Genomic DNA, 60,948 nt, shown 5'->3' with positions numbered 1-60,948 from the left:
ACTTTAACAAATATAAAAGAATAATATCCTGAATCTTATCAGATCATAATAGAATAAAACTAGAAAGCAATAACAAGAGAAATGATAATACCATAAGAACACATAGAGATTGAACATCACACTTTTGAGTGGACTGTGCAATCATTGAAGAAAATCATGGAGAAAAGTTAAGAAGTACTGTAATCAAATGTGTTGTGGAATATTATTTTAAGATACATTACACTTGCTTATGCTGTGGAACATTTGCTTTAATGATGCAAATATGTATTGCATTCTTTTATGTTACATTTGTTTAACTCTATAAAGCTGTGTTACTTTGCCTGTCTAAAACTCCTGATTGATCTAATAAAGAGCTGAATGGCCAACCGTGAGGAGGGAGAAAGGATAGATGGGACTGGCAGCAAGTAAAGAGAATAAATGGAAGGAGATATCTTGGAAAAGGATCTAGGAGCAAAAGAATGAGGAGGATTCCATGGGACAGCCATCCAGCTATACAGCAAGTATTGGAGTAAGAAGTAAAGAAAGGTATATAGGATAAAGATAAAAGCCCAGAGGCAAAAGATAGATGGAATAATTTAAGAAAAGATGGCTGGAAACAAGCTAAGCTAAGGCTGGGCAATCATAAGTAAGAATAAACCTCCATGTACTTATTTGGGAGCTGGGTGTTGGGCACCCAAAAGAGCAAAAAGCAACCAAGTACACAAATGAAAATGAAAACAATTGCTAGAACATTTGGTATGCAACAAAGGCGGTTCAAAGAGGAAAGTTTATAACTATGAGTGCCCATATCAAAAAGGCAGAGAAATCTCCAATCAGAGACCTGAAGATGTACCTCGAGGTCCTACAAACAGTTAAAAATATTAATACATGGCAATAAACTGTATGGGGAGTCTCTGTGACCACCATGGCTAGAAAAATAGTGATCCTTGGGAGGCAGGAAGGCAGTTCAGTTCAACAGGACTAAATAGTCAGTGTTGGCTCACACTTTTGGAGTCTGAGCTTGGGAAATTTGTTTTAGACATATTTAAGCATGGGACAATTTGGTGAAAATCTTCCTGGTGATAGTTAACTCAATTCTGTGTGCACAGTAAAGCACACACAAATCTCCTGGAGGAACAAAGTAAGTTTTAAGATCAGATGTGACTACCTTGAAACTCTGTAAGGTACATGTGACACCTTCCATTGAGACAGGCTCTATAGATTGACTACATGTGACACCTTTCATAAAGATAGGCTCTATAGACTGACTGAGAAAAACAAGCTCATGATAAGGGTATCCAGAGGAGGACCTGGTGTGGTCTTAGTCACACAGACAGCACTGAGGTCACCAGGCTATTAACCATGTCTGGTCCCAGCCTTCTAAGGTAATAACAGATTGTACATCCCTCCCCTTGAAGGAACATACAAATCCCTGTGTGTTTAACATTCTTGGTTCTTCCAGCACTTAATTGTGAACATTAAGTTCCCCTACAATAAATAATCAAGAGATTAGTTCATGAAATACAGACTAAAAGGGCTATACAAAAAGAAGGTAGTTTTTTGAAAGACTGACAAATCCATAGCCTAATTAAGCAGTGAGAAAAGACTCAGATATTTACTAACAATTTTTATAATTTATTTATTTTATCTTATGTATATTGACTTTTTCTGCCTGCATGTACATATTGTACTATGTGCGTGCCTAGTAACCAGGGGGGTCAAAAGAGGGTGTTGGATACCCTGAAACTGGAGTTACAGAGAGTTGTAAGTCATCATATGGCTACTGGGTTAAATCTGGATCCTCTACAAGACAACAGGAGTTCTTAACTACTGAGCCAACTCTTCAGCCCCTACAATTTTTTAGCTAGAGGGACAGAGTAACTGTCTGAAAGCATGCTATTCACCATGGTTCCCCAACTGGCTTCTGTGTACATGACTTGCTGCCCATGACTAAGAATTTGCCTTTCAAACTTGGCTTCTGTCCAGAGTTTTCATCCCTTCCATGCAACAAATGGAACAGGCAGCTCAGACTTTAGCAATTAGGAACAAATCTGAAGTTGGGGTCCTCTGTGCTAGTCATTGCTCTAAGTACTTTACAAACCAACTCATTTCTCCCTTGTAATAGGCTTTTGGAGGGTAATATTGGTGTTTCTTTCGCTTTGCAAACAAAAATGGAACACAGGGAAGCTAGGTGACCTGCCTAGAAACTCTAGATTGGTTTTGGTGCTAAAGACAGTTCAGATTGTTCTCTCCCTAAATCACAGGTCACACAAGACAGTGACTTCCTCCCCAACATTAAAGAACTGGAGGAAGAGGAACCTTCAATGCACCATGACTGCTCCATTTCCTCTGGTCTTCTAGGATCTATCATTAATTGCAAACATTATAGCTCACTCTACATCAATGATTACTTAGTCCCTTAGACACTAATTAAATAAAACATCAGGGGTAACTTCCTAGCCAGAGGAAGTCTGTATCTGGGGAGAAAGAGCAGAGCCCTCCTGGAAAAGAGTGCAGAGAATGAGGTCAAGTTTAACCTGGGGAATAGTTGTGAAATCACAGGGAAATGTTGTGACATGATCTACTTAATAGTGATAATTGCTGCCCAAACACCCTGGTTTCAGCAATAAGGTGTGCTGTCTATATTAGTGCAGAAAAGGTTCCACCATATCCAAGTGACCACAGCAGAAGGCTGTTGTAATTCTGTACCCTTCCTGTAGTCAGAGGAAAGCACAGATGGCCCTGAGTCTTCCCAGCAAACAGGCAGCAAGGAAAAGTCCTTCCCATCTCCAGGCCAAGAATGAGCTCTCTCCACCTGCTGAGGGCAATGTTCAGGTAGGCATGAGGTCTCCGTGGGTTCATCAGAACAAGCAGCAAGCAAACTCCTAGCACGCCTTCTGCATCTTCAGTGACCGCCTCCCTAAGTGTTGAAGACCAGCACAGGCTGCAAAGAATCTTCCCTCCCTAATCCAGGTCCTCTGGAGATGCTAGAGAACCATGGAAGGTGAGGGTCAGTTCTGGGCACTGGACAAGTTAGACTCTGCATCACAGAGAGGTTTTGTGATGTCTACTTTGGGATAAAGTTACAGGTGGGGACTAACTTGCAGAATGAAGCTTTTGCTTCACTTAGAATGATGCTGGCTGAAAACTGTAATGGTGAAAGTGTAACATTTACTTCCTCACCATGCTGGGATTGCCTTTATTTTACTCTGATCAGAACTCTAAGGGGAAGACTACCACTGAGCCAAGACACACCCTGCATATGCTCCCTTGTCTTAAAAGAGCACCCACTAACATCAACTAAGGAGAATGATGCCATCCAGATCCTTAGCACCAAGACTCTCTCCCAGAGAGTCTCACCAGGGCAAGAACTGGGGCCTTGACTGCCCAGATTGAGGACATTTTAAACTGAATCTTTCAGATTGAAAAAAAAAAGCTAATAAGAAATAAAATCTCAGGGTTGAGTCTGTTTGCCCGTTTCAGGGACTGTTTTCTGGAAACTTTACTTACTGCTCTGAGTTTGCTTTTTCTGTCTTGAATGGTGGATTGTCACAATTCTATCATGGATGGATGGATGGATGGATGGATGGATGGATGGATGGATGGACATATGGATAGATAAAAGTCAAGATCAATCAGAGGGCTGTATATCATGGAAGGATAACACATGCCATAAGGGTTAGGGTTAGGGTTAGGGTTAGGTAGGGGAGTAGAGACTGCCTGCAGAGCTCGACAGGCATTGCTACCCAGGACAGAAAGGAATATCAGACAGTGCACACCAGCTTTGTGCAGACAGAACCAATAACATGAGATCATGGTTGGAGGCAAAAATGAGTAGAACCTCATTAGAAGTGAATTAGATGCTTTGAGTCATGGTGACCAGGGAGAAATCAGCTGTGGGTTAAGAGCAAAAGGCTGGATTGGAGTTGGAAGCACATTTGATAGGTTTTGCAATGTCAGACAAGGGGGAAGACACTGCCAAAATCACAACTGGAGACATGGGTCTAGAAGAACTCTACTCTAGTGTGACTAAGCCAGATACCCTGGGGTAGGGGGACTTGGACATCAGAGAACACTTGAGACCAAGTGGCATGTGTTGGTGGAATAGTGTCTGGATAGCTGTGTTCCAGGAGATCCAGGAGATGCAGAAGCCTAAATAGGTAAAGAATAGAGTGAAAGAAAGACCTTGATAGCAGAGTTAGTGGTAGCCTGGAATTCATCTGGTTTGCCCCCAAAGAGGCTGCCAAGGACACCATAGGGCTATGAGCCCACCACTACCACCATGAATGCAGAAGAATCTAGCCTCAGTCTCCAGTGTGAGCCTTAAAACATGGGGTTTTTAATGTGCTGTACCCTTTCATAGCTCACTGTGTTAAAATAGAATTCCAGGGCTCATTAGAGATAAATCCTGCTCTTTGAAGTTGATTCTTTTAAGGATTTTTGATAGAACCGTGCAATAATTGAATGTTTCACAAGTCTACTGAGAACATCTGGCAAAGAATATTAGTTTTGAAACTACATACAGAGTAGAAGAATTTGGTACTCATCTATCTGAACTTTAAGGTTTGGGTTGTTTTCAAATAACAGCAGAGTTCTTTGGTATGTCAACTGGAAGAGGTGTGCTTGCTGCAACATCTAACTTGAAGAGACCTCCATTAATTTTTGAGTGTGTGCACAGAACACTGAATCAAGAATTAAGATGACTACTCTGTAAATCACCTACACGTGAGGTTGAATTTTAGTCTTATCCTGAAGCATTGCATCCCCGTCGGGAACTCAAAGGCATTATAGAACTTGGGGAAGCTGGAACTCTAGAATGACCTGCTTGCAGTAGGTCAGGCAGCAAGCTGCCGTGGCTGCAGCTGCAAACTGCCATGACCCTGAGATCATGTCTTGCAGACAACAAGGAATGAAGACCATGGATTCGAGAGTTGAGCACTTCAACCAACATTATTCAAGAAAATAATAGGAAACCTTGAAGAATAGGGATTTTTAAGAGAGGATGAAGTTTAAGTGTTAGGAAATATGTGTTTTAAATAGTCACAGACAGGCAAACAGAAATGGGTAGGAAGTTAAAAGGTGGCTTTTCTTCTGGTGCATAGATGACAAATTTCTTCCCAGCGCCAAAGCTATCGCAGTTCTCAGAGGTCATCAGGCAGAGAGCCTTGGCCCATGCAGCGCCTGCACACAGACAGGCTTTGATCCATGGAGCATCTTTAACTGTCATCAGAGTTTTTCCAGATGGCTGGGGTCCCCAGACAGTCGGAGGCTTACTGGAACCAATCCCTAACTGCCAAATTTCACGGTCTCCTGCCTCAATCCCATGAATCAGTGATGGCAGCTCATGTGTTCTCTGCTAGTGGTGGTACCCAGAAATCAATCAAACTGGCTGTTCTCTCTCTCTCTCTCTCTCTCTCTCTCTCTCTCTCTCTCTCTCTCTCTCTCTCTCTCCCTCCCTCTCTCTCTCTCTCCCTCTCTCTCTCTCTCTCTCTCTCTCTCTCTCTCCCTCTCTCTCTCTCTCTCTCTCCTCTCTCTCCCTCCCTCCCTCCCTCTCTCTCTCTCTCTCTCTCTCTCTCTCTCTCTCTCTCTCTCTCTCTCTCTCTCTCTCTCTCTCTCTCTCTCTCTCCCTCCCTCTCTCTCTCCTGATCTTTTGTCAAACAATTCTAAGGGCTTTCTTCCATGCTCATGGCAGCCTAGCTGTGTGCTCTTGGGTCTCATTAGAGATCAGAAACAAATCAGGAGCTAAAGTATCATATCTCTTGGCCACTCCAGGTATTCAGAGTGTCTGGAACCCTGCTATTTTTACTGCCTATGTGAGTGATAGAGCTGCCATTGCGAGCAGTCACAGGGTAAGGGCTTCCATAGTCCTGAGAGCCAGAGCATATCCTCACAGAGACAGGGCCAGGTGTCAGCCACCAGAGGTGAGAAGGCTGTGATCCTATTGAGAGTCCCTCCCTGCTTACAAAACCCGTCTTCCTGCTCTGTGTCACCTCTCTCTTCTACCCTACCACTATCCCCAGCAGACAAAATGAGAAAGCCTCAGAAAGTGAACACTTGCCCGTCAGCGTGTTTGTAGAGAGGTCAAGCTTTGCAGTGACAGTAGGAGTTGTGGTAGTCATGACCAAATTCGAATGAAAACTACATTTGTGTGGGACTTTGGCACGTAAGCCTCTCTGTCTTCTCCAATATCTGCAGCTGAGGCAAATCTCATTCCACACTCCCATTATAACAGATGCAGGAGTTAACATGGAGAAAGACTGGCTGGCTTGGTGGCAGTCAGAGCAGGAGGGGTGGGCGATGTGCATGCCACTGCTCTGACTCCCTGTCCAGGGGTCTCTGCAGAGTAAGGGGGGCCAGACAGGATTCGGCCTGAGAAAGAGCAGACATGTAATGAGGAAATGATTCATTCTCTCTGTTGACAGTTACTCATTTAAACTCTCTTGACTCATCACAGCTGCCAGAGGATGCCTCAGTATGACAAGTGACAACCAGAGCTGCTTCTGGGACCCCCCAAAGGACTTCATCCTCCTGGGCATTTCTGACAGGCCATGGCTGGAGCTCCCACTCTTTGTAGTCCTCCTGGTGTCTTACGTTCTGGCTATGCTGGGAAACATCTCCATCATCCTGGTATCCCAGCTGGATCCCCAGCTTCACAGCCCTATGTACATTTTCCTTAGCCACCTGTCCTTCCTGGACCTCTGCTACACCACAACCACCGTCCCTCAGATGCTGGTCAACATGGGCAGTTCCCGGAAGACCATCAGTTACGGTGGCTGTACCGTGCAATACGCCATTTTCCACTGGCTGGGCTGCACTGAGTGCATTGTCTTGGCCGCCATGGCTCTGGACCGCTACGTGGCCATCTGTGAGCCACTCCGGTATGCCATTATCATGCACCGCCCACTCTGCCAGCGGCTGGTGGGTGTGGCCTGGCTCAGCGGTTTTGGCAACTCCTTCGTTCAGGTCATCCTGACAGTGAAGTTGCCTTTCTGTGGGCAGCAGGTGCTGAACAACTTCTTCTGTGAGGTGCCAGCCATGATCAAGCTGTCCTGTGCTGATACTACAGTGAATGACGCCACGCTGGCCGTGCTGGTAGCCTTCTTTGTGCTGGTCCCTCTGGCCCTCATCCTCCTCTCCTATGGCTTCATTGCTCGTGCAGTGCTGAAGATTCAGTCCTCCAGGGGACGGCACAAGGCCTTTGGGACTTGTTCTTCCCATTTGTTGGTGGTTTCCCTTTTCTACCTACCTGCCATCTATATGTACCTGCAGCCCCCATCCAGTTACTCTCAGGAGCAAGGCAAGTTTATCTCCCTCTTCTATTCTATAATCACCCCCACCCTCAACCCTTTCATCTATACCTTGAGGAATAAGGATGTAAAGGGGGCTTTCAGAAGACTCCTGGCAAGAACTGGGAGACTATGTGGAAGGTGAAGGTCTAACCTGGGAAAAGCTACATCAGTTGCAGAACCCTGAGCAGAAACTCTGGGGCTGGGGTGTGTAACAGTGGTAGAGTCCTTGGTTGGCATGTGTGAGGTCCTGAGTTCAACTCTTAGGACTGTGGAAAATGTTTGGAACTGTAGGTTCTTAGAGGAATTTGAAAGCTTAAAAAATAAAACAACTCCACCCCAAAATATTTCACCTTCCATGTGGTGATAATGCTTGAACATCTAAGAGGAAGGTTGGCTTTCAAACACAATCTTAAGAAGCCATATAAAGTCAAAAATCATGTGAATGACTTGGTGTTCACCAGTACTTGTTAGACTGCTGAGTTCCTAATTTCCTAGTTATTTCCTTTTTTCTTCCTTTATTTCCTCCAGCATTTCCAGTTTATCTCTTTTTAAGCCTCTTTCTTCCTGTACAGTCACTCCAGATGTCACAATATGAACCTGACACACAGTCTTACCTATAAAAATCATCTGTTCTTCATAGACTGAAATCTTGATAAACACTGTATTCCCCTCCCCAAAATGTCACAAGAATGGCATTACTACATTCTTCTTTTGTAACCACAGATGATTTTCTTCTTCCTGGGTTCAAACTGCCTTTAAAGAAAGTTTCTCACCACCGAGAACTACTGTAAGTCTGCTGTGGGGCATCTTAGGATGCATGGGTGGAAACAGATACATCTAACCTTTCACTTACCAATGGGCTTATTCCCTGAAGAATATGGCAACAAATGTGATCAATGTTAAAAACAATAAAGCATCCCATAAAAATCTGGGAGCTTAGCTTGGAGATGCTTACCTCAACAACAGAGCTGGAGCCTAGCCTGGTCCTGGCTTTGGTCCCCAGAACCACACAGAGGAAATGTTGACGGTGGTTATTATAACTAACATTTATAGAAAGCCTCTGTGATGTTGGTATATAAGTTCCAATCTGTATGATACTGATTCTCATGATATGACCACTTTTGCAATTCCCCTTTTCATATAAGAATCAATTATTAAAGGTTGTAGTCATCACTCTAGTTATTATAGAGTTCTGGTAGCCAAGGAAACTGAGATTCTCCCAAACATCCTACGGTTACCTCCTTCTATGAAATGGAGCTATTGTTAGTACCTTACATTTATTTGCATTTGGTTTTCTTTCTTTTTTATTAAACGGTTCTTGAAGATTGTATTTGATTTTAAATTACGTGTGTATATGGGGAGTGGGGTATGTGTGTGTGAGTGCAGTTGTGGACAGAGGCCAGAAGAGGGCATTAGATTCATTAGAGCTGGAATTGAACTCAAGTCCTCTGCAAGAGCCTCAGTCACTCTCAGCCACAAAGCCATCCCTTCAGCGCCTTGAATATGTTTTTCACATTGAAGATCCTTTTTATACTTATCTCTTTGTTTCTACCCTGCTGCCTTGAAGAGATGCTATTAATGTAAACAAGCCTAGTAAATTAACAATAAAATTAGGAAAAAAAGAAAATCATCTAATAGTAAAGGCACAGCTTAAATGCACGTCACAGAGCTGAAACAAAAATTGATTTAATAAATGTGAAACAAGCTCATTATAGGGGAAGGGCATTTAAGGTAGCCTGTCCACTATTGTTGAGATTCTTAGTTGAGGTCATCCTTGTAGATTCCTGGGAATTTCCCTAGTGCCAGGTTTCTCATTAAGCTCATAACCTGCATAAGACTGCACTAGGTCCCCTGAATATGACTACCAGTTGGGGACCTTGGGCAATTTATGGGGCTGCTGGCAGTGGAACCAATATTTATCCCTAGTGCATGAAGTGGCTTTTTGGAGCCCATTCCCTATGGAGGGATACTTTCTCAGCCTAGATACAAGGGGAGTGTGGTGAAATCTTGCTTGTACAAATAAAGCCTGTCTGAGGCTCAGAGAATGGAGCTTGCCACTAGCTAACCATAGAGGTTTAGAGGTCTGTACAGACAGACAGGAAGTGAGGTAGATGGGTGGAAACAGGATATAAGCAGGGAAAACCAGGAAATCGCTTTTTGTCAGCGTTTCCCTCTATATCTAACTCTGACTTTTTATTATCTAGACCAGTTAAGACTCCATTTACAGAGGAGGGCCTCAGTCCTGCCCCACATGTGACATGATGATCCCCCCATGGGGAGCCTCACCCTCTCTGAGGAGTGGATAGGGGTAGGATGGGGAGATGGTGGGGGGAGTGGAAGGACAGAGGGGAGAGGGAACTGGGATTGGCATGTAAAATAAGATTGTTTTTAACTTAAATTTAAAATTAATAAAAAAGAAAAGAAAAAAATGTTCTATCAAACAAACAAACAAAAAGGAATGTGAAACATAATGACTGTCTCTAATCCAGGACCACTGTGTTTTTCCCAGTGGGTTTCCATAGAGCTATTGTTGCATAGCAGCTCAGAGCCCTTTATATCCTAGAGTAACATAGAAGAGCCATAAGCAGTGACCCAAATTCAAGCCAAAGGTCAATAAATCAACATGGTAAGAATCACCCAAAAAGGCAGTCAGTGCATGTGTCAATATAGTAATTTGATCTAATTCTGACACTTTTGAGTGTTGAGAATTATAATTCCAAAATAGATGTGCTGACAATCTCAAATTCTCTTTTCTTTACGAAGACTGGGCTTAGTGGTTTGCTTGGCCACTAGAACTTAGTGAGAGATTCTTTAGATCTTCCTGGACAAAGATGCCTGGCAAGTTTTAGTGATGGTCTCAAGTACCCAGAGTCATCAATAAGTCTATTATCTCTAAGACTGACCATGCTGAGAGATGGCAAACAAAGCACCATGTGAGCCAATGCAGTCAACTCCTCACCTCTTGAATGGAACTGGATCCTCCAACCAGATAACCCCCAGCACTGGACAGAAGTACCACCCAGCAGAGCTCTGAGCAAATTCATGGGTCCTCATTATTATCAAGTTCTAGGTGTTGGCATGGGCTGTCAAGCAGCAAAGGTACTTGGAGCAATAGGGATCCCGTAGAATACCTATTTTCATAGACATAGAATGCCACAGGATAAGTATAGCAGACTTCTATTTTTTTAAACATTTACGTTTAATTTATTTTATGGGTGTTTGCCTATTGAGGTCAAAGAGGGTTTGGGTTCTCTAAAACTGTAGTTACAGGTAGTTGTAAGCCAGCACCTGGGTGCTGGGAATCAAACCCAGGTCTTCTGGAAGAGCAGCCAGTGCTCTTAACCACTGAGTACCCCTCTCAAGTCCTGAGAACTTCTTGTACTTAGAGTTATAAAGTATTTAAGTGATTCAACTCACAAGTAAATTAAAGTGTGTTTACATAACAAACTGATGTGGGATAGGAATAAAAACGGATTTTTATAGTGCAGGTCAAATTTTGACAACAGGGAGATAACGTGTCACAATTCCGGTTACTATGATACAGAAAGCAAGCATGTAGATAAATGTTCAAAGTTCTAGATTGAGGCTTGGGGTACAGCTCAGTACTAGCATTCAATCACCATCATTATTGCTGCTGTTACTATACTTTATGTGTGCATGCGTGTGTGAGTGTGTGAGTGTACGTGTGAGTGCCTCCTAAGCAGGCAAAGAGTTTGCACTGAATTGTGTACCACATAGTTTCCTTTATTAAATTAGTCTTTCTAGGAAGCTATAACTCAGTTGGTGGATGCTTGGCAAGCATCTACAAAGCCCTGGGTTTGAGCTCTTGCATCACATAAACTGCATGGTGGCACACGCTTGCAGTACCAGCACTGGAGAGAGAGAGTGAGGAGGATCAGGAGTTCAAGGGGAAAAATAGACTATTTTTAAAGCCAGTTTATCTAAAGGGAGTGTTTAATGGCATGGTTGCTTTGCTCTTGCAGATCCTCCTGTGTTAACAGTTCACCAACCACATTCCCATGGCAAAGGTCCGGAGGGTCCACTAGACAATATGAAACAATATTTCCACTCTGAACAGTGCTGCATGGCTTAAAAGTTGTTTCTGGCCAGGCGGTGGTGGCACACGCCTTTAATCCCAGCACTCGGGAGGCAGAGGCAGGCGGATCTCTGTGAGTTCAAGGCCAGGCTGGACTGATAAAAGTTGTCTCTGTGTTCAGTATGTGTTCATGATTTAGTGCTATGTGCTGCTTAGAGAGGAACTGTTCTTCGAGTGGATAAACCTAGGGTGAGCTGCTGTCAACCATAGGCGAGATGCATTTTCTGTGTTCTATTTGAGTGTGTCCTAGGCGTCAACTCACCACGTGATCCAACCTTCCCCTATGTGAGGCTAACCTCTGCTAGTAGAGCTAAAATCCTTCCTCCAAAATCTGAGTAATGGGATTTTTTTCTCATTAGTCAAAATTGAATCATTTTGAAAAAACAAAAAGGTATTTTAAATGTGTAAAGCATTTATTTTTAGTAGTTTATTAAGTTATAAATTAACTTAAAAATTCTAGATACATTTTAAATTAAGAAAGCAGTACATAATACAATAAATACAAAAATGGGTTTTATAAATCTCTGAGTTTTCAGGTAGTTAAACAGAAAGCATAACTATAAAAATGAAAACAAGTGGCCACCACAGACATGACACCTAGCACACAGCCAGCTACTTACACGGTGCTTTCAGTTAACAGAAAGACGAAAACAATGAGCAAATGTAAAAGAAACGAGGAGAGAGAGGGGGGAGATTAAAAAACAGCATAGGAGAAGGAAAGGACAGAAAACTTTCTGTATGTTGGTTCCATGAGGTCACCAAGAGGGAACACCTGGCCAGCTGAGGACGTGGTAGGCACCGCATCCTCTGGCCTCTCCATGTTGTCACTGTCTTGGCTCCCCACATGATCCTTTGCTTCAGCCCCTAAATGAGAAGAGTCTTGCTGTGGTCCTGATGGTGGAGGAGGGTTTGATAACCATGAAGAATGATATGCACTAGGGCACAGAGCAGGACTGTGGCACCTGGCAGTCCTGTTTCCATGCCTACCAAGAAGGCTCAAAGACAACAGTCAGCTCAGGCTTTTCTTCCTGAAGCACTTCTAAGGCATGTTTTGCTTCATAATTAAAATACATTTCACCCAACCTGTAAAACAGAAAGAAAGCTTTGGGTTAGACTCTTCAGAAAACTGGGAATTAATTAGGCCTTTAAAATGTCAGCTCAGGCCTGGTGGTGGTAGCGCACACCTTTAATCCTAGCACTTGGGAGGCAGAGGCAGGCGGATCTCTGTGAGTTTGAGACCAATCCTGGTCTACCGAGTAAGTTCCAGGACAGGCTCCAAAACAATACAGAGAAACCCTGTCTCGAAAAACCAAAAAAAAAAAAAAAAAAAAAAAAGTCGGGTGGCACGCGGCAGCAAGATGGCGGTGCAGATTTCCAAGAAGAGGAAGTTTGTGGCTGATGGCATCTTCAAAGCTGAACTGAATGAGTTTCTCACTCGGGAACTGGCTGAAGACGGCTACTCTGGAGTTGAAGTCCGAGTTACACCAACCAGAACAGAAATCATTATTTTAGCCACCAGAACACGGAATGTTCTTGGTGAGAAGGGTCGTCGGATCAGAGAGTTGACTGCTGTAGTTCAGAAGAGGTTCAGCTTCCCTGAGGGCAGTGTAGAGCTTTATGCAGAAAAGGTGGCCACAAGAGGTCTGTGTGCCATCGCTCAGGCAGAGTCTCTGCGTTACAAACTCCTAGGAGGACTTGCTGTGCGAAGGGCCTGCTACGGTGTGCTTTGGTTTATTATGGAGAGTGGGGCCATGAGGTTGTGGTGTCCGGGAAGCTCCGAGGACAGAGAGCCAAGTCCATGAAGTTTGTGGATGGGGTGATGATCCACAGTGGAGACCCTGTTAACTACTATGTTGATACTGCCGTGTGTCACATACTCCTCAGACAGGGTGTGCTGGGCATCAAAGTGAAAATCATGCTGCCCTGGGACCCAAGAGGTAAGATCGGACCCAAGAAGCCTCTGCCTGATCATGTGAGCATTGTGGAACCTAAAGATGAAATCTTGCCCACCACCCCCATCTCAGAGCAAAAGGGTGGGAATCCAGAACCACCTGCCATGCCCCAGCCAGTGCCTACAGCATAACAGGATCGTGGCAGCTACATCTGGAGGCTGGATGTTGTCCTGTACAGACACTTAATAAAATCTTGCACAAAGACATAGGGCCTGCCTGGATCCTGACTGTGTTATGCTTATCCTGTTGGTTTAAGCTGGAGGGCTTGAGCAGAGCTAACACAGTTCAAGGTTAGAACGGTTTGGTTTTGCTGTTCTTGATGAGACCCAGGTCCTTGCACATAAGTGAAATAATGTCCCCAGCCTGGAGGGCTATGTGTGATAATTTCCCCCCTGGCATGTAAGAAGTCCTTGGTGGACCAGCAAGATGCTTTCTATGACTCTGACACTGCGTGTAGATGCCATTGAACCTAAAGCTCAGAAATTTGAAATGTAAGGCTGTCATTACAGCCCACATTTCTTAGTCTTATACTTTACCCATGTTTTGGAAAATACAGTAAATTCGGAAATTACTGATAACTTAATTGCTATAATTAATGTCTTTTTAAAGCATTTGCTATTTATGTATGTTTTGAAAGAATTAAAGTTAGCTTGGAAACTTAAAAAAAAAAACAAAAAAATGTCAGCTCATCTGGTGTGGTGGTGTAGACCTATAATGTGAGTCCTTGGGAAGCTAAAGTAGGAGTACCACACTTCAAGGTTAGCCTGGGGTACTTAGTGAATTGTGTGTGTGTGTGTGTGTGTGTATGTGTGTATGTGTGTGTGTCACACCACATTGTCAAAGCTGACCTCAAATTTCTAGACTCAAGCCGTCCTCTTTCTTAGCCCCTGACAAATTGGAGATACAGAGTTTTGTACAGAGCCTGGTATATTTTGATCTCCATTTAAAAAATATTTTATTTATTTATTTTTACTTTATGTGCACATTTGTCTGTGTAAGTGTGTCGGATCCCCTGGAACTGGAGTTACAGACAGTTGTGAGCTGCCATATGGGTGCTGGGAATTGAACCTGGATCTTCTGGAAGAGCAGCTGGTGCTCTTAACTGCTGAGTCATCTCTCCAGCCCTTGATTGTCGTTTTTAAGTAGACAGGATGGTGCATAAATCCCAGGTACAGTGAATCCCCATATGTCCTCTCCCAGGTTCAACTGTTAAAGCAGCTCATGGCCAACCACGCTTCATCTGTTGACCTCCCACACCTACTTGAATGGATGCCTTGACTCCATAGTTATAGTTATTTCACTGTGTAATATCTAACGACCAATACCTTTTACAAGATAACTGCAATGACCTCTCACGCCTTACTATCAGTGCCCAGTGTATTTTTAAATTTCCTCAATTATCTTGGGTGTATTTTAGGTATGTTTATTTAATCGAGATCTACAAATCTACACATTGCAATTTCTTAGTATGCCTCTCAAACAGTCTGCACATTTTTAGTCAGCATTTCTAATTTCTCAAATTAGAAATCCTCCTACCCCCACTTCCTGAGTGCTAGGATTATTGCTGTGAACCACCACAGCCAACTCAAGCACCAAATTCACCCTCTGAATTAAAGTTTCCTTGAAAGTTAACTAAGGAAATGAACCACTGGTCCTCCATCTTTTCCAGCAATGTCTGGTTGAGCTGTGCACTGTGTGTTTGTATCTTCAAAATGTGTTGTAGTCCTATCCTGACTTGTGCTACGGTCTTCAGGTGGTGACTGGAGGTGAGTGAAAGTCTAAGAGTAGAGTCCTGTGAAGGGAATAGAACCCTCATACCATGGAGCATGCTTTCTCCCTATCTCATCTTGGGTGTGAGCATACGGTGAAACAGCTGTCTGCAGGTGAAAAGGCCCCTTTTCCAGCAAGTAAATAAGCTAATTCCATTGTAGACATTCTGGCTTCTAGAGCTGTGATTAAATAACTCCTGTTGTTTATGTCACCTAATCGATGGTGTTTTGTTTAAGTTAACTAATATAAGCTGGCTACAGCCAAGAATTTCCTAGGCTATTTTGAACCTGAGCCCCCAGCTCAGTCATAACAATCCCTCTGGACTGACTCAGTTCCCCCAGTTTTGTTCTTCCCAGTGGCTTCTGGTCCCATTCAGACTGAGTTACAAATTCATGGAGGTAGCTAGGTCCCCTTGTCATATAGCGTGGCTATCTATGAATACATCTTTCCTTGGTTCTTGTTCATTCTGCCCTAGGCACTCCAGATTTCAAACCACTTGGGATTCCATTGGGTATGAAAGAGCTTCCCATCCTTAAAGAGGAGCAAGTCTGAACGAAAAAAAACCAGCCACATTGAAAGGAGTTATGTGCAAAGGATTGTGTGGTTTTTTTCAGAGTGGAAAGTCTTTCCACACCCAGTTAAATCTTGACTAGTCTGAATATCTGGATGCTGTTGAATATCATTTTTCCCATATTTGTATTGCTATATTGTAAAAAAATGTGCAACAACTGGCCCAGATCCATCTAACCCTACATGCAAATTAATGAAGAGAAGTTCTGAGTTTGGTCCAGCGGTCACCTTCCCCTCAGCACACTAACCCCTCATGTGAAGCTCTGTACTCACTGGAGGCTCTGCAGGAGGCAGCCCTGCTGTTTCAAAACCTCACAGAGCATCACCACACTCAGGTCGCCCAGGTCGTTGTTGCCCAGATTCAGCTTCCGAAGGCTCCGGTTTCGGGTCAGCATTGTGGAGAGATTCCAAGAGCAGTGTGAGGTGAGGCTGCAGTTGTCCAGTCTTCAAGGAGGGAATAAGGAGGGTGATGTAAAGAAAATATCCTCCACCACCCTCCCTCTAGATCTCCAAGATCTTAGCCTATATTGTTTCACATGCATAAAAAGCCCGGGAACAAGAGACTTGACACAGCTTTAGACAGTACTGTTGTTCTACCCTCCTCTTTAGATGGAAAAGAAGTTTCTTTTCCCAATGCACTGGGTTGTACAGATCAAAATAGTAACAGAAATATGTTAACTGACTTTTTAAAACACTGTTTCCCCCGGATTTCCACAAAATACCAATGCCACGCCATATGAATTTGTTTGTGGTTTTTGAGGCCTAGGGTTGGCAGAAACTCAACTTTTAAGCTTCCCACTCTCTAGAAACCTTCCAGTTCTCACTATGACCTGACACCAGGCAGACTCCTCACTCCTCAGACTCAGACTTGCCTCACAGTTGCTCTGCAGTCTACCTTCATACCACACATTCCCATCACCTCAGTCCGCCCGTGGACTCACTCCAGCATCTGTAGCTTGCAGTCAGGGTGCAGAAGTCCCTCGCAGAGGAGCTTGAGCCCCGTGTCTCCAAGGGCATTGTTTCGTAGGTAGAGGTGTGTGAGGGTCTGGCTGGCTTTGAGCACAGATTTTAGAGCTGAACAACAAATGGATGTAAGGCCGGAATTCACCAACCTACAGGAAGAACAGAGGAAAGAGTCCTCAGTGCCCACTCTCTGAGACATCGCACATCGCTTGGAGCTGCATCCTCCAACTTAAAGGTCAGACATCAGCATCTGGAACACAATCTGAAGTGCGAATCCAGGCATCTGGGTCCCACGGGGGAGATGAACAACGGTCTAGGCATATGCTCTGCTTAGATGAGCACAGAGAAAGACAGAAAAGCAAATGGCCGGAGTGTGCACAGTTCTCACACAGAAGGGGCTGGAGGGGTGGCTCAGAGGTTAAGAGCACTGGCCGGCTGCTCTTCCAGAGGTCCCGAATTCAATTCCTAGCAACCACATGGACTCACAGTTCTCACACAGATTCCCTCAGGCAGCAGACACTCCTCCATACCATCTCATCTAAAAGAACACCCCACACTTCCCTAACTGTAATCCTCTGACACCGCAGAGAGCCATCTTGATTCAGATACCACCCTGGCAAGATAGCAATGTAGCCACAAGTACCACACCTGTCACGGATTGGAATCGAAGGTCATGAGGTTGTGTCTCCCGGATGAGCAGACTGTGGTAGGGAGCAGACTCAGGCTCAGTCTGGAGTCCACTGACTCTCTGTAACCTACAGTGATGTGGCAAGAGAGGGGGCTGGGACTGTGTGGGCCAGGCGAGGTGGGGTAACGTCACCTTCCTCCCCAACATCTATTGTGTGTCATACCTTCTGCCCGTTCCCTCTCAGAGCACAAAGCCACTGATTTCTACTAACACCAATGGAAAGAGAATTTTTAATTTTTATTACATTTTATAAGCGAGACAGAGAGAGAGACAGAGTACACACATCTGTGGAGCTCAGGGGACAACTCTGTGGAGTTGGCTCTTTCTACTCTGTGAGTCCCAGGAATTAACTCAGGTTGTCAGACTTGATGGTGGGAACCTTTACTTCTGGGTCAAGTTGAGCACCGTCTACAGCCAAGTGTTGTGCTTTAAATGTGTGTTCCCTCACAGGCCCAGCTGGTGGTGCTGTTTAGACATATTGCAGAACCTTCAGGAGGTGTGACCTGGCTGAGGAAATAGGTCACTAGAGGGCAGGCTTTATAACTCTAGCCCATTCAGGCCCATGCTCTTTGCACCACATCCACCCAGAGATGAACAATTCCCCACTATCATGGAGTCACCTGAATCCATGCATAGCATGTGTGAGGCCCTGAGTTTCATTCCTAGTACCACAGAAAAGAGGGCAATGTCATAGCCAGGTGATTCAAATGTTGGTAACCATTGGGGCTGAGGGATGAGTATGTATAATGCATAATAAAATGTTTAGAAAAATCAAACAACCACATATCGTCAGCCCACCCACTAGTAACATCTCAGTCCAGCAGATCCCCATGATAGTTTATATATTGACTGTCAGGTTTATATATTGGCTGTCAATTTGACAAGATCTAGGATCACCTTCAAGACAAATCTTTGGACATATCTGTGAGGAATTTTCTAGATTACGTTAGCTAAGGTGAGAAACCCTACCTTAAATAAATGTGGGTGGCACCATTCCAAGGGCTGGGGTCCCAGACTGAATTAAAAGGAAAAAGCCAAGTGAGTACCAGCATTCATCTCTCTTTGCTTCCTGTTTGTAGACACAATGTGATTACCTGCTACACAGCCCCGCCTCTTTGCCTCCCCCTGCCACCCCCTTGAGCTGTACCTTCTCGTTGTGAACCACAATAAACCCTCCCTTCCCTAAGTGTGGTTTGTCAGACGTTATGTCCGCTGCAGCAAGAAAAGTCACTAATCAACAGATAGCCTTGTTCTGTGGCCTGAGCACAAATTGCTCCATGCCGAATCCAGTTAATCCCAGGCAGTTTTCCTACTTATCAGCAGTCTGCCTTGTTTCACAAAAAGGTTTTGTGACGAAAACCAAAGAAGTTCTTATATTATTGAGATTTTATTATGTGGGATGATGGCATCAACTATGATTGTTTTATTTCATTATTACTAATTCCAGATGGAAGTGCTATTCTTACTCCCTTTGTTGTTGTTGTTGCTTTGTTTCCTTTTGAGATGAAATCTCTCGGAAGCCAGAATAGTCTCTAATTTGTTGTATGGTGGAGGGTGACTTTGAACTTCTGGCCCTCCTGCCTCCACCTCTGGAGTGCTGGGATTACAAGCATGTACCACCAGCCCTATTTAAGAGGTGTTGATGATCAAACCCAGGGCTTTGTGTGCCATGCGAACACTACCAACTAAGCTACAACCATCGCCTCCATATCTCTACATTTAAGTAATTAAAGTAGAGATCAAGATGATTGGTTGAGGACTGGTGAGATGAATCAGTAGAAAAAGACTCTTTGCTGCCAAACCTGATGTTCTGAACTGGATCCCCACGGCCCACATGATGAAAGAAAGAGGACTAAGTCCTACAAGTTGTCATCTGACCTCTACATGCATACGGCAACATATACACAGAGAGAGAGAGAGAGAGAGAGAGAGAGAGAGAGAGAGAGAGAGAAGAGAGAGAATAAATAAATAATTGTAATAAAATTATTAACCAGAATAATTACTTGAAAAATAATGAAAGCTTCCTATTTATCAATGGGAAGGATAGAATCAGCTGAACTTCCATGAAGAAGAGATTATGAATGATAAAGAAAAGGAGAAGAACAGTCCAGGCCCATGGAACAGAAAACTAATTCAATAATCTCAGAACGAGGGGAAGGTGGGATGATAACTGCACCCCACCCACTAAAGAGAAAGAAAGGAAAGGACAAGACGATGAAGGAACTGAAAGTAGTGGAAATTTGTAACTGCCCTCTGTGAACTTGCTGGGAAATCTCTGGAAAGTACCCTGCTCAGCAAGACCCAAGGAATGGGTCTAACAGTGGTTGAAGGGAGGGGTGTCGTAATAGCTAAGCCAAGTTTTATGTGCCCATGTGTGACACTTCTGTAACACAGGGGATCTGGGACTAGACTATATTGTGCAACCAGAGACACTATGCTAAAGTTCAAGAGAAGAAAATAATAATATATAAAAATGCTTAAAATTTTTATCTTGTTCAATTCCACATCAGGGATCTATTGTGAAATACACACACACACACAACACACACAGAGAGAGAGAGAGAGAGGGAGAGAGAGAGAGAGACAGAGAGAGAGAGAGTTATATATACAAGCATGTATTTTACAGAGTGACTTGTAACAGTAAAAATGGAGAAACTTGACCAAAAGTTCTTGACTTAATGAGTGGCTAGATAAATGATGGTGAGAGGTACTATGAGGATATTATGCTCCAAACTAATTTTCATGAAGCCATATGGAGATTTATGCAGATGAATGAAAAACAAGTCAAAGAAAATATTCATACTGTGTTTCTAGTTTGAATAGCTAACTATACTGTTGGATTGAATTCTGTCCTCCCAAAACATATTGTTGAAGTTCCAATTCTTTAAAATGTGCCCATTGCCCTGCGGTGGTGATGCACACCTTTAATCCCAGCACTTGGGAGACAGAGCCAGGTGGATCTCTGTGAGTACAAGGCCAGCTTGGTCTACAGAGCAAATCCAGGACAGCCAAGACTACACAAAGAAACCATGTGTGGCAGTTTGAATATAATTGTCCCCATATGCTCATAGGGAATAGTACTATTAGGAGGCGTGGCTTTGTTTGAGTAGGTATGGCCTTATTGGAGGAAGTGTGTCACTGTGGAGGATGGGCTTTGGGGTCTCATATATTCTCATAATATTTCTTATACCCAGTGTCTCAGACCACTTCCTGTTTCCTGTGGATTAAGATGTAGGACTCTCAGCTCCTTCTCCAGCACCATGTCTGCCTGCAACCACTCACACCGTGATGATAATGGACTAAACCTCTGAAAATGTAAGCCACCCTGTGGGGGTTTAAAAGAAAATTGCCCCTGAAGGGAATAGCACTACTGGGAGGTGTGGTCTTTTTTGAGGAGGTGTGGCCCTGTTGGAGGAGGTGTGGCCTTGTTGGAGGAAGCATGTCACTGTGGAGGCAGGCTTTGAGGTCTCATATATACTCAAGCCACGCTCAGTGAGAAAGACCCCTTCTTGTTGCCTGTGAGTCAAGACGGTACTAGAGTCTTTCTCTAGCACACTGTCTTGCTCCGTGCCATGACAATAATGGACTAAACATCTGAACTGTAAGAGAGCCACCACAATTAAATGTGTTCCTTTCTAGAGTTGTTGTGGTCATGGTGATTTTTCACAGCAATAGAAGCCCTAACTAAGACACCCTGTCTCAAAAATATAAATGTGACCATAATCAGACATCAAAAGTCACCGAAGTAGTTGGCTAAGATGAGGTCATTAGGTGGGCCCAAATCTAGTATGACTGACATCTTCATCAAAACCAGAGCTTCTGCCTGGAGAGAGGGTTCAGCAGTCAAGAGAGCCTGCTGCTTTTCCATAGGACCCAAGTTTGGTTTCCAATGCCCACGTCATGCAGATCACAACCACCCATAATGCCAGTTCGAGGGGATCCCATGCTTTCTTCTCACCTTCTCGGCACTGTACTCAGAAGCAATAGCCTCCCCCTGATACACACTCACACACGTGATTAAAAATAAAGTCTTAGAACCAGAACTTGGGACTCAGTGTTATACACAGAGACACAGGGAGAAACCTGTGTAAAGATAAAGGCCACAATCAAGTGATACATCTACAAGCCACGGTGCCAAGGACTTCCAATCAGAGAAACAAAAGAATACACTCTTGCTCATGGCCCTCAGAGGAACCAACTCAGCTAATGCCTTAATCCCTACATCTAGAATTGAGAGACAACACATTTATGTTGTTTAAGCCCTTATATATTTGGGTACTATGTTATAACAACCTTAGCAAAGTTGTTATATTTCTATCTAAATGCAGAATATTTAGATAGAAAGATGGATAGTTAGATAAATATATTGATGAAGCAGTTGCATGGATCAATATGTATATTGATAAAGCAGTTAATGATATATAGATATATGGGTGGATGGGTGTTTGTGTATAACACAAGGTCTGGAATTTTGCTTGCCAGTTTTGCAAGTGACCTTCTCCAGAGACAGAGACATCTTTCACTTTAGCTCCACACGCCTGGATTATGCTAAACTAAATACGTTAATATTAAGGCAAAACTTGTAAGTGACATCTGGGTGTGAGGTCCATTTGGGAAGACCTCTGCCTATGGGTAGTTATTGGCACTTAAGGGTACATAAGATATCTTAGAGAGTGTAGAAACAAATAGCATAAAGTTAGTGATGAAAGCTGCAGATGACAGGAAGAGAAGCCAATGCCAAATGTGCAGAAGAGGGGAACCCATCAGCTCAACAAGAAAGGCGGCAAACACAGGAAACAGAGCGCAAGGGGGAAGTGATGAATGAACTAAAGCTCCAGGAATGAGATAAGCTAAGGACTGGGAAGTGGACAGGATAGGGGCAGGATCCTGAGGGCAACACATACTACATACTGTCCTTTGGTCTATTGATTACCCCTCTCCTGTGTGTGGAGACAAGATCACTCCTACCATCAGCATCCACAACAGCTCTCCAGTATACTTAGAAAACTTAGAGGCCAGGTCATAGCAGTTGATCAAAAAGAACATCAGAAGCTGTGTTGCTCTGGAAGCACCTGTAGCATTATAGGAAGGCAATTTGGTAATGTCTAGGACTGGGCTAATAGGATAAGACCAAGGAAGAATCAGAGTTTACAATTAATTTTCCTTGTTAATTATGGATAATTGATTATCCCTCGGGAGAAAAAAAACTATCTTGTTAGTGTCAGGTATTTGGGTTTTTTGTTTTTGTTTTGTTTTGTTTTTAAGACGTGGTTTCATGTAGCCCAGGCTAGTTGCAAATGCACTATGTAACTGTGGATGACCTCGAACTTCTGATCAATCTGCCTTTCCCTCCCAAGTGCTAGGATTACAGTAATGCACACAAAATTCAGTTTATTCTGTACTAGGGATGGAACCTCACTATGTAGACCAGGCTGACTTCAAACTCACAAAATATCTATCTGCCTCTGCCTCCCAAGTGCTGGGATTAAAGGCCTGCATTACCATGCTCAGCTTGTTTTATTGTCCTAAATATTTATCTAGCTGCTATTTCTATCAATAATATAAATAAAGACATATTCAGTTTGTTTGTTTTATATATATAGATATTGACAGAATAGATATTAGTCTTTCCTAGATGATTTAGAAGACACGGGGTAAGGTTAGGAGCAAATGCTGAAGCCCTGCAAAGAGTGCAATTGCCAAACATAACGTGACTGAGGGCATCCTACTTACAAAGGTGTGGGCTGGGAAATCACACAAGAGTGTCTACTTCCTAGCCAGCATCCACAGGCAAAGATCAGAAGTTCCTGAGCCTCGTTTTGACCTCTTCAAAATACAGGCATTGATAACTATTTAACTCTGTTTTTCTGAGGTCAAATGAGCTGATTCACACAAGGGTCACGAAAGAGCAGTGAGTAGCCACTAGCTGGTAGTCTATATTTTTATTTACTGCAGAATTCCAATCTCGAAAACCTGATGTGGGGTCAGCAAAAATGACTCTGCTGCCAAGCTGGACAACCTGAGTTCCATCCCTGGGATCCATGTAAAAACGGAAGAGAACTGACTCCATAAAGTTTTCTTTTGACGGCCACACATGTGCTGTGGTGCAAGCTAAATAAGTAAATGAATAGATACATAAATAAATGTAGTGAGTTTTTTTTTTAAGTTTAAAGGTTATCAAACACAAGGAAATAACACAACAGAGTGCCCTGCCACTGAAGGTAAAAGTCTCACTGTGTCTTCAGGTCTGGATGCCAAGAGAAGCATCCATAATCCAGCTGTTTCCTAGGAGAGCTTAGCTAGACTGGTGCTGATGCTGAGCTACGTCACAGCTGGGGATTTAGAGACATGTGTCACATGAGGATGGTGCTATCTTTGGGAACCAGAGACTGGGGCTGCTTCTCTGAGCCCTGTGGAGAAGGGCAGTCACTAGTGCTTAGAACCTAGGAAGCTGTGGCTGGGGGATGCGGACGCAGTGCAGAGGTTGTACTTGACAGAAGTAATTAGCATCATGGAAAGTGCTCACACATCTGACGGGTTACTGTTCTCCTGCATGTCTTACAAGCAAGCTTTTTGTGCTCAACGGAGGAAATAGGGTTGTGTGACCCCTAAGAATCTCCGACTACACTGCCAAAATCCAGTAGGACTTATCTGATCAGTAATAATACAACTGTCCCCTAGTGTCTTTGGGTAACTGGCTCCAAGACACCCCACAAGTGCCAAAATCGGCAGATGTTCGTGATCCTGGTGTAAAACGGCAGAGTATTTACATATCGCCTCTGTACATCCTCCCCTGGACTGCAAATTATCTCTAGATTGCTTAAGATGCCTCTCATGGCACACATGTTACACCACAAGTAGTTACAATGCTGAATTATTCAGAGAATAATGACAAAGAGGAAGGTTCATATATGTTAGATACAGATATAATTTTCCTAATATTTTTAACCCACAGCAGGTTAAAGTTGCGGCTACTTGGATCTGTAGAGCAGAATCCCAACTGTGTGCTACATGAATCCGATGCTTCCGACACTGATGTTGCAGTTGCCACCTGCATCTCTAGCTGATGAACCTCTTCTAGAGTGGCCCCATCCATGGTTTCCAAATAAGCCATCTCTGAAAAGCACGGGATTTTCCACAGAGGTACATAGACTTACTTACCCCAGCTTCTGCAAGTTACATTGTGGGTGCTTGATTTTTTCACACAACACTTGAACTCCTGAATCTCCCAAGGCATTTTCTCCGATGTAGAGTCTGGTCAGAGAATGGTGGGAGCTCAGAACCAGTGCAAGATCCTGACAGCACGCAGATGTGAGGCAGCAGCTGACCAACCTTCCGTGCAGAGGGAACAGGGTCAGTGCCATCTCTCTCTGTACTCTGCCCCATGTGCTAGGGGACTGTACCTGCTGCTCCCCTCTGCTAAAATCTGCCCCTCAGCTCCACACAGCTCTCATCCCCATTTGGTGAAATAGCGTGTAACAGGTCCATCTTTCCTGCTCCCTTCACTTGTTTCTATTGAAATAAAATGTGCAAATGGAGATCAGGGAGATGGCTCAGTGGGTAAAGACACTTGCTACCAAGCCTGACAGCCCAAGTTTAATCTCAGAACCCACAGAGTAGGAGACAGATGACTCCAAAAAGTTGTACAAGTTCCATGACATGCACACACACACACGCGCGCACACACACACACACACACACACACACACACACGTGCGCGCGCGATGTAAAAATGTGCTTTCAATGTACATATGATAAAAATTTATCATGTTAACCACTTGGGGAGCAGAATTTTCTTGAGGTCTGGTAGAAGTGGCCTGCAGTCCCAGCTACTCAGGAGGCTGGGGCAAGAGGGTCACAAGCTGAAGGGCACCCGGGCAACTTAGCAAGACCCTGCCTCAAGATGAAAAGGGAAAGGGGCTGGGGCAGAATGCTTGCTTGCCTGGTGTGTAAGAGGACCTAGACTCAGTTCCCAGAACCAAAAAGAGAATAAAGCAACACAATTCAGTGCCCTTAAGAGCAGCCATCACCACTATCCATTTCTGTTCACCTTTATTTTACAAAACTGAAACTCTCTACCCATTAAAAAACAAAACAAACAAAACTCCCCACTTGTTCCTTACCAGTCCCTGGAAGCTACCACTATGCCCTCTGTTATGAATGTAAATAATTGTGGTACTCATATAAATGTAATCACAGTGTTTGCCCTTTTGTGACAGGTGTATCTTACTTAGTAAAATACCTTTGAGGCTTGTCTAGTTCTTAGCAAGTGCCAGAATTCGTTCAAATCTCTCTCTCTCTCTCTCTCTCTCTCTCTCTCTCTCTCTCTCTCTCTCTCTCTCTCTCTCTCTGTGTGTGTGTGTGTGTGTGTGTGTGTGTGTGTGTGTGTGTATACTTTCTGTCCTTTGTCCATCAATGAACACAAAGACGTTTCTAAGTCTTGGCTGCTGTTGCTGACACGCTGTGGACTTGATGTGTGCAAACGTGGTTGCACAGCCAGCAGACACACCCAAAATCCCATGGATCAGATACAGTCTGATACTCAGTTATGTGCGAATCATCACTCTGCTTGCCACGTTTTACATTCTTGCTCCCTTGCTATACATTCATGCTTGCTACTGTTTTACATTCCCATTAGAGCAGTGGGTCTCAACCTTCCTCATGCTGCCACACTTTAATACAGATAATCATGTTGTAGTGACACCAGCCATAAAATTATTTTCATTGTTAATTTATAACTGTGATTCTGCTACTGTTATGAATCATAATGTAAATATCTGTGTTTTCTGATGGTCTTAGATGACCCCTATGAAAGGGTCATTCAACCCCCAAAGGGGTCATGACCCATAGATTGAGAAGCACTACACTAGAGCATCAAAGAGTTCTAGTGCTCCAAGTCCTTACTTACACTAGTCTAGTTTCTTATTTGTTTGTGGTCTATAATAACTGTGGTGATGAAACTGAGTGTAGTGGCACACACCTTTAATCCCAATACTTGGGAGGCAGCAGCAGGCAGATCTCTGTGAGTTCAAGGCCAACCGGGTCTACAAAGTGAGTTTCAGGACAGTGAGAACTACATAGTGAGACCCTGTCTTAAAGAAAAAAAAAAGATCAAGTGGGTTTTGGTGTTGTTTCTTTGCCTGTTTTGGGTTTTTTGTTGTTGTTGTTGTTCTTTGTTTTGTTTTGTTTTTTGAGATGCAGTCTCATGTAGCCCAGGCTGGCCTCAAATATGTAGCCAAGAATGACGTTGAGTTCTTGATCCTTCTGCCACCACATCTGGTTTAATGGTTTAATTAGGTGCTGGGGTCAAACCTCATGCATGCTAGGCAAACCTCATGCATGCTAGGCAAACCTCATGCATGCTAAGCAAGCTCATGCATGCCAGGCAAACGTCACGCATGCTAGGCAAGCATGGCTGCAGCTGAGCCGTATCCTCAGCCCACTAGTGCTTTCTTGTCTCTTTAGAATTCAAGTCACCCAGAAGCATTCGTGTGCCTCCATCGTTTTAGCACCAATTTTGTTTTTCCTATTTAGTGAGAGGACTGGGGGCTTTCTAAAACTCTCAAAACCCTTCTACCATGATGCCTTGCAGTGCTTTTATTTTCTCAGGTACCTTAAAGACAGACCCGATTTATTTGATTATTTATAGACACATACACGCCACTGTTATATTCTCACATGTAAATTTCCCCCACAGCAATCACTTGCTGAATAAATGACTAGAAATCTGCCAGGAGACACAGGAAGTTCTCCTGGCCACTGAGAATACTCTAGTCCTCACATGAGTGAATAGCTAGTCGTGTCTCCCTGAAGCAGAGTTCCTGGAAGGGACCTCAGTGGCAGAGAGAGCTTCCTAAAGGGTGTGCCAGACTCACCAAAGTTTCTGCAGGTTGCAGAGCAGGTGCTTCAGTCCCACACACAGAAGTCTGACTCCAAAGTCCCCCAGGGCATTGTCACTCAGATCCAGCTCCACCAGCTTCTGGCTGCTGCTCAGGACGGAGGAGATGTCGAAACAGCACTGATGGGAAAGTCCACAGCGCCCCAACCTTCACACCAAGAACAGAACCAGATGTCAGAGTGTGGCCCCTATCAGAATATGAACCCTACAAATGCCACAGACCCACATGCTCAAGCCATGGGGAGGTGGTGAGACCTCTGGGAAGTGGAGTCTCGAGGAAGACCTGTGGGAGGAGTCTGGACACTGAGGGGAGTGACCTTACAGGACTATTGAGACACTGGGCTCTCTCTGTGTACATCTGTGTTTCTGTCTCTCTCTCCCTGTCTGTCTCTGTTTCTCTCCATCTCTATCTCTTCCTCCTCCTCCCCTTAGTCACCATGGTGTTCATAGATTCCTATGATATTCTGTCTCATCGCAGACTCAAACAACAGACTCAGCTGACCACAACCTAAAACCCTGAGGAAACAATCTTTCCTCCTTGACTGTCTAGGGTGTTTATCAAATGGAGGGAGAGCTGACGAATGGCCTCCTTCACAGCTGTTGTCTTCCAGTCTGGGCTTGGTCTCCGCACCAGGCAGGAGCAGATGGGTCCTGGGCTAACCAGAGTTCCTGAGCAATGCAAAGAGTTAAGAGGTGAGCGCTGCTTGCTCACCTGGTCATAGCCCAAGGCGTGGTGTAGGCACCCTTGCCTTGAGTGCCCGGCGCAGTGTTCATCCACTTTCAGGTGCACAAAGGGCCCATCCTGGTTTGTAATGAAAACGGTGGAGCCCCTGTCCTCAGAAACCCCTAACAGCTGAAACAACCTCGCTAGGCATGCATCCCTGGGATTCTCGTCTACACCACAAAAAGTCTTTGCATGCATAGTGTCCCCTGCCAATTTTGCTTGACAATTTAGTCCCAGTGCTCTCTCTCTACACTGGAGAGAAATTTAGAAAGTGGAGCTGACAGGTGTTCTCACAGTTAGGGCCGGGACACCAAAGTCACAGCCAGGAAGACACAGAAAGGAGGGGTGGGAAGAGTAGCCTGAGTCTCTCTAGGCTGGGCTGGTCGTTAGCATTTTCCAAATCTGTGTGACATTGACTCAGTTTCCTTCCTGGTAAGCAGATCTCCATGAGCCACAAACAAGAGATGTGGGGAATGTTAGCAAAGCTGAAGCAGAGCCCAGGACCAGTGCCTGGGTAAGCATCGGGTCTGTCAGTGGCCCACACAGCCCCGACCACTCATTACAATTTGTGATTCACTTTGTGCACTATTGTCTAGCAATGGTTTGTCCCCAGGAGGCCATGTGTCAGAAGCTTGATCTTCAGTATGGTGATGCGAGATGTGCTGAAACCTTTAAGAGGTGAGACTAAGAGCCAGGCGGTGGTGGCACATGCCTTTAATCTCAGCACTCGGGAGGCAGAGGCAGGTGGATCTCTGTGAGTTCAAGGCCAGCTTAGTCTACAGAACAAGTTCCAGGTCAGCCTCTAAAACAATACAGAGAAACCCTGTCTCAAAAAAAAAAAAAAAAGAGGTGAGACTAAGTACAAAATAATGATGTCACCACCAGCACCACCTCAAAAGGAGTTTTCTTAGCAAGTCAGTTAGTTCCCCGTATTAGGGCCAGTGAAGGACTAAGTGGGTAAATGTTCTTGCCACCCAAACCTGGTGACATGAGTTCTATCCCCGGAACCAGTTTCCAAAGTTGCCCTCTGACTTCTGCATACATGTTGTGACATATGCAGGCCCACATTTACATATACACACTCGCACACATACACACACACACATTCACACAGACATAGATAACATATACAAAACACACATTTTTTAAAGAAAAGAAAAAATTAGAAATTTTCTTTTTTAATTGTATTGTTTTTTCTGTGAGTTCGAGGCCAGGCTGGACCGACAGCCTCCCAAACAGAGAAACCCCGTCTCGTAAAACCAAAAAAAAAAATTGTATTGTTTTTAATTTGAATTTTTCTTATTCCATATATTTAGAGTCACTTAAATAAAGTAGAGCATAGAATGGGGCATATGGGATACACATCCCTACAACACTTTGGTGTGTTCTGGTCCTGCCAGCCATTAGCATCTGTGATGAAACTTTCCAGCTCCCACCCAGAATCCTGGTCCATGAAGGAATGAAAGACACAGCCTTTGTTGTGCCACCAGGAAATAGTTCTTCTTCATATTCCCCATCTAAAGCTTTCCCTGCTCACCTGCAGTCATCCAGCCCATTTATAACAGAAGCAACTGTGTTCCTCCAAAGCTTCAGGTACCAAAGTTCCACCCCAGCAGCCCACAGAGTGTGACTATATTTGGAAATAGGCAACTTCAAATATGTAGTTAAACTGAATCCATTTACACCAGTATCAGATACAAGAAAAGGTTGTAAGAGGTGTATGGACACCCAGCTGGAGGAGGATGCAAAGACTCAAGGAAGAAATGGCCACCTACAAGTCAAATAGAGACCCAGATCCAACCAGTGGAAGCATGATTTTGGACTTTAGTATCCAGACCTGAGATAAAAATGTTAAAACCTTTGGGGCTTGGCCCTTGGTCCTTTTTTTACAGTAGCCTGGAGAGCAACTGACAAGACCCATCAAAGATCTTTGTCAGCCAGGTGGTGGCGCACGCCTTTAATCCCAGCACTCGGGAGGCAAAGGCAGATGGATCTCTGTGAGTTCTAGGCCAGCCTGATCTACAAAGTGAGTTCTAGGACAGACTCTAAAGCTATGCAGAGAAACCCTGAATCAAAAACAAGCAAACAACAACAAAAACTTTTCTCTAGTGTCTCCTATTTCTTCCCTCCCTTACTCCCTCCCTCTCTCCATCCCCCCCACACCACATACACACACATGGAGACTCACCATAGTCTCTGAATGTTACAGCCTGGATGCTGGAGTGCCTCACACAGCACCCTCATACCAGGATCCCCCAGAGTATTGTCACTGAGGTCCAGTTCAGTGAGGTTCTGGTTGGTGCTTAGACTGGAGAAGAGGCCTCGGCAGAAGCTAGATGTGAGATAGCATTTCTCCAATCTAGAATGGCATAGAAGGACAGAAAAGAACATGGGTTTCTAATGTTAACAAACTGGAATTCAGAGCAGGGCTATCCATAAGCACCTATTCATAGAAGTCTCCTAGACGTCAAGCCACCAGTCCTAAATGTTCATTCAGAGAGAAGCAGGCTGGTGAGTCTTGGGTGGAGAGGTTCCTTTTGAGATACAACGAAGTAAACTTTAGGCTTACTACAAACACCCTCAGGTACCTCCTTCCCACATTAGACAGCTGGTGTGCCCCTGGCCTGAATGTGCAGCTGACTGGTCCAGGCTGTCCAATTGCATCTTTGAAAATCCTGAGGCCATGCTTCAACCACAGAAATAAAGTCAGAATCTTAAAAGCAGCACTCATCTACATCAGTAGCTTTCATTTTTATAGTCATTTCCAGGGATTGACATTAGAATACCCCTTACCAGAGTTCCTTTGTATATATGCAGGACTGGCTTTGTGACTCTGAACCTCTGATGAAGATACCCACATAGTCAGTCCTCTTGGAAGGTTCTATGATAAACCAAGAAGGCCTCTGCCCAGCAAGGAAAATGACTGTTACCTAAGTAAGGAATCCCCACTTCTCATCAGGGGCTTTAGCCAGAGTTTCTGCCTTCCTCATGAGTGTGTAGTCCTAGTCTGGCCTCTTAACCTCTCTCTACTACCTTTAGGGCCCTAAGGAGCAAATCTGTCTTCTTATATCTCCTCCCTCTTTCCCTCTCCCACTGGCAATATCCAAATGTTCACCTGCCCTTCAAAAATTCAGATTGGTACCCTAGTCTCAGAATGATGGGATCAGGAGGTGAGGTCTTTGGAAGATGGTTGGTCATATGGGTGAAACCTCATAGATAATAACAGTACCTTGTAAAAGAGACAAACAAGGAGTTGTTTCCCTCCATCCACCAGGTTAAAAAAAAGTGTGTGGGGTGCTCAATCTTCAACCTTCCCATCCTCCACAACTATAATACATAAACCTTTCATCTTCAAAAGGAACCTAGTTTCAAACATCCATTGCAGCAGCATGGATTGAAGTAAGACAGTGAACTAGATAAAGCTATAGGCTACAAACGATGGGAGTTTACAAACATTTCCATGCACTGCCACAGTCCACCTGATACTTGAGCTGAACTGATATTCTCCCCAAGTGCTTATTTCTTAGTTTATTGGGTTTTGTTCTCAACCCCATTTACCTACCTAGTTCAAGTCACTCTCTACCAACGAAAAGGTGGCAATCACATTATCACGAAGATTGACAGTTACATTTGGAACATGGGAGAGGAGAGGAAGTAAGGACCAAGGAAAGTAGCCAGAAAGCACAAGGTGCGGCCTACTATCTGCTTGAAGTCAAATGCCCTTACCTGGAAGAACAGGCAGCATGGGGCTCTTGGAAAACGCACTGGACCTGGTCCACATGTGGAGTTCCCCCCTTGTCTTCGTCTTCTTCCTTGGGTGAGTTGTGGAGAAACCCCAGGGAAAGTGTTTTCACCCGATGACAGTTCCTGATACAAAAGGAAGAAACCACATGGTCCATTCTGGTAGAGAGGTTGATCTCAATTTTGGGAAAGTGGTCCATGGCTCTCTGCACGAAGTCTTCCTCCTGCATCTCATACAAGCAGTAGAAGAGTTCCAGCTGGCTGGGCTGTCTCTGCAGCTTCTTGGCCTTGGCTTTCACTTCAATCCATTTCAGCAGTTCCAGTCTAACTTGCTGAGAGATCTTGCAACTTAATTTCTTCTCCAAATAGGAGGTTCTCTCCTGGTTTACAAGGCCAAAGAGGAAACGGACAACAAAAATCAGATAGCCTTTTTCAAACTTGCCATAATTTTCTAGGAGGACCTTCACATCTCGGTTCAAGAGATCTGAACAACCTGCTGGTCTCTTCCTCATAGCCATGCCCTCTTCCTCCTCTTCCAGCAAATAGTACATAGCAGCAAAGAACTCCTGGAAGGTCATGTGGCTGAAGCTGTAGAATCTCTCACAGTCCACTTCCTTTTGGAACACATTCGTCCTCAGGAATGCAGAGACGTCTGTCTTCTGCAGGCCATGTTTCCTCAGATCACACTCCTCAAATAGGATTTTCTGGTTCCAAATTCCATCTGCAGCCAGTGAGCAGAGCCCCTGTAGGTGGGAAGAGAAGAGGTGCTCCTCCATGTCCCCTCGGGATTGCAGTAAGCTAGAAAGGAAAAAGACATAGACAGCAGTAGTGGTCTTGGAGGTCTGGGCCAGGCTCTTTCCAGTCTCCATCTGCTGCTTCAGCCCTGTGCACACAATCCAGCAGACCAAGGGGATGAAGCACATGGTAAAGAGGATCTCATTCTCTTGGATCAACCTGAAGGCTTCCCTGGCCTGCAGCTCATCTGAGAAATACTTAAAGAAATACTCCTTCCTTTTGGCCTCAGAGAAACCTAGGATCTCTACATGGCGAGGGTGGTCCAGCAGATGCTGTAGCTTCTCCAAGGCTACCGGCCTCGTTGTAATGAGCAGAGAGGCCTTGGGCAGCAGCTTCTTTCGGATAAGGCTGCTCAGCAAAATGTCTCCCCTCACGGCCTTCTGCCAGTCTGTGCAGACCTCTCCAATGTGCTCATCAAAGGCCCCTTGTAGCTCATCAAAACCATCCATGAGGAAGAGGATCCTGGAGGGCTTGTGCAGGATCTTGTACACTGGTGGGTTTGAGTCAGGCCAGCAACTGACAATCAGGTCTCCCAGACTCCTTGGTGTTCTGAGGCTCACCTCTCGACAGTGGATAAAGAATACATAATCAAATTTGTCTTTGAAGAGCTTCCCAGATGCCCAGTCCAACATGATCTTCTTGGCTAGTATTGTTTTCCCAATGCCTGCTGCTCCCTGAAGCACCACTGTATGCACAGGCTCTGTGTGCTCATCCTCAGGATCAAACAGCATCCCCAGCTTAATGGAACTCATGGAGCTATCCCACATTTTGGTCCTGCCAATGCTCAGTAGTTCATATTCCCTCTCCTGCTTGCTCGGATGCTCCTTGACCAGTTGTAGCTGAGTGTAGCGTTTGTTAAGGTCCACACTCTCACCCAGGCGTGCATTCCTATCTTTGATACAGTAGAACCTGGTGCTCACGTGTTTTCTGTATACCTTACAGTAATCTGCAGCAGAGACAGGAAGGTAGAATTCAGGAAATGTCAACACATATCTATTCCCCAACAGTAAGCTATTAGTGGACCTATGCTCTTACAGGAGAAACACTGAAAATTGTGAGGAGCCAATAACAACAACAACAAAATGCACAGAATGCTGACTGTCAACTAGAGAGAATGTGCTCACCAAGCATTCATATGTATAGAGCAATCTGTACTCACTGGTGCAGTAGAGGCATGACTGTTATGGCAGTAACCAATGATTTTATGATTGCATTTGAGGCCTACTCCCAAGGTAGGAATTCATGTCAGGCACTGAAAATCCAACTAAAAGCCTATGTGACTGGGGAACCATAGGGCCTAGTGTCAGTGCATTCTCCAGGTACCTCATTATATCTATTACTGTTTCCCAAAAGTGTGGAAGCAACATAAAATGCAAATTAATATTAAAACATTTCCATGTGCCTAAAAGGAAAACAAGTGTCTTATTCTCTAGATGAAGTAAGGATTGGGTTAGAGAAATAGGAGGTACAATTTTTCTCCACTGCTCAAGTGTATCAGGTCCCCAAAATTCTGCTATCAAGTACTTCCCACTCAAGGTAGAGCAGAAAGCCAGCACCATAGGCACAGCCTCCAGCCAGAAAATCTGTTATTACAGCCTTCAACCTTTAGTCTAAAGCCCATATCTACCTGTAGTAAACCTGTTCTCTGGGACTTTAAGAAGCAATGTAAGTGTTCATCTACTTCTTCAGCTGAAGGTGGATTTCCTGAAGCAGGCTTTGTTCCCTGAAAAAGAAACCTGTAGAGTGGCCAAGCTTCCCTGCTTTCCAGTTCCTCCTTTTCCAAGTCTCAGAACAAAGTTGGAAGCAGAATTTCCACACATACCTTTCTTTTTTTTACAAATTGAGATTCGGGAAAGATAGCCCAGTAAACCCATCCACTCATCTTCAACGCTGTCTTCCTGGCACACGACAGTGAGATTAGAAGCATAGGTCTCATCTAAACCAAAAAAAAGCACAAAGTACATCAAAGAGTCCTAATGCAGAGGACAGAATTGAGCCTAGTCTATGGGTGAGTCAAAGGTCCCTACCCCATATTCCTTCTGAATTAAACAGGCCTTAGCCAGGCATGACAGCACATACCTCTAAGCTCAGCACTTTGGAGTTGGAGGCAGGAAGATAAGAACTCAGGAGTTATCCTCAGCTACTACGTTCAAGGTCAGCCTTGGCTGCATGAGATCATGTCTCAAAGAGGAAAAACAAGGAAAAAGAAAAAAAAATAGAGGGAGGCAAGGAAACATGGATCAGGTGACAGACCATAGTTATGTCATCATAAGTCCAGTAAGCATGATCCTGCTTGCCTCACTTTGAAAGGATAGCTGTCAATCATCAGCTAAACACTGTCCTCCCAAGCTCAGAATGTCTTTTCCAGTCCTCTGTGTCAGAGTACATATGAAAACAAAGTTTCCTTTGCCACCATCTGTCTCTGATTGTCCCTAGCAATCTGACTTGGAGGCCATGTGCATGATGATCCTCAATGTTCTCCTGACAGGCTCACCCTTCCCTGACTTCAGTTGCATGGGTGTAGCCTACTTGGGTTATATCCTGGGCTGCCATGTCTAGACTTACAGATCTTCAGAAATGAACAGTGTCAGTCAATCTAATAAGTAGTTCAGAACACTGGCCAAGTAAATTCACATAGAAAAAAATTAAATTTTAAAATTCTGAGTAGGAATGTACTTAAAGCAGTTCTTTTTACTCTATGCTGAGGCTTAGACATCATTATCCATAGAGAACTCCAAGGAGAGTCCAACATGTACCTACAGCCAAGAACTACATGTCCAAACAGTCTGGGCTTTCTTCCTAGGGGAAATTTAGGAATGCTGTTACAAAAGCCCCCTCCAGGAAAACAGACATAATAGATTAAGGACACAGACAGGAAAGTACTCCTGATATGTAAAATTATTCTGGAAAATAATACCAGGGATATAGCTGAGTTGAAAGACTGCCTTCTTAGCATGGGAAAAGTCTATCTTATACCACATAAGCCAGGCATGGTGTTAGCACACACCTGGAGCCCTGGAACCCAGGAAGTGGAAGCAGGAGGATCAGGAGTTCAAGGTCATCCTCGGCTACACAGTGAGTTGGAGGCAAGCCTGGATTATGTGACACCCTATCTAAAGAAGGAAGGACAGGAGAGAAGGCAGGGAAGAGAAAAGAAAAGAAAGCACCACTAGCAATGAGATCACAAAACAAAAATCTAAACATTCTTGCAAACCAAGTTGTCAACATGATTCTCACTTAAGATCTCACTTTAACCCAAAAGAAAACTTCAAATACAGGTGGCAATTTTTACACTTAAAACCCAGATATGAGAACTGACATTCCATGGCTATACTTCTACAGTGTTGTCTGGCTTTTTGCTCTGGCTATGGCTGGCTCTGAGTAGGGAGCCTGAGTAATTAGAATGTCTCCCTGAAATTGGCAATAGGGTGGGAGGCTGGGGGGATGGGGGAGTGCAGGAGGAGGGGAGGGAGAGGGAACTGGGATTGACATGTAAAACAAGCTATTTAAAATTAAAATAAAAAATTTTTAAAAAAAGAATATCTCCCTGAATCATGCCATTCATTTGAAAGCACTAATAGTACTAGTAATTACTTTATGGGGTTACTGAAAAAACAAAATACATTAAAACTGCCTAGTATAGGGGGTTTCTGGAGCAGTGGCTCAGTGGTTAAGTGTACTTGCTGCTCTTCCAGAGGACCTGGATTCAGTTTCCAGTACCCACATGGTGGCTCACAATTGTCTATAACTCTAGTTCCAGGGAATCTGATACCTTCTTCTAGCCTCCTCAGGTACCAACACGTACATGGTGCACATATAGACATGCAGGCAAACACGGATACACATAAATATATTTTGGTTGGGTTTTTGTTGTTGTTGTTGAGACCTGATCTCTCTATTGCATAGCCCTGACTGTCCTGGAACTCACTCTGCAGACCAGGCTGGCCTCTAACTAACATAGGTCCACCTGCCTCTGCCTCCCAAGTGCTAGGACTAATGATGTGTGCTACTATCTGGTCCAAATTAAATCTTATTTTTAAAAAAAGGAACTACAGAGAGAGGTGACTCAGTGAATAAAGACACAAACCTGATGACCTGGTTTTGATACCCAGGACCCACATGGTAGAAATAAAGGATCAGTTCCTGCAAGTCGTCCTCTGACCTCTATGTATGTACCATAGAACACATGTATGTGCACACTAAATAAATAACTAAAAATATTTAATGTTTTAATATAAAATCTGAAACCGCCTAGTAAGCACTTCTACTGCTAAGATTAACACTTCACTCTTATTGTATATGTTCTTAGTACAGACACAATTACAGTGGCTTTGCGATATGCAATTTGATTGCAGATTGCAGCATTCTCTGCCACAAAGCTTCATCTTTTTCTCCTGTATCACTATTACCTTCCCTTGCCATGCACTTCCTCGTCTCCACTGACCCAGTGGTGTAGGATGGAACCCAGGGGCCTGGGTGCTCTACCACTGAGATACCCCCACCCCAGCATCTTTATCTGACAGCCCATTGTGATTACTCCCTCTGCCACTCCAACTCAGCATCTCTGCCTGTGACTTTCTGGGTACTCTGAATCCTTTATGCTGTTTCTCTTGTTCAGAGCAAACAAGCATCCACTAGGAGCTGGATGGAAAACCAGAGGTGGGTCTCAGCATTAAACAGACTCAGAGAGCGTGGTACCAGTCACAGCAGGCTCCTGGGAGTAAGTGAATACTGAAACTGGGTTTTACAGAATTAGAAAAAGCACAGTGCTTCCTCCCACTCTCTCATACACAGCCAGGAGAAGAGGAAAAACCATGATAATAAATTAACGTTTTAAATGCGCTAACATCTTTGTGACAAAGGACATAATCTCCCAGCACTTAGAAGACAGAGGAAGAGGATCCTTAATTTGGGGACAGCCTGGAGTACACAGCAAGTTTGAGGCCAGCCTGGGATATGTGAGACTCTCATTCAAAACCAAAGAAAGGAAGAGGCTGAATAAGCACAATTATCCACTGGCAGATAAAGAGACAAGCAAAATGTAGCATCTACGTGGATATTTATCATAAATCTTTTTTAAAGAGGGAAATTCTGACATATGGGAAGTCTTATGTAAAGTGAAATAAGCCAGCTGCAAGAGACAAACATTTCACCTGCATGAGGAATTCATAGTGGTAAAGTTTGCAGGAACAGAAAACAGAATGGTGGTTGCTAGGAGACGGGGTTAGGTAACAGAGTTATCACCTAGTGAGTTAGGAGCTTCGGTTGTGCAAGATGAAAAGCACTCTGGAAGTTGGTTGTACAACAATATGAGTTTCCTTATTACTAAGCCATGCACTTAAAATTACTAAAATTCTACATTTTAGATTATGTGTACTTTACTATAAGAATAACAAACTTCTGTTCACTCACTCCACTCTGGCTGGTCCTTCTTGGCTTTTTCCCAGAGGTCTCTCCTGTTGATAGCTGCAAAGATCCACACAGCCATGGCCCATGCCTTTTCCTCCCCATTGAAGTCAATCATGAGTGTGGCCAAATCCAAATAGTCAGCCTTCTCCATCTGGCCCCTGGGGAGTGGGACGCAGCCCATCTCAGGTGGATAATCTTCCAAATGCATCTTGAATTTCCTGAGGTCCACATCTTCTAGGTCCTCTAGATACTGGGCCAGCTTGCAGCGGACACTTGTCATCTTCTTCAGCAACTCTCTCAAGGGTCTTTGGGCTTAGGTCCACACTGGCATAGCAGGAATGAAAACCCTATGATGTGGGTAAGAAGAATCTTATTAAAAGTCTCCACTTCCAGAAAGCTAGTTGCATTTAATATTGAATCATCACAGGGTACCCCATGGGTTAATACAGGTTTTAAAGTTTCTTAACTCAGAAAACTCAAAGAAAAAAAATCACTCGACTCTATGAATCAACTCCTCTGACCTTGGAAATTAAACCAAATGCTTACCAGAAAGTTCTCTTAACTTGGTCCCGGAGTGTGTCCTGAGCCATGGAAGAAAAGCTCCTCTGTAGTGATCAAAACAAGCCGTCAATACAATCAGCTGCAGTACATGGAGAACAAGCATACATGAGAGCACTGAACTGTGGTCCTGTGCGGTGACAAGGCTAGGACCTGGACTCTCTTCACTATTACTCAATTTCAGCTTCCCCATTTATTCAGTGAGAAAGCAAAACGATTGCTTTCCCATTTCTTTTAACGGAAGGTTCTGGTTTCTTGCTCCTACTCACATCTGAGGGAAAAGGACAAAGGAAGGAGAAAAGATGCTATAGCAACGACAGAGCACCAGACGGGGAAGACGCACAGCACAGAGGGGTGCACGCGCTTTCACTGGCCTCCATTTGCCCCTGAAGGACAGAACCTATCAGGTGGAACTTGGGTGGATATAAAAGAGAAGGGCAAATGCATACATCTCTCCAATGGCTCTTTGAAATCTTCACAGAGATCATGGGCATCACGGTTCACGTTTAGTTAGAACTCACTGGCTGGACACTGCCCTGATTATTCTTTCTCATCTAGTTTCTCAGCTGAAGTGTGTAGGTTCCTTCTGTTGAGTAGTAGAGATGCTAAGTGGCTTTCTCAGACCAAATCCATTAATGATTGGGAATGGAAAGAGCCTGGAAAATGGTAACGGACTCTAAATTGATATTTATATGACAGCAAGTTGACACTGGAGACGCCTCAAGCTCACTGATCCCTGTCGAATCTCCATTCTTGTGTCTCTCCCTGCCTCATGCAGTAGCTTGCAGCCTTCCTTCCATTTATCTCTGTCCCAGCTCTAAACATCCTCCCAGATTTTGACCCCTCAGCCCCCATCCGTACCAGGATTTTTCAGTCCTCTGCTCCCTGCTCCTGAGACCTGCCGCAATAGCTTTGGTCTTTACTTTGGCTGCCCATTCCAGCACATTCCCTCCCAGGCATCCCACCTTCTGCTGCACTGAGTGAATGCTGAGCAAGCCTGTTGAAGTCCTAGGAAACTATAATTGCTTCTTCTGCCCCCTCCCCAGCCCCTATGCCTCCCCAACATGCACAAATCAAGTAACCAAGAAATGGAACATCCCAGAAATACTTTAAAGTTAGACTTAGAGTCTAGAAGAAATTTCTAGTCTTTTGACCAAAACAAATTCTTACCCTGGATCTTTCACCCACACTGCTCCATGAAGCTGTACTCACCCAGACAGCAGCCTTAGATTAGTCAAAGAGGAAATGAGATGAATTTATAATGGCCACTGACACTGGAGGCAGGAAGGATGTGGTTTTAGGAAGTGAACCAGCTTACATCACCGTCAAAGGCAAGCTAGCAGTTACTCATCTGGATGGGTTTTCCAAATCCAAGCAATACAGTTCTGAGTCTAAGCCTGGGCTGCAGACCCAAATTCCCCAGGGTCCTTGGCAAAGCCTTGAGAAACGGTGGGAGAAGGTGCAACTCAGCGCTCAGCTCACACTGCAAGTACCCCAGGGAGATCTGGGACCCCAGTAGAGAGGGAAGTGAGCAGTGATAAGCAGAACTGCTAAGTGGAGAGTTGAGAATAAGGTCAGGCTCCAAAACCCCATGTTCCATGTTCTTTCCCCTCACGTGGAGATGGGCAGCAGTGGTTGCCACCTCCCTTTACTTTGAAGGCAGATGTCCTACTCCATGAATTCTGGATTCACCTGTCAGGTTGATGTGGACAATTAGCTAGGTCCGAGGAAAAGGCCAAACACACTTGACTTTCTTTACCTCTGAAGAACAAGGGGAAAGATGGCCATGCAGACCTGCTTCCCCTGCTCGTCTTGGTGGCTATAAGACCACAGCCTGACAAGGGCATGGGTTCCAGCGAGCTCTGAGCGCGAGGTACTCTTTCAGTATCTGGCATGGGGCAGCTACTCATACTAAACTACAGGTGAAGTGGCAGGCAAACATCTCAGAGACTCTGTAGATCCAGAGGCAGCAGCAACAAGAGCTCAAATGCTAAAGCAAGACAGGAAGCAGACCAGACACACTCAGGAAGACGGGAGCCTACCAGCTGTACATGACAGTTTTTTTGTTTGTTTGTTTGTTTTGGAAGTCAGTTGTATATCGGGTTGACTGAGATATATTTTACATGTAACAAAAATCCACACCTTTATAAAAACAAATACATAGATTAATAGATAAAGGGTAGAAAGTCCAAAAATAAGCCCAAGTTTCTGTGAGCAACCATTTTGACACGGACAACCAAGAAGATAAAAAGAAGGGTGATCTCTGGCTGGTGGTGATGGTGCATGCCTTTAATTCCAGCACTCAGGAGGCAGAGGCAGGCAGATCTCTGTGAGTTAGAGGACAGCCAGGGGTGTTACACAGAGAAACCCTGTCTCGTAAAACCAAAAAAGAAGAAGGAGGAAGAGAAAGAGGAGGAGGAGGAGGAGGAAGAGGAGGAGGAGGAGGAGGAGGAGGAGGAGGAAGAAGAAGAAGAAGAAGAAGAAGAAGAAGAAGAAGAAGAAGAAGAAGAAGAAGAAGAAGAAGAAGAAGAAGAAGAAGAGTGATCTCCATGTTCTCTCAGCCAGATCCAATAGTGTAATACCAGTTGCTTTGAGGCTGAAGCAGGGAATTGCAAGTTCAAGGCCATCCTGGGCAACTTAGTGGGCCACTGTCTCAAAATAAAAAGGGAGTGGGGGGGCCTGGAGCTAGATGGTACAGCCTTACCTAACATGCCCGAGACACTGGGTTCCACCCCTAGTACTACAAAAAGAAAAAGACCTGAAGAGTGATATATTAATGCTCTCCAGAAAACTGTATAGTTGCATGCTGAAGAATAAAATTGGACCCTGCCTGATCTTACACCACATTTCAATCCACAATAAAAATCTAAACAGATCTGCAGCCCTAAGTGTCTAGAAGACAGGGAAAGCCTGTTAATACTGTCACTGCTGAGGGGGTTTAGGCACCTCCTGAGAAGCAATGCAACAAGAAGGTAAATAAGCTATCAGGACCAATCAACCTAAAAAGCTCTCAAGGACACAATGAATAGCGTGAAGAAACTGCTAATGACCTTGAAGAAGACCTTTGTAAACCGCATGTAGATAAGGGTGAACAGCCAAAATATGCAAGGACTTCACTCAACAGGAAAGAACATGAACAAACAATACTCAAGAGGAAACCAAAAGCCTAATAGGCATGTAAAAATGTTCAATATCATCAGTCCTCAAGCAAACGCAAATCAAAATGACAATGAAGACATTGCAGACATATCTTAGACATAGAAGTTGCCAGGATTGTATGAAACCCTGAGTTTTATCCCAGCACCACATAAAAACTGGATATATCAGCCTGCACATAATCCCAGCACTGGAGAGTCCAAGGTCAGCCTGGAGTACAAAGTGAGTTCTGGGCTAGCCTGGAGTACAAAGTGAGACTTGGTCTCAAACAAATAAACAACAACAAAAAAAACCAAATTAATTAAATAAAAATTAATAAAACGTTGTTGTTGTTGTTGTTGTTAAACAATGAATGTTAAGTGGGTTACTTATAGAAGCATCAGTGCAAGATTATTTACAGGAGCATGGGAAATTTTCCAATAGACATGCAATTGATAAAAGGTCTCTCTCAATGGCCATTATCTGCCTATATAGATCCTCAGGGAGGGAAGGAGCTTTGTGCAAATCTTCCCTCCTCCTGACAGGGACCAACTGTAGAAAGCTTCTGCAGGGAATCACAACTAGTGAGAGCTCAAGAATACAACAGTAAGAGCTGGAAACACGGCCCAGCAAGTAAGAGTACTTGTTGCTCTTGAAGAAGACCTGGGTTCCATTCTCAACACCCACATGGTAGTTCAGAACTATCCATAACTCCAGTTTCACGGGTTCTGATGCCCACATCTGACATTCCTGGGCACCAAGTATATACCAGGTACATTTTCATATGTGCAGACAAAACACTTATCTACATAAAATAAATACATCTAAAAAATTTAATGCAGTTACCATGTCATACCCAGGAGATAGCATTCTATATCTCCCCACTCCTCCTTCCTGTGGCTCTTACATTTCTCTCTGTCCCTTGTTCCACAATGTTGCTTAAGCTATGAGTGAGCGAGATACATGTCCCATCTAGGACTGATCATGAAACAGTCTTTCCTTAAAAAATGTTTTTCCAGGTGTGGTGGCACACACCTGTAATCCCAGTGCTCAGAAGGCAGAGACAGGCAGATCACCACGAGTTTGAAGCCAGCCTGGTCTGCATAGCAAGTTTCAGGATAGCTAGGGCTACAAAGAAAAACTCTGTCTCAAATAATAATAATAACAGTAGTAATATATTAAAGAAATGTTTTCTATAGTAAATTTTATTGATGAACAGTTTATAATCTTTTAAATTACATTTGTTTGTTTGTTTGTTTGTTTGTTTACAGGAGCTAAGGCATACCACAGCACAAGTCAGAGGACAACTGGTAGAATCTGGTTTTCTCTTTCAACCATGTGGGTTCCAGGAAATGGACTTGGGTCATCAGGCTCAGGGCAAGCATCTTTATCTGCTGAGCCATCTCATTGGCCCTTCACCAACTTCTTAATCTCAACACTTTGATCTGTTATGAATCTCTGCAGTACCACTGCCTACTGAAAAAAAACAAAGAAGAAGCAGCTTCCCTGATCAAAGCTGACAGCAGCTTCGACCTACAGGCATAGAGATAGATATATAGAAAGCAATTCAAATGGCAAATCATGTTCATTGAGCAAAACAACAGCAGTAGCTTCCCCATTAGGGCCTATGGCCTCCGCAGTCATAGGAGTTTGGCCATGTTTACAATACCAAATAAGAATTCCCTCTCAAGTGCAGGGCTCTAATCCAATAGGAAAGTGGTTGGTTACCTCCTGTAGCAGTCATGCCACTGTAGCAACAGTAGATTCATATTGCCTGGTGGTCAATACTATGGCAAAAATAAAAATAATAATAATAAAGCTTTTCATCTGGGACTAAACCAAGCATATTAGTGCTTTTCTATAATCCTAGCACACTGGGACTTGAGGCAAGGGGATCCTCACAAATTTGAGGCCAGCATGAACTATACAGTGACTTCAAGGCCAGCCTAGGTTATAAAGTCCTGTCTCAGACAAACAAACAAAATGTTCAATGGGATATTAGCTCAAACCTGGCAGAATGAATTTTATCAAAAAGACAACAAATGTGCCAGGCGTCAGTGGCACACACCTTTAATCCCAGCACTCAGGAGGCAGAGGAGGATGGATCTCTGTGAGTTCCAGACCAGCCTGGTCTACAAGAGCTAGTTCTAGGACAGCCTCTGAAGCCACAGAAAAACCCTTCTCAAAAAACAAACAAACAAACAAACAAAAAGAATCCAAACCTAAGTGCATTAGAATTAACAACTTCAGGGGCTGGAGAGATGGCTCAGCAGTTGAGACCACTTATTGTTCTTACAGAGGATCCAGGTTCTGTACCCTGCACACACATGGGGTGCCTCGCAACCCCCCTGTAAATCCAGTTTCAGAGCATCCTATGCCCTCTGGCCTCTGTAGACAACTGCACACATATGGTACTTTTATTCATGCAGAGCCGGGCAGTGGTGGCGCATGCCTTTAATCCCAGCACTCGGGAGGCAGAGGCAGGCGAATCTCTGAGTTCGAGGCCAGGCTGGACCGACAGCCTCGAAAACAATACAGAGAAACCCTGTCTTGTAAAAAGCAAAAAAAAAAAAAAAAAAAAAAATTCATGCAGAGACAAGCATGCTGGCACATGCCTTTAATTCCAGCACTTAGGAGGCAGAAGTGAGCTCCAGGCCATTCAAGGCTACACAGTAAAACTGTTAGAAAAGTATTTTAAAGTTCATATAGACACCCAGACACATAAATAAAAATTCAATAAAATAAATCTTGGAACTAGAAAGGAAACTTCACCATTAAGAACTCCTCCTTGGGGCAAGAGAGATGGCTCAGGGGTAGGGAGCATTGACTGCTCTTCCAGAGGTCCTGAGTTCAATTCACAATCACATGGTGACTCACAACCATCTATAACAGGATCTAATGCCTTCTTCTGGCATGCAGGCATACATGCATTCATGCATAAAATATAAATTAAACTAGTTTTTTTTGGTTTTTCGAGACAGGGTTTCTCTGTGGCTTTGGAGGCTGTCCTGGAACTAGCTCTTGTAGACCAGGCTGGCCTCGAACTCACAGAGATCGGCCTGCCTCTGCCTCCCGAGTGCTGGGATTAAAGGCGTGCGCCACCAACGCCCGGCCTAAATAAACTATTTTTAAATCAAGATTAAGAAAGGAATTTTTCCTGCAGAAGACCCAAATTCAATTCTTAGCACCCACAACAAGCGACTAACACCTGCATGTAACTCCACTTCCTCTGGCCTCCACAAGCGCCTGCACTCAAGTGTACACAAAGACACACATACATACACATAAGTTAAAACTATAAAAATAAAATGAGTAAATATATTTTTTTAGAGATGGCTTAGCCATTAAACAAACTGGTTGCTCTTCCAGAGGACCTGGATCCAGTTCCTAGCACCCACATGGCAGCTCACAGTTGTCTGTAACTCCTGTCCCCAGTGATCCAATACCCCTTTAAGGCCTCTGTAGACACTACACACAGAGTGGGCAGACATACATGCAGGCAGAACACCCATACACATAGAGTAAAAATAAAGGTTAATGGACACTTTTTTAAAAATTAACAACTTCAGTTGCCTAAGAACATTTAACAGCTCCGTATCCTCCTGTGGGGCTAAGTACCACAGTGAGAAGACTCAGTGGAGCAGACAGCCCATCACTGCTCAAGAGTCCTGCAGGTCAGTACTTCCCTCACGACTCTCACCACCTGGAAAGGCTGTGCAATCAAACACTAAGAAAGACCTGGTGCCTGCCTAGAAGCTTCATCCTTATTGACAGGGATGCCAGGATGTGTTCTACATGCTATAGGAGGAAAAATTAATCATCAGTATCACTCAGCTACAGCCCTTCAACTACAGCACTGGCCTGCCTGCAGGGGAACTGGTGTGGTAGTGGCGCAAATGTCAAGGGAGTAACCAACCACTTTTTTGATTGAACTTGGGGCCCACTCCGTGAAATGGAGCCCATATCTGATACTGCAAAAGTAGCCAAGAACCTGAGACTAGAGAGGTCATAGGCCTAGGAAAAAACTTAATACTATCATTCATTCTGCTAAAGAAGCATACCAATAAAAATGACTCCTAATGACATCCGAGAAGCTTCTTCTTGCAATAGATGGGATTTAACACAGAGACCCACAACGGGACACTGTTCAGAGAGTGAGATACTTTGTAGCACTCAGTCCTAAATGGGGCATCTTCATCAAACTACTCTCCTCAAAGCTACAGAGATTTATACAGAAGAGGAAGCTGAACGATTACAGAGCCAGAGGTGATGGATGACTCCAAGGAAATAATGTCTTTCAGACATTAACAGCTCTGATGCATATATGAACTCACAGAGACTGTGGCAGAACCCAGGAGACCTGCACAAGTTCAAGCAAGACGGGTAATTGAGAGGTGGAAATGGACATAGAGTCCTACCCCTAGCCAAGAAGCTATCTGCAATTGATACCCACCTGCAAAGGAGGATCAGTTTCTCCAATGGAGCATTACTAGGTATATCAACCTCATTCCAGGGCAGGTCCATGCCCACGAGAAGTTCACTAATATAAAAATAACTCAGTGGTGTTTTTGTGGACTTTTTTATTTACTTTTTTTGTTTGGGCAATTTTTTTCTTACTGTTTTTTTGGTTTTTGTTTTTTGTTGTTGCTATTGTTTTGAAAGAGAAAGAATATAAAGTTGGGTGGGTAGGGAGAAAGGAAGGCTCTGGGAGGAGTTGGGGGAGGGGGAAACATGATCGAAATATATTGTATAAAATTTTTCAATTAAAAATATATAATTAAAAGATAGTTGTGGAGGGGCTAGGTAGGGGCTAACAGCACTTTCTGCCCTTACAGAAGACCCAGTTTCCATTCTCAGGACCCAAGGAATGATTCATAACAGTCTGTAACTGCACTTCCAGGGGATCCAATGACCTCCTCTTACCTCTTTGAATACCAGGCACAAACATGGTGCATAGCAATATATACTCACACATAAAATAAAAATAAATCTGTTAAAAGAAGCTATGGAAATCACATATAACTTTACTTATTTTAAATGACTAGTTATAGCCTGGAAATATGGCTCCATGGCTAAGAGCACTTGTTTTCCCAGGGGACTCGGATTCAGTTCCCAGCACCCACATGGTGGCACACAGTCATCATTAGCTACAGTTCCAAGGGATCCAATACTGATGCTCTTTTCTGACCTCTGACCTCTAAAGGCACCGGGCACACAGGTGGCACACATAATACATGCAGGCAAAGCATTCAGCACATTAAATAAGCAAATCTCAAAAATAAATAAGTAACATGCCTATGTGGAACATTTTCCATGAAATGTAAACTCCTGCCGTTTGTGACAATTTGTGAGCCTGGGAGCCATCATGTGCTACAGTTTGAATGCTGTGTTTTCTCCAAAGGTTACATTGAGAATGACTCCCTGTGTGACACTATCAGAAGGTTTGTGAGCACTCCACCTGAGGAATTTATTCATTCCTTACAAGAAGCCTCCCAGAAGGTAATAAGTCCCCGCCTACCTTGTCCAGCTCCTGAGCAGACAGCGTCTGTCTTATGCAGAGGATACAGCACAACTATCTTGACAGCTGAGATCAACCCCTCACCAGAACTTCTGCCACCTTAACCTTGGCCTTGCAGCCTCCAGAGTGGTGAGAAATAAGCAGTATAGTAGTTGAAGTCCCCTCTGTGCTGTGCTTTTCCTTTTCAGCACTGGGGACAGAAGCCCCTGACCTTGTGTGTGTCAGGCCAGAGCTCCACTTCTGAGGCACATGCGCAGCCCCCTGCCTGCCTTTTGTTACAGCAGCACAAACAAGATTGGTACATTATACTTAGTGAAACAGGCCAGACACAGAAAGGACCATGCTGCTTGCTGTCACGTGCATGTTACTTGTTGCTAGGGGCTGGGACGGGGAGGACAGAACAGTGAGATGTAGGCCGAAGGGTACAAAGTGGCCTTTACATGGGTTGAATAAGTCTTGAGGTGCAATGTATAGCATGAGGGCTGTAGTTTATGAGACTGTATTGTGTACAGAAATTTGTACAGCAGCTCAGTGGGAGAGCATAGCAGAAGTGAGGACCCAGTTCCATCACCAGCAACAAAGATCAGGGAAAACAAATGAAAACCAAATGCTCAAAAGTGCTAAGTGTTTTCACTGTGTGCCTGCACACACCCGAACATGCTTGCGCACGCACACGCGCGCGCACACACACACACATATGCAAGCACACACCTATAAACTGTATATGTTAATTTGCTTGACTGTAGTAATCATTTTATTATGGAGATGAACCTCAAAACATCATGCTAGTTAGGCATGGTGGTTCACACCTGTAATCCCAGAACTCAGGAGAAGTGTGGTGAGTTCAAGGCCAGCCTGGGCTAGGTCAGCCTAAACTACAGCATGATACCCTGTCTCAAAAAAATAAAAAATAAATAAGCTATACCTCTTAAATATGTACACACCAGCCAGGTGGTAGTGGTGCACATCTTTAATCACAGCATTCAGGAGGCAGATGCAGACAGATCTCTGTGAGTTCGAGGCCAACTTGGTCTACAAAGTTACACAGAGAAATCCTGTCTCAAAAACAAACAAACAAAACAAAAACCACACAAAGAAAACAAAAAAAGCGCTAGTCCTCAGGAAGGAGGCACTCAGGACAGTTCCAGTTTGGGATCTCTGGGCCCTGTTTCTGAGGTGCAAAGCATCTCTACCTCTTGGGGAAACCAAGGGCAATATGCAATAGGCTGTATGTTTTGGAAGTCTCTTGAACAACACTGGCCAACAGCTCAAAAGAGGGTTTCGTATGTTTGGCATTGGGATGTTTTTAGGCAGTTTTGGCTTTTGAAAGGAACACTGCCAGCCCAAAATGTAGAAAATTTCATTGAAATTATGTATGTAAACCGGGCGGTGGTGGCACACGCCTTTAAATCCCAGCACAAGGGAGGCAGAGGCAGGCAGATCTCTGTGAGTTCGAGAGCCTTCAGAGCAAGTTCCAGGACAGCCAGGGCTACACAGAGAAAGCCTACCTTGAAAAACCAAAAAAGAAAGAAATTATGTGTGCATATTTATACACAGAACTATATATATTATAGGGTCTTTTTAGGTAAATAGTTAATAGTATGATTCCTTACGACTTTTTCAGATATCCTTTTTGTTATTTTACCCTCCTCTCCTCTTCTGAATTTACCTTCCTCCCTGTCCCTAAAGATCCCCCCTTCCTGCTTGATCAGATCATTAATACCCTGCTATTCCCCTCTCTATTGTTCTCCAATCCCATGTCATGACAAAAATCCCATTTAAATTTCCTGGTTTCTACAGTTACTCCAGGACATGTACTCATATCTGAAAATTTGGAGCTAGGAGCCTCTAAGGGAGGTTTTTTTTTTATTAAAAACCATATATTTGGCACTTATCGCCGGGCGTTGGTGGCACACGACTTTAATCCCAGCACTCGGGAGGCAGAGGCAGGCGGATCTCTGTGAGTTCGAGGCCAGCCTGGTCTACAGAGCGAGTTCCAGGACAGCCTCCAAAGCCACAGAGAAACCCTGTCTCGAAAAACCAAAAAAAAAAAAAAAAAAAACATATATTTGGCACTTATTAATACATGAATAGAGAAATATTGAACTACATTTTAAACTATAGCAAGAAGAGAACACAGATTTTTTTCTGAATTATACATTTCTGTAATTAATTTATTTTCCAAGAATTCTTCCTCCCAGTCTTCAAATCCACACAGGACTTGAACAACAACAGGGTGGGCACAGAGCTCTCCCTCCAGTCACCCTAGTTAAGGCCTGAAATCAGCGGTCCCTGAGAGGAAGCCAGAGCCCAGCTGAAAGACTTCTATGCCCCAGGCAACAGAGAAAACCTCTGCATAGACCATAAGGGCTTGTGAGGAGCCAGCAGCAGAGAGTCCGCAGAATGACTGAGCTAGAAACCAGGACAGGAATCCAGTGTATCCCATGGGGGAGAACAGGGTTTAGGCCTCAAGCAATGGACCTAATACTGATGTTCCCCACAGTCTGGATCTTAATTAACCATGTCCAGAGCAGATTGGATAAGACACATGTATGTCTTTCTGGGGGACAGAAGGGAAGTAGTTTCATGTGGCTTGTCAACCAAGGAACACTGCAAAAAGGAGATGCTTCCCAGCATAGGGAAAAAATGCTTGCCAGCCATGCATCTGGCAAGGGATTAATATCTAACATACACACAGAATTCAAAAAATCAAACTCCCAAAACAAATCCAATCAAAACATGTGTAAAGAGAATAAGCAGATACTTCTCAAAAGACAAAGGACAAAGGTCCAATAAATACATGAAAAAGAATCCAAACTAGGCATTTAATCCCAGAGCTCATGAGGCAGAGGCAGGCACACATCTGTGCATTCCAGACCAGCCTGGTCTACATAGAGAGCTCTAGGCCATCCAGAGCTATAAAGTGAGACACATTCTCAAACAACAAGCCATCAGGGAAATGTACATCAAAACTACACTGAGTCTCCATCCCATCTCAGTCAAAATAGCTATCATTTTTCTAATGCTTCTAAGGATGCAAGGAAAAGGGAACCCTTAGAAACTGCTTTGAGACATGTAAACTAGTGAAGCCCCCTATAAAAATCAATATGGAGGCCAGTATGGTCTATACAGAGAGATCCAGGATAGCCAGGGCTACACAGAGAAACCCTGTCTCAGAAAAAAATAAATAAATAAACAGAGATACCTTTTTTTTTTTTTTTTTTTTTTTTGGTTTTTCCAGACAAGGTTTCTCTGTGGCTTTGGAGGCTGTCCTGGAACTCACTCTGTAGACCAGGCTGGCCTCGAACTCACAGAGATCCGTCTGCCTCTGCCTCCCAAGTGCTGGGATTAAAGGCGTACGCCACCAACGCCCGGCTCAGAACACACTTCTTTGGTCCTGTAGGTTACCACTGGAAGAGGAGACTGGGTGGAAAGAAGGTGGATAATTTCCCCTTCGTGTGAGTATGATTCTACGACAAGGCGCTGGGGGGATAAATATATACCTGGCATGCATGAGGCTCTGGGTTATATCCCTGCATGCCAAAGTGAATAATAGATGTTTGCTGAGTGTGGTGGCTCATGCCTGTAATCCAGCACTCAAGAGTCTGAGATAAAAGGATTCTTAGGCATGGGAAGCAAGTCTAGTCTAAACAGTGAGCTCAAGATGGTATACACCTTTAATGCCAGTGCTTGGGAGGCAGAGGCAGGTGGATCTGTGTGAGTTTGAGGCCAGCCTTGTCAACACAGCAAGTTCCAGGACAGATAGGGCTACATGGAGAACTCAAGGCCAGCCTGGGATGAAAATAATAATAATGATAATGATGATGATGAGGATAAATAATGTTGATAATCCACAACTCTGAACCTCTGCTCCTTCTTTGTAAATGCTAAGCTGAATTGCAAACAAAGCCCCTAAAAAGCTTTGGCCACTGTGGGCCACCACAGTAACAAGCTGTGAGGAGTGTGTATATATGGTAGGATGAGGTTTCCTGTGGTACGTGATCAGTGTGGAGAGGAACCTGCTGCTGTGGGCCAGCTGAGTAGAACAAGTTAAATTACAAGAAACACAAGAAACGTGTGGTGTGCAGGGTGGGACATGAGTCAACATTGACTCATCTCAGCCTTCAGAGGGCCACACCCCACAGAGCAGAGCCGAGGAACTAGATGGAAACCGGAAGGCTGGATTCAGCTGCCTATGTCACCACCTCACTGCAGACCTAAGGCAAAGAGAGAACCTTTCCTCGAAGAACATTTTCAAATACATCACATAAGGCACATATGATGATAAGGGTTAGGTTTGAGTGTGGAATGTCTCCCAGAAGCTCACGTGTTCCTCTGACCCCCAGCAGTTCTGTGTTAGGAGGCTGTAGAATATACGGAGCATGGGACCTAGTTGGCAGGGACAACCTGGAAGGCTTAAGTTAATTCTGAATGAGCGCTGCTCTCTCTCTGCCTCCAGAAGGCCACCACATACTCCTACCTCCACAGACAGAGCTACTCCAGGTACCTTACCTTCTCTACCAGGATAGACTGAAATTCTTCCTAAACCCAGAGTTAAAGTAAACCAAGGCTGGGGAAATGGCTCAGCAGTTAAAAATACTGCTGCTCAAAAAAAAAAATACTGCTGCTCTTACAGAGGACCTGGGATTGATTTTCAGCACCCACGAGACAGCCCACAGTCTCCTGTAATTCCAGTTCTGGGCATCCCACTGCTCTTTGCTAGCTTCCAAGGGCACCATGCATAGCCATACATGCAGCAAAACATTCACACACATAAATGTTAAATGTGCCGGGCAGTGGTGGTGCACACGTTTGATCCCAGCACTCAGGAGGCAGAGGCAGGAGGATTTCTGTGAGTTCAAGACCATCCTGGTCTACAGAGTGAGTGCCAGGACAGCCTCCAAAACAATACAGAGAAACCCTGTCTCGAAAAAAAATTTTAATGTTTAAATAATTCTTTTCTCAATTAAGTTCTGGGGACCAAACTCAGGTCCCCTAAAGAGGAAGTAAGAACTCTTTGCTACTGAGCTATCTCTACAGCTCCTTCCAACTGCCTCTCTCTCTCTCTCTCTCTCTCTCTCTCTCTCTCTCTCTCTCTCTCTCTCTCTCTGTGTGTGTGTGTGTGTGTGTGTCTCCCCTCTCTCTTCTTTTCTTTTTTTTTTTTTGTTTTTTGTTTTTTTGATACAGGTTCTCACTATGTAGCCCTGGCTGGTCTAGAACTCACAATGTAGACCGGACTGTCTTTAAACTCACAGAAACATGACTGCCTCTGCCTCCTATGTTCTCCAACCACATCCCAAGAGAGGGAAAAATTATTATTTCAAATAAAAGTGATGGTTTTCTTAAAGAAACTACCATGGAAACTATAGAAAACAAGAAAGAAAACACAAGAGGAGGAAGTCGCAGGCTGACAAAAGACACAAAAGCGCTGGGGATGGCAGTCATCCCCAGCACAGCCGATGGAAGCAATGTGGCGATGCCCTGGTTTGTGGGCGGTGACCCCGAAAGGCTTGTGGCAGAGCCTGGTACTCACAGTGGTTATTTCCCCTGGAAAGGACAAAGGCAGATCTTGTGGAACCCCTGAGCTCTCAAGTTGTTAGAAGAATAAGTCTGGCTCCTAAATACTGTCTGACTTCCCAATCTCAAGATATGAGCTCTGCTTCTCACACTTGACAAGGCCCTTACTGTCTATGAGGTGATGTAGCCAAGAAAGACACACAAGGAAAAGAAAAAGGAAGGCACACAAGACCCCAAGCACATCCTTGAACTTTCCCCCTTTCTCTTGTGAGAGCCAAAATTACAGTTTAAGTTTTAATTACTATGCCTAAGAGATCCATGAAACAAAAATGTCTCTGATCGCCGGGTGTTGGTGGCGCACAACTTTAATCCCAGCACTCTGGAGGCAGAGGCAGGCGGATCTCTGTGAGTTCGAGGCCAGCCTGGTCTACAAAGTGAGTTCCAGGACAGCCTCTAAAGCCACAGAGAAACCCTGTCTCGAAAAACCAAAAAAAAAAATGTCTCTGATCTGCAAGCCCCTTGCCCAAGGAAAGACATCTCCTGAAATGCTGGAGGCTATTGTTTATGGGAGATAGCAAGTCACATGTTTTCACCCCCCCTCAAACAAGTTTGTTTGACCCATCTGCACTGGATGTACTTGATCACATGTGGGTAGGAGGTTCACAGGTACCTAGGATATATGCTTGCCCCTGATGAGAAATGCAATGAATTACAGGTTTTCCTTCTTAAGCTGCTGCAAACTGTGGTTTTGGGGCCATTTCTTGGGAACCTGGGTATGGTCCTGGCCAGAGTCCATCCACAGGCCAGTATTTAATCAAAGCTTGCTTCAAATTTGGCTTTAAACTGTGGTGGTGGTCTTATTCTCAGTCAGTGGTATTAACTCTCTCTCTCTCTCTCTCTCTCTCACACACACACACACACACACACACACACACACACACACACACACCATCTGGGCTGAGTGTGGTCAACAAGATGTCTTCTACTTTTTTCCTTTTCAAACAGGATCCCACTGTGTAACCCACACTGACAATGTGTGATCATCCTGCGTCAGCGCCTGTAGAATGCTGGGGTAACTGAAGGGATCTGGCCAGCTGGAGTGTGGCATGCTTGGCTCTAGCAGGCCTTGCCCTTCTCCCTCAATCCCTCTGCCTTGCATAAACCATTAGATTACATCCCTAAAGCTGCCACCAAGGTCTATTCCCTTATTTGGCCACTTCCTCCTCCTGAGGCTGACTACCAAGGTCCAGCTATCAGAATATTGAAGTCCAGCAATCAAAAGCCCCCTTTGGCTCACCTAAATAACATGCCCAATTAAAATTAAACACCTCATCCTAACACAGGGTTTCCCCCTTTACCTTTACAAACCACCATTTGTCTATGTGCCATGTTTGTCTCCCCTCTCTATCCAGAGGCAGTCCTCTTCCCTCTGGGATAAATATCCCTGTCCCCTTTTCCTTGTTCCCTTCCCTTCTCTCTCATCCTCTATCTCCTGTGTTTGTCTCTTCTTCCCTGCCCTCTGTCCCTCTGGAGCAAATATATCTCCTTTGTGCTGAGAACTTGGTCTTGGGAGTCCTGCGCCGATGCTTTTCCTTTCAATTATAAGCCTGCCTATCACACCTGGCTAGCTTCTCAGATTGTATTCAGATTTCTTAAAAAAAAAAGATTTTTTTGCATATTAACAACAACAAACATGATTTAGTTGGTAAAGTACTTGCCTCACATGCACAAATCACTAGGAAGGAGGCCAGCCTGGGATACACAACACCATGTCAAAACAAAACAAACACAGCCGGAGAGATGTCTCAGTGATTAAGAGTTCAGGCTGCTCTTCCAGAGGACCTGAGTTCGATTCCCAGGAGCCACATGGAGGCTCACAGCCATCTGTAACTGCAGTTGCAGGGAATCCATCCCCCTCTTCTGGGCAGCATTGATGGTGTATGCACATAGTACACAGACATTCATACAGGTCAAACACCCATACACATAAATATGAATAAATACAAAGATGGAATAGGAGGAAGAGAAGAAGAGAGACGGCCATCTGTAGGGAAAAGGGACCAGCCAAAGAAACACACTGTGAGCAGAGCCAAGAGCCAGCCAAAGAAACATGCCCTGAGCAGAGCCAAAGAAATACATCCTGAGCAGAGCCAAAAAACACACCTTGAGCAGAGCCAAAGAAACACACTTTGGCCCTGCAACCAGAACCAAAGAAATGCACCCAGACCCTGAAACCAGTGCCAAAGAAACACACTTTGTCCCTGGAATCAGAGCCAGTGAAAGAAATGCACCCTGACCCTAAAACCAGAGCCAAAAGGCTAAAAAAGACCAGTGATAGAAACACAGTTTGGGCCCTAAAACCAGAGCCAAATCTGACTTTAAACCTGTGCAGAAAACTAGCCAATCCCTGAGCAGGAGATTGAAATCTGACCAATCCCCACCCCGGAGAAACTTTCCCCGCTCCCAAGAAACCCTATATAAGTCTTGTGTCTGTTCAGCTTGTGGCTGTTCATGCTGCCCGGCTGTCCTCTGCCACTGTGGCTGAGGGCAGCCACTCTCCTGGGTTCTTCCTTCCTAATAAACCCCTTTGGTGAGCTTCTGGTGAAGACCTTTTGCAGCAGAACAGAGATGACCCTGGGCAGAGCAGAGCAGAACAAGCAGGGCTGTAACACTTCTGCAGAGCAGACAGAGTTGTTACACTCCACTCTCCATTCTCCCAGGAGCAGAGCTGAACTGTAGCAACTTGGCCGGAAGGCCCTCTCCTGTTGGAACAAAACTGCTACATTGGAAAGACATCCCCAGCTGGAGCACAGCTGATATGTTGGGGAAGCCTTTCCCTGAAGCAGGGCTGTAAGCTGCTATGCTTACTGTGGCTTGTGGTATTCCTTGGCTCCCAAGCTCCAGGATACCTTCCCATCTGAGCTATGTGTAACACTCAGTATTCTGTGACTCCCGAGTGTCAGAATACCTGTCCCATCCGATCCACCTGAATGCTTACACCATCTGTTGCTGAAAAGATACTAGCATCATGTCTCCAAGTATCCTAGACCCCAGAACTGTGAGCCAGGTAACTCTATTCTTCATAAATTACCTGGACTCGAGTACGTGGCTATAACATTATGGAATAGAATATTTAACTATCTATATAAAGATGCCTTGGTTTTGTTTATGCTTGCATTTGTTTAGGTAAAGATAAGTTGCATTTGTTTAACTGTGTAAAGATGTATTGCTGTTACACCCAAAATACAGAACCCAAATCACCACAAGACTAACTCTGATGCAAAAACAGAGTCTTGATGGGCTAACTCGGGTCCCTCCATCATCCAAAGTGGCGGCAGCAGCAGTGACAGTAACAGCAATGATGACAGCAACAGGAGCAGAGCAGAAGACCCAGAGCAGCAAGGGAAGGTGGTATATACAGTAGCCAGGCAGGAGGGAGGGGCTTTGGGACCGCCAAACATGCCTAGCTACAGGCTTGTGATTGGCTCGAGCCCTCCAAAACTGCATAGTTACAGCCTTGGGATTGGCTCAAGCCTAGACTGAGCTGATTGGCTCAGGAAAGCCCTCTGGATGCTGATTGGCTGCCCCCATGAACAGTAAGAATTCCCAATCTAGGGGAATCCTTAGAGAGTGGCAGGGGAAGGTTTCCCCAGCAAAATTGTTACAGTCCTGCTCTGCTCTGCCCAGGATCGTCTCTTCTCTGAAGCAAAATAAGTTCTTCACCCAAACTTCATTCAAGAGATTTATTGGGAGGGAAGAATCCAGGAGAGTGCCTGTGCTCAGCCACTGTGGCAGAGTACAGCCAGACAGCATGAACAGCCACAAGCCAAACAGACACAAGACTTATATAGGGCTTCTTGGGGGCGGGGAAAGTTTCTCCAGGGAGGGGATTGGTCAGATTTCAATCCCTGAGTTTAGGATGGCTAGATCTTCTGCTCAGGGATTGGCTAGTTTTCTGTACAGGGTTAGGGTCAGAGTTGGCTCAGGTTTCAGGGCCAAAGTGTGTTTCTTGCACTGGTCCTTTTTAGCCTTTTGACTCTGGTTTTAGGGCCAGGGTGCATTTCTTTCACTGGCTCTGATTCCAGGGACAAAGTGTGTTTCTTTGGCACTGGTTTCAGGGTCAGGGTGCATTTCTTTGGTTCTGGTTGCAGGGCTAAACTGTGTTTCTTTGGCTCTGATCAAGGTGTGTTTCTTTGGCTGGACCCTTTTCGCTACAGTATCAGCTCTGCTCTGGCAGGAAAGGGCTTCCTCAGTTCGGCTCCAGTCCTGCAGAAAGCAGAGTGTAACAGCTTCAATTCACCAGGAAAGGTTTCCCCAGGAGTCCTCTCTGCTCAGGTGAAGGAAGATCTCACCCAAACCTCATTCAAGAGATTTATTGGAAGGGAAGAATCCAGGAAAGTGGCTGCCCTCAGCTAGGGTGGAAGGAGGCAGCCGGACAGTCACAAGCTGAACAGACACAGGGTTTATATAGGGATTCTTAGGGAGCAGAGTTTTTCCAGGGAGATTTCCAGGGTGGGGATTGGTCAGATTTCAATCCCTGAGTTTAGGATGGCTAGATCTCCTGCTCAGGGATTGGTTGGTTTTCTCACAGGTTTAGGGTCAGAGTTGGCTCAGGTTTCAGGGCCAAAGTGTGTTTCTTTCTCTGGTCCTTTTTAGCCCTTTGGCTCTAACTTTAGGACCAGGGTGTATTTCTTTCACTGGCTCTGATTCCAGGGACAAAGTGTGTTTCTTTGGCATTGGTTTCAGGGTCAGAGTGCATTTCTTTGGTTCTGGTTGCAGGGCTAAAGTGTGTTTCTTTGACTCTGATCAAGGTGTGTTTCTTTAGCTGGCTCTTTTTCCTTACAGTTTTTCTCTGGCTGTATGCTTAAGAATAAAGCATCTATTTCTCTGACTTGGGTCCCAAGTTCAGGGTGGGTTGGGGCTTGGAGCCAAGCCATTCAGGGTCTGTGTAGGAGTTGCGAATTGGACTTTCTGGGGCCTGGGTCTCTCAGCTGTTTTACCTTGCCCGTCTAAGGCACCTGTTTGATCTAATAAAAAGCTGAGTGGCCAGGCAGAGGAAGGATAGGTAGACCTGGTAGGTAGAGCGAAAAGGGGAGCTAGACAAACAGACAAGGCCAGCTAGACAGACACAAAAGAAACTGGAAAGCAGGATGGACAGTAGGTAGATTGGGTAGATGAGCCTCGGGCAGCACAGCACATAGATTAATAGAAATGTGTTCATTTAAGTCAAAAGGAGCTAGTTAGAAACAAGCCTAAACTAAGACTGAGCATTCACAATTAATAATAAGTCTCTCTGTGCCACGATGTGGGGGCTGGTGGTTCAAAGAAGCCTGTTACAATAACAACAGAAAGCAAGTTAAAAGAAGCAGCAGCATCCGGCATCCTTTGGAGTGTGAGGTCCTAAGAATCCTCTTTACTGTTCATTTGGCTTGTCTCTACACAAATTCCTATCATACAGCTGTGACCCAGGCTCAGTCCAGCAGCCCACAAAACATCATGGCTAGTTCCTTTCTTATTTTCCTGTTAGTCAAGGTTCATAGAGGAACCAAAGGTGTGTGTGTGTGTGTGTGTGTGTGTGTGTGTGTATCACATACATATGTATGCATACAAAATTCATTAAGTGAACTTTATTTTTTTTTTGGTTTTTTGAGACAGGGTTTCTCTGTAGCTTTGGAGGCTGTCCTGGAACTCACTTTGTAGACCAGGCTGGCCTCGAACTCACAGAGATCCGCCTGCCTCTGCCTCCCAAGTGCTGGGATTAAAGGCATGCGCCACCAACGCCCGGCCATTAAGTGAACTTTAAAGTAATAACAATGGACAAATCATACCTGAGATGCTGAGAACCATACTTGATCCTTGAGGCTGGGTGCCTTAATAGAGTAATCCCAGAATAGATATTGAAAAACCTCAATACACCCCCCCCCTTTTTTTGAGACTCAGAAGGTCGCCTCAGTGGAAAATTCCCCAAGATCCCTTCCCCTGGACAGGGAACAAGGTCTAATTAAAAAGAACATCTGGTCCAGAGTGCTAAGGAAGGAAACCGGCAGGCTGTAGAGATAAGTGTACATCTGACCTCGTGGTTTCTCCAGGGAGGATGAGTTATGCCCCCGCTTCTGACAATCCCCTATTGCTTGCCCAGATCTGCACCTGCAGTAGCTCCACTCCTTACAATAACCCTATTACTTTGCTTGCCAAAAGTATGTATATAAAAAGAAAACTGTCCTAGGGCCTGGCGCGTTCAGTTAGCAGAGCTGCTGAATCACCCACAGACGCCTGTGTGAACAATAAACCTCTTGCGGTTTGCATCCAACTGTCTGGTTATTGAGCTCAGGACATCACCGGGGTATTCAGCCTGAAGCCTGCTTACTTCAGGTCTTTCACTATCTCTGGGAGGGGGGCGTGGCAATGGCCAATAGTCATTCAGCCCACAAGACAGGGTGCCTCAGTGGTCCCACTTTGGTGCCAGGAGCCGAAAGGTTTCCTGAACAGGTAAGGTCCTTATTCCAAGATGAAAATTTGGAAAACACTGTTTCTACTGAGTTGTGTAGCATTTTCATGGAGATGGAAACATTCCATCCTACAGGGAAGCTCCTTACAACAGAAAATAAACAGCGAAAAACATCCCAGGAAGTTTCTGAAACTGACCAGATTCACTAGGCCCCCTCATTTCCAAAAGTCAGAAGTAAAAACTGCCAAGAGTCACTCTCAGACACACAAGCTGCAAGCAAGAAGAAAACATTAGCGAAGCAGCCAGGAAAGAAGCAGAATCGAACCAAACTAGAGGAGGTACCTGGAAGAGACAGTCTCTGCAGGCTGTGTAGTGGGCTCTAAGCTTCCAGCTTTGGTGAGGTGTCTCGTCACCCCTGCTGGGGTAACCTTTGGTGATACTACTGCCTTTGAGTCATTTCTGTGCTCCTGTAAATAACCCTTCACTTATATTCCTGTAAGTAACCCCAATAAAACTCACTGGACTTTGGTTGTAGGGAAAAGGGTCCAGCCAAAGAAACACACCCTGAGCAGAGCCAAAGAAACACACTTTGGCCCTGCAACCAGAACCAAAGAAATGCACCCTGACCCTGAAACCAGTGCCAAAGAAACACACTTTGTTCCTGGAATCAGAGCCAGTGAAAGAAATACACCCTGGCCCTAAAACCAGAGCCAAAAGGCTAAAAAGGACCAGTGCAAGAAACACACTTTGGCCCTGAAACCTGAGCCAACTCTGACCCTAACCCTGTACAGAAAACTAGCCAATCCCTGAGCAGAAGATCTAGCCATCCTAAACTCAGGGATTGAAATCTGACCAATCCCCTCCCTGGAGAAACTTTCCCCGCCCCCAAGAAGCCCTATATAAGTCTTGTGTCTGTTTGGCTTGTGGCTGTTCATGCTGTCTGGCTGTACTCTGCCACAGTGGCTGAGCACAGGCACTCTCCTGGATTCTTCCCTCCCAATAAATCTCTTGAATGAGGTTTGGGTGAGGATCATTTGCAGTGGATCAGAGACGACCCTGGGCAGAGCAGAGCAAAGCGAGCAGGGCTGCCGGTGAAATCATCCCCTGGCAGAGCAGAGTTGTTACACTCTGCTCTCCACTCTCAGAGCTGAACTGTAGCAACTTCACCTACCCGGGAAACCCTCTCCTGCTGGAGCAAAACTGCTACACTGGGAGACTATCCCCAGTTGGGAAATCCTCTCTGACCAGAGCAGTTCTGCTACACTAGGGAAGCCATTCCCTGAAGCAGGGCTGTAAACTGCTGTGCTTACCGTGACCTGTGGTATTCCTTGGCTCCTGAGTGTCAGAATACCTTTCTATCCAAGCTGTAACACCCAGTATTCTGTGACTCCCAAGTGCCAGAATATCTTTCCATCCAAGCTGTAACACTCACTATTTGGCTCCGAAGTGCCATAATCCATCCCTGTCCATCCCATCTGATCTGTCAAAATGCTTACATTGGTGGCATCCATACTTTGGTCTATTGTAGGCTTCCTATCTGGAGTGAGTAGAGTGTGTGTAATGTGTGTGTGTGTGTGTGTGTGTGTGTGTGTGTGTGTGTGTGTGTGTGTGTGTGTTGTGTCTGCTCAAGAAAAGACTGTCGTTGGGCATTGGTTGATGCACACTTTTAATCCCAGCACTTGGGAGGCAGAGGCAGACAGACCTCTGTGAGTTCAAGACCAGTCTGATCTACAAGAGCTAGTTCCAGGACAGCCTCCAAAGCCACAGAGAAACCCTGTCTCGAAAAAACAAAAAACAAAAAACTCCATAACCAAAGTCAACTCAGCGAGGAAAGGGTTTATTTCATCTTACAGCTCTCAGGTCACAGTCCATCACTGAGGGAAGTCAGGACAGGAACT

The 60,948-nt window shown here is 44.6% G+C and overlaps 2 protein-coding genes and 1 pseudogene across 8 annotated transcripts; 2 read left to right on the top strand and 1 right to left on the bottom strand.

Moving 5' to 3' along the window:
- The first annotated feature begins 6,448 nt into the window (after window positions 1-6,448).
- LOC101823885 (olfactory receptor 2B11) lies at window positions 6,449-8,209 on the top strand. The gene has a single exon (XM_005067693.3). The coding sequence runs from the start codon at window positions 6,454-6,456 to the stop codon at window positions 7,408-7,410; it is 957 nt and encodes a 318-aa protein (XP_005067750.1). The 5' UTR covers window positions 6,449-6,453; the 3' UTR covers window positions 7,411-8,209.
- A 3,549-nt stretch (window positions 8,210-11,758) lies between these two features.
- Window positions 11,759-39,655, bottom strand: Nlrp3 (NLR family pyrin domain containing 3). Of its 7 annotated transcripts, XM_013111444.3 has the most exons (11): window positions 39,603-39,655; window positions 38,421-38,479; window positions 37,878-38,221; window positions 34,288-34,401; window positions 31,656-33,411; window positions 30,118-30,288; window positions 27,183-27,353; window positions 24,469-24,639; window positions 16,598-16,768; window positions 15,930-16,100; window positions 11,759-12,447 (listed from the first exon to the last, which is right to left on the bottom strand). In XM_013111444.3, the coding sequence occupies exons 3-11, from the start codon at window positions 38,152-38,154 to the stop codon at window positions 12,348-12,350; spliced, it is 3,102 nt and encodes a 1,033-aa protein (XP_012966898.1). In that variant the 5' UTR covers window positions 38,155-38,221; window positions 38,421-38,479; window positions 39,603-39,655; the 3' UTR covers window positions 11,759-12,347. The 7 variants fall into 7 exon arrangements, 6 of the variants coding, with proteins under 6 accessions (XP_012966898.1, XP_021081493.1, XP_040604678.1 ...); XM_021225834.2 differs by lacking the exon at window positions 39,603-39,655 and having other exon boundaries at window positions 38,421-38,560; XM_040748744.1 differs by lacking the exons at window positions 11,759-12,447; window positions 39,603-39,655 and adding an exon at window positions 18,277-18,322 and having other exon boundaries at window positions 15,966-16,100; window positions 38,421-38,561.
- On the top strand, window positions 12,704-13,524 carry LOC101824144 (annotated as a pseudogene).
- Window positions 39,656-60,948: the final 21,293 nt, after the last annotated feature.

Source organism: Mesocricetus auratus, unplaced genomic scaffold (genome assembly GCF_017639785.1).
Source record: "Mesocricetus auratus isolate SY011 unplaced genomic scaffold, BCM_Maur_2.0 Super-Scaffold_100007, whole genome shotgun sequence".
NCBI classification, from domain to species: domain Eukaryota; kingdom Metazoa; phylum Chordata; class Mammalia; order Rodentia; family Cricetidae; genus Mesocricetus; species Mesocricetus auratus.
This window is presented reverse-complemented; position numbering and strand designations above follow the sequence as displayed.

What these genes read in the sequence shown, in the direction of transcription:
- LOC101823885 (XM_005067693.3), top strand. Translation starts at nt 6,454, where the DNA reads ATGACAAGTGACAACCAGAGCTGCTTCTGGGACCCCCCAAAGGACTTC.
- Nlrp3 (XM_013111444.3), bottom strand. Translation starts at nt 38,154, where the DNA reads ATGACAAGTGTCCGCTGCAAGCTGGCCCAGTATCTAGAGGACCTAGAA. An exon ending in AATTTGTAAAAAAAAGAAAG is followed by an intron (nt 33,412 to 34,287) that starts GTATGTGTGGAA and finishes TCTCTGCTGCAG; the next exon opens with ATTACTGTAAGGTATACAGA. An exon ending in TGTAACTTGCAGAAGCTGGG is followed by an intron (nt 16,769 to 24,468) that starts GTAAGTAAGTCT and finishes TTCTTCCTGTAG; the next exon opens with GTTGGTGAATTCCGGCCTTA.